This window comes from Henckelia pumila, chromosome 4 (genome assembly GCF_033568475.1).
Source record: "Henckelia pumila isolate YLH828 chromosome 4, ASM3356847v2, whole genome shotgun sequence".
NCBI classification, from domain to species: Eukaryota; Viridiplantae; Streptophyta; class Magnoliopsida; order Lamiales; family Gesneriaceae; genus Henckelia; species Henckelia pumila.
Genome location: NC_133123.1, coordinates 171,029,404 through 171,101,492, shown reverse-complemented (window position 1 = coordinate 171,101,492; position 72,089 = coordinate 171,029,404). Strand labels below are relative to the sequence as shown.

Genomic DNA, 72,089 nt, shown 5'->3' with positions numbered 1-72,089 from the left:
TGTTTTTATTTTAGTTGTTTGGTTCTTAGGATTTGTGTTGTGTTGGTGTGTGGCTGAATTTGAGAAATTTATGTAGTTGTGGTTTTTTGGTGAATGATGTTGAGAAATCATAATGAAATGGATTGATGGCCAATGATGTTAATTTTCTTTTTGTAACTGAAGTCCATGACTACCTGCCTAGCTGACAAAATTTTGAAATAAACGGAACCAAGTGAACAATTGAACTCCTATAGATTCTGTGATTTTGCTTGAATCTGAATCTTGAGACAGACAAACATAAAAATGATTGAGGCATTGTTTGGATTTTTTTTGGGCCTTGAATTTTATTGAATCAATTTATCCTTAGTTGCCCATTTGAGCTTACACGCATATTTGTACTTAGAGGTACGAGAATTCTGAAACTACTTGTGAAAATCATCGTTTACTGCTGATGATTATTCCTTTCTGTACTTATTGAGATTTGTATGATTTAATTGTGGATTGAGACTTGTCAAGAACTAGTTCGGACACCCCTCGAGGCGAAATACGGGCAAAACTGTGATTAGGAATGATTTAGGCGATTTTTCTGAATTCGTTTGAGCCTTTCAAGCTACCTATTATATATGTTATCCCTAGTACCTTGTTTGAGATTTATTGAAAATCGAATGGCATGCGTGTAAACGTGTGATGAAACCCCCATTCGTCATTATTTCAAGGTCCTACATTGACTACCTGGATAGCTTATATACTAGTTCCTACCTATAAGGGTGTAATTTGAATGCTAAATTATTATATGCTCCTAGTTTTTATTTGTGAAAAATGAAATGGTGTGGTGGATGAATGGAAATGAGGAAGGTAGTAGAAAAGAAAAAAAAAAAAGAGTTGAAAAAGTTGTGAAAAGAAAAGTTGTGAAAAAATTGAAAAATCAATGAAGTGAAATAAGTGTGAAGTTGTGAATGAAAAGGAGTTGACATTAGAGTTTGAGCATAAATGTGAATTACTCCTTATTTGAATTTTTTTTCCTTCATTTGTAGCCATGAGCCAGGCCTTGCATTATAAGCTTATTAAGTCCTATTGACCGAGTCACAGTTGCCCAATATACTAGTGGAGAGGGGTTGCGAGAATTTAGCCTATGGACTGTTGATTGAAACTTTAATGATTATGAAATCTTGATCGAAACACGCACACACTACGTTCTTTGAATTAAACCAATTGAGTGTGGTTGTGATGATATATCCTTGAATTTGATCATGTTCTACCATGAAAGTCCTCATGATTTGTGAATATTTGAATTGAGTTAAGAGAAGAGTATTTTGAAACGTGAGTTGCGGAGTTTATGAGTTTATGAGGTTGAATTACTTTTCTGGCTAACTTATTTTTCAAGTGTTAGAAGGGCAGAGATGATTGGATTTAAATTGTTTTGGAATTCCATACTGAGGTCATTAATTCATAGTCATTCTTCATGGTTGTTGTTCTTGCAATTGAGTGGAGTTTGTGTTAGTTTTGCTCGAGACGAACAAAAGTTCAAGTTTGGGGGAATTTGATAAGTGCATTTTGTGCACTTAATTTGTATATGGTTTTACTTGACTTTTGGAATTTATTGGTAGATATTGCGTGAAATTGTTGTTGTTTTTGTGTTTGTAGGAAGTTATGGACTTCGATATGTTCAAGTGGAAATAAGCTTAAAAGATGAAAGTTTACAAGGAAATTCAAGAGTTGGAAAAGAGAAGAAAAAGGATGAGTTCGAGCTGGAGGGGCGCCCGCCCTATCCCTAGGCGCGCCCGCGCTGTTACTGAAGAACTCAAGAAGAAAATTCGAGCTGAGGGCGTGCCCGCGCTATCCCTAGGCACGTCCGCGCCGTTGAAGAATGTTCAAAAGTTTGTGTTGCGAATTGAGAGCGCGCCCGCCCTGTTTCCTGCGCGCCCGCGCCGTCGTCTGTTTGGAATATTAGAGTCCGACTGTTTATGGAAACTTTTGGGGATATCTTTGGTATTTTTTTGGACGATTGTTAGGTCATATTTAGGGGATTTTTCTGAGTCAAAAAACTATCTATCAGCCGCCAATACACACAATATTCGAGAGAGCACTTCTGTGAGTTTTTGGAGTTGAAGAATTGAAGATTGCTTGGAACGAAGACGAAGACTTTTCGACCGGACACAGAAGAAAGACTACGGCTTTGTTTCTTCTTTTTATTTTCTTTTGATTGTTGAATTATGTTTGAGATATTAAACATTATTTGGTTTTTATTGAATTCGAGCATGAACTAAACTTTTCTAGTCTAGAGGTTGACGTAGCTTGGTTGAGATATATTCATGAATATTTGATTTTAATAAATTGAATTTCTATAGATTAATTGTGTTTCTAGAATTGAATGTCTTCTTAATTTACTGGCCATAAATTGAGTTGTTATATTTACTTAGAATCGTTTCTCGGGAGAGGAGATTTTGAGTAGGATCAATAGGAACTATACTGTTAATTGTTTATATAGCTCGGGAGAGTATATAGCTTTAATAGAACCTTTAAGGAACATCATTTTACACATATCACTACATCTAGATTTTTAATAGGGATATTGAAATCGAATTGTAGTTGATACACTCTATTTGTTGCTCGGGAGAGAGGAATAGAATAATCTAAGTGTTCTTAGTTATTAATCGAAGGAAATTCATAAAATAGATTAATTAGGATTGAATATTGTCGAGACCAAGTGAAATCAAAACCTCTGGACTATTTTTCTCTGATTGATAATTCCTCGAAATTTGTGAGTGTGTGAGCTTGATAATCTCTCTTTATTTATTTTATTTATTCTGCAAAATTCTCGAAGTTTGATTTTCTAGATAATATTAAGACTATTTTAATTACAAGTATTGAATATTTTCATTTTACTCCCTGTGGGATCGACACTCTCTCTTTCATTATACTAAAACTTGACACTCGTACGCTTGCGAGGAAATTTCACAACAAAAACCGAGATGTCTCTGGACCTCGTACTACACGTAATTTGGCAAGTGAATCAGGGCATCCCCCGACCCATCATTGCGCATCCAAGTCACAACCAATTTACTTCATTCTTTAACTTTCCTTTCATTCAACATTTTCTCATTTTTAACATTTAACCTTACAAGCTCTCTTTAATACAAGATTTCGGGACTAGACTTTTAATCAACTTTGAAGTCACACACACGAATAAATGGGCATTGAATAATGTAAACGACATAAACTCAAAAGATAGCATGACATAAATTTTATGGATGATTGGAGGGTAGGGGAGCACCCTTGTCTTAAAAGATTTTCTCCATTTTACTTATGTTTACGCTCACAAGGGCCTAACTCAAGCGGTCAACCCATAAAATCCATATCTCATCCTATTTAAATCCAAAAGACTTCCCGTTCAAACCGGAAACTCAAACACACCTTAAATACTCAAATAACCAGTATTTACATTTTTATAATGGTCCAAACCAACTCAACAACTTAGACTCCCGGACAGCCCGTAGACAAGGGAAAAATTCTGCTCACGTCACTCCAACTTAGAACGTACATAACCTAATCTATTTTTATCCGAAATAGGCCCAATATACACCGAAGCCATCCTAACATCCTATACTTTAAGAAAATCAGGGGTAGCAACCTGTCCAGCCTTCAATAACCAATCCAACCAGCCCTATTATTTTCCAAGACAAGACGAAGTGACAAAAATTCTGTTTTGGTCATCTTACAACTATGGCTACCCAAACTCATCCCTCAAGCTATTAAACCTCAAAATCCCAAGTAAATGATCAGTAGACATGCATATATCTCTTGTTAGGTTCCTTGAACAAGGTTCTAGCCCGACACTACCTTTCTTCTCCCTTTAGTCCAAACTACTAGCCCCCAACGACTTCAAAACACTACTAACTAACCATACCACTTGACAACTCCACAACCAGTCCTATAACCCTCTTCAAGCACATTCAAATACTCATGTTTAACCCAACAAACATCCCATGGAAGCCCCTCCTCTCCATTCATCCATTGGTTACAAAAATTCCAATTCAAACGCCGCAACTCAATGAAAATGGATTGATTACAATGGTGTATATTATAGTCATTGATCGATCAACCTTACACACATGAAAATGGATTGATTACAATGGTGTATATTCTGAATTTTTCGAATTTCACACACTACTTTCATATTTTTACATGAATTCAATCTTTAATGATCAATTAGCAAGCTAGCACAGCAAGATGCAAAACAAATCAACTCAAACCTCGTTCCTAGCAAGAAAACCGAACCCATACACCATATTACTCCACGTGAATCTGAAAATTTTGAAATTTTAAAGAGTGGAACCGAGAACACACTATAATCTATGCTTGGGTTTAAAAAAAAAGAAAAAAGTTCATCTTGCCTCAAGTAGTAACCAAACAAGAGTGAAGAGGAGTTGGCTAGCACACAACCACATGGCTATGCAGATGGAACAGCTTCTCACTGCGGCTGGACAGCAGGGAGGGGCGTCCGGCGGTAGGGATGAAGGAGAAGGGGTGGCCGATGGTGATTCTTGGGGAGGAAGGGAGAAAAACGTGGAGTGAGGGAAGAATAAGAGAGTGAGGTGGCTAATGAGAGTTTAGGAGGCTAGGGTTTGATTTTTGGTATGATATTTTGAGTGTAGTTGTGTATATGTACGTATAGGTGTGAGTGTGTGAGTGTAGGGCAAGTCAAAAAGTTCTTTTTGACCCAATAAAAGAGCTAGTTTTGATTTTAAAATTTTAGCTTATAGAATTGCCTCTAATTTAAAGTTCTAAGTCTAGAATCTAAAATTTTAAATGTCAAAAATGGAATTTCATTTGTCCGGGTTCAAAAAGGCTAAATTGGGAAATTTAAAGAATTACGCGCGAAAATGCGCTTACGCAATTTTTCTTGAATGAAAAATCTAAAATAAAGATTTTATTTTATTTTCCTCACCTCTCAAGAAATTTAGGTCACCTAAATTTAAAATGAAGGATTTTCCCGTTGTGTTCGCCTTTGCCGCGCGCCGAAGCCGAAAGTCGCCAATATAAGCAATTAAATTTTTAACATCGTACAAATAAATTATAAGGAGGTTTAAATCATTTAAATTATCAGGAATTTTAGAGATTTAAACATTAAAACTAATTTATGCATGAAATTTAATTTATGGATTTTAGGCGTCACAATTCGTCCCTCTTTAAAATAAATTTCGTCCTCGAAATTAAAGTTTACCGAAGAGCTCCGGGTAGCGAGTCCTGATGTCAGCCTCTGACTGCCAAGTAGCTTCCTCATCTGTATGGTGCAACCAAACAACCTTGACCATTGGTATTGACTTGTTGCTAAGTCTCCTCTCTTGCATCCCAAGAATCCGATCGGGCCTCTCCTCATAGGTCATGTGAGGAGATAACTGAAGAGGTTCACAACTGAGCACATGAGATAGATTCGAGATATACTTCCTCAGCATCGACACGTGGAAGATATTATGGACTCCATCAAGGCTAGGTGGCAAGGCTACTCTATACGCCAATGCCCCTATCCTATCCAATATCTCGAAAGGCCCAATGAACCTCGGTGCCAACTTCCCTTTCTTGCCGAATCACATCATGCCTTTCATAGGAGCTACTCGGACAAACACGTGATCTCCCACCAAAAATTCCAAGTCTCTCCTCCTATGATCAACGTAACTCTTCTGTCTGCTTTAAGCAGTCCTCATCTTGTCTCGGATCTTGGCTACAACCTCAGCTGTCTGCTATACAATCTCCGGTCCTAACTCCGATCCCTCACCGGCCTCGGTCCACAACACCGATGATCTTCACGGTCTGCCATACAATGCCTTATAAGGTGCCATACCGATAGTGGCCTAATAACTGTTATTATATGCAAACTCCACAAAGGGTAATCTTGACTCCCAGCTGCCCTGAAAGTCAATGGCACAAGCCCTCAAAGGATCCTCCAATATCTGTATTACTCTCTCGGATTGCCCATCCGTCTGAGGGTGAAATGTTGTGCTATACTCATCCCCAAGGCTGAATGAAGGATCTTCCAAAACGACAAAGTGAACCGTGGGTCTCGGTCAGACACTATCGAGACAGGGAGACCATGAAGTCTGACTATCTCACGGATGTACAACTCCGCATACTGAGCCATGGATTAGGTCGTCCTCACCGGTAGGAAGTGTGCCGACTTAGTGAGGCGGTCTACGATAACTCATATGGCATTCAAATTCTTCACCGTACTTGGCAATCCCACTACGAAATCCATCGTAACATTCTCCCATTTCCACTTAGGTATAGGGAGAGGCTTGAGTAAGCCAGCGGGTCTCTGATGTTCCACCTTAACCTGTTGGCAAGTAAGACACTCAGCCACTAAATCGGGCAATGTCTCGCTTCATGCCTGGTCACCAATATAACTGCTGAAGATCACGGTACATCTTCGTACTCCCAGGGTGGATGGAGTACGGCGATGCATGAGCCTCTGCCATGATCGTCGTTCACAAAGAATCACCTACAGGTACCCAAAACCGTCCCTTAAATTTCACAATCCCGTCAACCACTGAGTACAAACCACTACTCCTCTCCTCATCTCTCTTTCTCCACTTACTTATCTGCTCATCATTAGCTTGTTCAGCACGGATACGATCAAACAGTGTAGTCCCCACTGTCAATGAAGATAATCGGGGTGCTCTACCCCTGGCATAAAACTCCAAGTCAAGCCTTTGAATATCATACTACCAAGGCCTAGACACTGACAAGGAGGAAATCACTGCTGCTTTCCTGCTGAATGCATCCGCAACAACATTAGACTTACCCGAATGGTAACTAATGTCGCCGTCATAGTCCTTCACCAACTCTAGCCATCTCCGCTGCCTCATGTTCAACTCCTTCTAGGTGAAGAAGTACTTGAGGCTCTTGTGGTCCGTAAAGATCTTGCACCTTTCTCCATAGAGATAGTGCCTCAAAATCTTGAGTGCGAAGACTACGACGGACAACTCGAAATCATGAGTAGGATAGTTATTCTCATGTCCCTTCAATTGCCTAGATGGCATGGCTAAAATCATCGCTATCGTGAGAGCTAGCTGTTTTCAATACCTCAAAGCTCTTATGACACTCCGTACTCCAATCAAACTTAGCATTCTTCTTGGTCAATGCGGTCAAGGGCACTGCAATGGACGAAAAACCCTTTGATGAACTTCCTATAATAGCCTGCCAAACCAAGGAAGCTGCGAATCTCCGATGCCTTACTAGGTATAGCCCACTCCTTCACTACTTGAACCTCAGAGGGATCAACCCCTACACCACTCTTGGAGATTACATGACCCAAGAATGCTACTCTCTCAAACAAAAAATCACACTTGTCAAACTTAGCAAACAATCTCTTATCTCAAAGCACCTCAAGAACTGTCCTCAAATGTTGGGCATGCTCCGTTCGGTCCTTGGAGTAGATGAGGATGTCATCAATGAAAACAATAACAAACCGGTCTAAGTATGGCTGAAAGACACGGTTCATGAAATCCATGAAGACCGCGGGCGCATTCGTCAATCCAAACGGCATCACAAGGAACTCGTAGTGGCCGTAACGAGTCCTAAACACTGTCTTGAATACATCTGACTCCTTCACCTTTAGATGATGATACCCAAAACGAAGATCAATCTTCGAAAATATAGAGGCTCCTTGTAACTGATCAAAGAGGTCTTCAATCCTAGGCAATGGGTACTTGTTCTTCACAGTCACCCCATTCAACTCCCGGTAATCAATACACATCCTTAGGCTCCCGTCCTTCTTCTTCACAAATGAAAGAGTGGGTGCCCGGTGAGCCAACTTGTGGCTAAGGGCTTTGATGACTCTATGTATAAACAATCTTTTATTTAATATAATTTACACTTTTATAATGGCGTTTACTTTATTTTTTATCATATTATTATGTTGTGACATACTATAAGATATTTAGATGAAGACCTTGAATATACTATAGTGTATGTAAGATGTGGTGGCACATGGGGATGACTATCATGAAACACATCTTATAGTCACTGTATATTCTAAACAGTTCCTAGTCGATTGAGTCGTCCGTTAATAGGGATAAGGATCGTTCAAGATTGAGACTAGCATTTGCGATGCCGAGTACCACGTTTCATTGGTATGGAACATAGAGATGTTCAAAGCATGCAAATGGATATTCATACGATGAATGATCGAACTACCCTATCCGGACTTTCCAAGTGGTTATCACTTATCGAGTGGATAAAGTCCGCGGTTTTGGTTGTACACCATTAGTCCTTACTACTTGAAACATCATTGAGACTCTATATGCTAGTACTGTGCTTTGACTCGTTTACCGACTCTATTGGGGTCATCAGGTGTCGGGATTGGGTACAGTTATGACACATATAGGAGTCGATGCTTTGTTGTCAAGGATTCACCACATACTTGATAGTGTGGATATCCTATGCAATCTGAGGAGATATTAGTGTGACGAATCTCTGGCCAGAGTACATGATGTATTTTAAGAAATGGTTTCTTAGTAGCACATGCGATGTCACTATTTGATCTTCAAGATGTATTGCATAGTTATCGAATCTCGAACGACTCTCGATTTACCAATGGTTGTTGATTCGATCGGGATATATGGATGAAGGGACCGTACTGTACGCTAACCAAAATCTATTGGTTCTTGCAGGCACTATCAGTGATACCTAGGGAATCATGGGGCGATGTTTCTAGGCGCTCTTACCATGATTCGATGGGCAAGTCAGAAATTGTTGTTCCGAATCACAAGGAGTTGTGAGCCCACGGCTAGCTGTATCTCTGAACCATTGAGGGTCACACAAGTAATGGATTTTTAATCCCCGTTGAGATAGTTAAATTTAAAGAGTTAAATTTAATAAACAAAGAAGTAGGACTTCTTATATCAGAGTAGAAGAGTAAGATTTCCTAAAATGACATAGGGATGGGCATTTTTGGAAATCACTGAATTCGGATTCAGAAAATTTATCTTGACTTTAAAAGATGCAGAAATGGTTTCTGTGCACATTGGTGAAATTGGTTTATCAATCTGAGTCACGATGAATTTTATATTAATTTCTGAACATGCGGGCTTTGCTTGTCAGGCTTGAACTTATGACTAATGGGCCCTAAGCTGTTAGCAGCCCACATTATAAATAAGTTATTGCAGTACAGAAATTACACAACAGAGGTCACAAAATTTTCAAAAACCCTAGCTGTGTTTTTTTTAAGTGGCCGCCGCCCCCCTCTCCCTCTATGCTCGAAAAATTCCAGCCTGTGAATTTTGAATTTGCAGTCTGGTTTAACGGATCAAATTCATTAATTCTCTTCGTAGAAACTTCTGATAGATTTTCTAGTGCAATCTATCAGAGGGATTAAACTTCTGTTCATGGACCTGATTGAATAATTGTTCGTCCATCAGTTCCTGGGATATACAACAAGAGCAGAGTAATCTGTTGGTGTCCATAATCTCGTTTCGAGATTTCAAGGTAAAAATTTAATTGTTATTTAATTTTTACACGCACAATTTAATCGTAAAGTTTTGATACCCATGATATGGAATCGTTTCATATAAAATTTTAAAACTTCCGCTGCACCGGGTATCAATTCTGATTGATCTGATCACCGTTTTCCAACAGTGGTATCAGAGCCAGGTTGCTCAGATCAAGCGATTAAATTAATCAATTGTACAAAAAAATTTAAGCCTCGGTTTTTGAAACAAAATAAAAATTAAAATTTTTGACGGGCAAAAACACGGGCAGCGATGGTCGCTGCCCGGCGCAGCGCTGGGCGCTGCCCATGGGCAGCGACGGGCTGCCCGGCCCGAGCCCCTTTTGGGGCGCGGGCTGCCCGGGATCGTCCCGGGCGGCCCGGGAAAATTAATTTTTTATTTTAATTAAAATTTTAATATGTTAAAATTCTATTTTTGGTCCGATCGAAAATTGTTTTTGATTGGTCCACGAGGCGTCGGATCGAATTGTTCGAGTCCGAAAATTTTAAAATTGATTTTTGGATAAATTTGAATTTTTGGAAAATTTATAGATTTTATCCGTTAAATCAGATTTTATGAAATTAATTATTTTTGGTACAATTGATGATAAGATATGATCTTATGGAAATATTGAGTAAAATATGATTTTATGTATAAAATTGGATTTTATATGTAAAATATGATTTTATTTGATAAAAAGATAAAATATGATTTTGTATGTAAAATAAGATTTTAATAATGGAATATGATTTTATCCTTTTTAAATTTAATTGCCATTGCATGTTATCCAATAAATTAATTTTGAATTAAATATTATTGGATAAGGATGATCGATTGCCATGACCAATTTTGTAGGTGTATGTTAGGGAATTTACATTTGTTTTTATTGTTGTTGGATTTATTAATGGGCCTGGTTTATGACCCAATATGAATTGTCATATGTAATAAAAGTGGGCCTGGTTTATGGTCCGTTCCCACCCCTTAAAATGTATCCCCTACTTGTCATAGTTATTTATTGTAAATACATTAGACTTAGTGGGAGACAGAGATTTGAAGAAATGGTGGGCCCAGCAGACAATGAAGACTGAAAAAATGTAAATTGGAAGCTCAATGTAATAGGATTGCATTGCATACCTGCATATTACCTAGGATTGGACTTAGACTCGTGATTGGCAAGCACGGGTCGATTAGTAATGGAATCGATCATCCTAAAATATAATATATGATATTATCGTTGTATGCATGTTTAAGACTAAATTGTATGAATCCCGCAAGCATACAAATTTTAAATGATGAGACAAATTTTCAAAATTAAATTCCCTCATTTTAAATATGATTTAAAATTGATATCAAGATAAATAAAGAAAATTTAAATATTGTTTAAATGTTCCTACCTTCCATCAATGATCAATGTATGAGATGCTACCCGCGGATACGGTCCGGCTCATATTATTGGGGGGGCCCGTTCGTCGGAAAGCTGTACATTGGATCGACACATGTTGTAAGTTGGGTGGAACTCCCATGGGATCGGCTCATATTATTTGGGGATCCACATGGCGACCGTCCATCACAACTTAATATTGATGGGTCATCTTGACATGTCACAATAAACGGCGTCATATTATTGGGCCCTTATTGGACATGAGGTAAAAAACATGGAGGTTGCTTTGGAAGCAATTGGGCTCTACCTTTTGAAAATTATGGTTGGCTGATATTATTCGGGACCATAGTTTGTCAATTGGACTCCATGTTCCCACTAAGGAAAACAGTTTCCCGTTTTCACTAGAGGGTAGTGAAATCGTTAAAATAGTGGGAGTGAATTCATAAAATAAATTTCGCCTATTTTATGTCTTAGTAAATTAATTAAACAATCACTGATTATTGTCTGTTTCTTTTCAGTATTTCATTAAGATGAATTCGCGCAATCCACTATTCTCTATTCTCGAACAAAATAAACTGACTGGCGCAAACTATACGGAATGGTTCCGTAAGTTGAAGATTGTCTTGACCTCGGAGAAGATGCTCTACGTGTTAGAAAAATCTCCTCCGAAGGAAGCACCAGCTGATATAAGTCCGGAAGAGTTGGCCAAACTTGATATATGGTGGGACCATGATATCAAGGCCAAATGTTATATGCAAGCTTCGATGTCTGATGAACTCCAGAGGCGATTTGAGGATACCGTGAATGCTGCTGACATTCACGTACAACTCAAGGAACTTTTTGGGGCTTAATCGAGAGCTGAAAGGTTCGCTACTGTAAAAGAGTTAATGACGTGTCGCATGCGTGAAGGGACTTCGGTTCGTGATCATGGGGTACGAGTGATTTGGCTCATTCAGAAGTTGGTAACGCTTGATTTGTTATTGCAGCATGAACTCAATGTGGACTTATTACTTCTCTCTCTTCCTTCATCGTTTGACAGTTTTGTGGTGAATTTCAATATGAACAAGATAGAGGCCTCCCTTGAAGAGATGGTCAATATGCTTGTAACATATGAAGCCAATTTTAAGAAGCATAAACCAGTTCTCTTGGTGGGATCCTCTTCTTCTGCTAAGAAGGGGCCAAGTACAAAGGGTAAGAAACGTTCTGCCCCATCCAAGAAAACCGGACCCGAGAAGAAGAACAAGACAAAGGCTTCAAACATGGAAAAGTCCAAGGATGTTTGCCATCACTGCAAGAAACCCGGTCATTGGAAACGTAACTGCAAGGAATATCTAGAGCAGTTACGAACTGCGAAGGGTATGTTTTATATTGAAATAAATGTTTCACTTAATACTACTTCTTGGGTATTGGATACCGGATGTGGATCTCACATTTGTAATGATTTGCAGGTGATGACAAGAAGTCGCAAGCTTAGAATGGGTGAGACCCAGCTGAGGCTCGGAAATGGTTCTAGAGTTGAAGCCAAAGCTGTGGGAGATGTTTATTTAATTTTGCAGAACGATTTTAAGTTACTTTTGAGAGATGTTTTATTTGTTCCAGATTTGATTAAAAACATTATTTCTGTTTCTATGCTTGATAGAGATGGTTTTTCTTGCAATTTTGTGAATGAGATTTGCAATATTTACAAGAATGAATGTTTGATTGGAAATGGACAACTTGAAAACGATCTATATAACTTAAAATTAAAAGACGTTCCAATAAATTATGTTGATAAACCGGTAACAACAAACAAAAGGAAAATCGATAGTCAAAACCCGGCAAACCTTTGGCATGCTAGGATAGGTCATATTTCCTCAAGGAGAATGAACAAGCTAGTGGGAGAGGGCATGTTTGATATGTCTGATATTAACTCTCTACCTACTTGTGAGTCCTGCCTGAAAGGAAAAATGACTAAATCTCCTTTTAAGGGGAAACCTGAGCGTAGTCAAAATCTGTTGGATTTGATCCATACAGATGTTTGTGGTCCATTTAGAATTGGTACTCAATTTGGCCACACCTACTTCATTACCTTTACTGATGATTATTCAAGGTATGGGTATTTATATTTAATGAAATATAAGTCTGAAGCATTTGAAAAGTTCAAAGAATTCAAGGCTGAAGTAGAAAACAAGCTAGGTAAAAGTATCAAAGCACTTCAATCGGATCGAGGTGGAGAATACTTAAGTACCGAGTTTTTGGACTATCTAAAATAGAATGGGATTCTCTCTCAGTGGACTTCTCCTATGACACCTCAGCTGAATGGTGTATCGGAGCGTCATAATCGAACTTTGTTGGACATGGTTCGATCCATGATGAGCTTCACTGAGCTTCCACCTTCGTTTTGGGGATACGCGCTTGAAACGGCGGTATTGTTGTTGAACAACGTCCACACCAAAGCAGTGGATAAAACACCATACGAGTTATGGAATGGCAAAGCTCCTAAGTATTCGTACTTGAGGATTTGGGGATGTCCTGCTTACGTGAAGCAGACAGTGGGAGATAAGTTGGATAGTCGATCCACCTTATGTTATTTTATAGGGTATCCGAAGAATTCAATCGGATATTATTTCTATCATCCTACTGAAACAAAAGTGTTTGTTTCAAGGAATGCCACCTTCTTGAAGAAGGAGTTCTTATTGGATAAGAAAGGCGAGATGATGGAACTCGAAGAAATTCGAGAAGAACCCAAGATACAAAATAATGATCCTATACCTCAGGAACCATTGATGGACACGCCTATACCTAGAAGATCCGAGAGGACTTCTAGACCTCCTATTCGATATGGTCTTCTTCTTGAAGGGGATCAAGATGAACCCAACGTTGGATGTGATCCAAGAAACTTCAAGGAAGCAATTTCTGATGCGGATTCAAATTTATGGCTTGAAGCTATGCAGTCGGAAATAGATTCGATGCATACAAACCAAGTTTGGTCTTTAGTAGATCCTCCCGATGGAATTGTTCCAATAGGGTGTAAATGGATCTACAAGAGAAAGCTTGGGCCTGATGGTAAGGTATTGACCTACAAGGCACGATTGGTGGCGAAAGGTTATACTCAAAGACAATGAGTTAACTATGATGAAACCTTTTCACCAGTTGCAATGTTCAAGTCCATAAGAATCCTTATTGCCATAGCTGCTTGGTATGGCTATGAGATATGGCAAATGGATGTAAAGACTGGTTTTCTTAATGGAAACATTAAGGAAGAGATCTATATGACGCAGCCTGAGGGATACACATCCATGGGAAGCGAGCATAAGGTATGCAAGCTTCAGAGATCGATCTATGGTCTCAAACAAGCATCAAGAAGTTGGAACCAGAAATTTGATAAAACAATAAAGGATTTTGGTTTCATCAAGAACCCGGAGGAACCGTGCGTGTACAAGAAAGTAGTTAAGAATGCTGTGACATTCTTAGTACTTTATGTTGATGACATCTTACTCATTGGAAATGATGTAGGGATGTTGCAGTCAACAAAGATATCGTTATCAGGTAGATTCTCGATGAATGATTTGGGTGAGGCATCCTATATTCTAGGGATACAGATCTATAGAGATAGATCTAAGAGAATGATAGGACTTACTCAAGCTACTTACATCGAAACCATATTGAAAACGTTTTCAATGGATGGGTCCAAGAGAGGACATCTACCTATGTGTCATGGAGTTTCTCTATCCAAGTCCATGTGTCCCAAGACTGATGAAGAGATAGAGAAAATGACACATGTACCATATGCGTCAGCCATAGTTAGTATCATGTATGGGATGATATCTACCAGACCGGATGTAGCATTTGCTCTGAGTGTCACGAGCAAATATCAAGCTAATCCCGGTCAAATGCATTGGAAAGCCGTGAAGGACATTCTTAAGTACTTACGAAGGACTAAGAATATGTTCATGGTATATGGAGGAAGAGAACTGAAATTGGAAGGCTATACCGACTCTAGCTTCCAAAGTGACGTGGATGACTCGAAGTCAACCTCTGGATTTGTGTTCATGCTCAATGGCGGTGCTGTCTCTTGGAAGATTCTTCCTGCAAAAGCCACAGTTACAACGTAGCATTTGGGTCTCCTAACCATAAGTTAAATCTATGCTCATCCTAATACAATCAGCTCCCAATATTCTAAGCATGCAGATAACAACCAACAAAAATCATGCAATAACACACAAATCTTACGCAAGTTTCCCAATATCTCAAGAATATCTAGCACTTAGTATAACCAAATTCTCACTTAAAATAGTTTACCAACACAAATCCACATTTAAATTTAAGGTACCGATTTAACTGGAAAGCTTAAAGTATTACCTGTGATCAGGGTGGTATCAGGGTCGGCCTCCTCGGCCTGCATCAAGAAGACTCGCCCAGTCGCGGGCCTCCTAGCCTCTGGGCAATCAGCTATCACGTGTCCTGGCTTCTTGCACCTGTAGCATACTCAAGCTACCAACAGGCACTTTCCAAAGTGGGCCTTGTGGCAATTCTTGCAAATCGGCTTCTCCCCAGCCGTGGGAGGAGTGGTTCTGTGGGCCTGACGCCCCTGTGGTCACTGGGCTTGATGCCCCTGGGGTCTGTGGGCCTGATTCCCCTGCTGACACAGTGGTCCATGGTACGGCCTCTTGCCGTGCTGCTGCTGCTGGCCATGAGCTGAGAATGGCCTCTTACTCTGCGCCTCAGCGCTGATATCCCTCAGTGTCTGCTCAGACCTCAAGGCCCGCCTAAGGGCCGAATTATAATCAGCTGGATCCGCCATAAGTACATCCCGACGGATGGCGGGTCGTAGCCCCACAATGAAGTGCTGGAGCTTCTCTTCCTCGTCGTCTCCGATCAATGGCACAAAGTGGCAACCCCTCTCAAACTTCACCACAAACTGAGCCACCGATAAATATCCCTGTCGCAGGCTCATAAACTCCATTTTCAAACGGGCCCTCACATCCGCGGTGAAATAATTCTCAAAGAAAAGTCTCTTGAACTCAGTCCAAGGTAGGGTAGTCGGATCCACAGTCTTCTCCACTCGCTCCCACCAGAGGGCAGCATCATCCTGGAGAAGAAATACAACACAACACACTCGATCTGGATCTCCCAAAAGCATATACGGAAGATCACCTCTAGCGAGCGAATCCATCCTTCCGCTACAACGGATCAGTAGTGCCAGCGAAGTCCTTCGGATTCGTCTTCCTAAAGTACTGCACACAAACAGTCCCAAGTCCAGCCCTAGGAGCGTCCACATGTCGCTCAAGGATACGGGCTAATCCAGCTAGCACCTGAGTCCCAACATCCATAGCTGGTGGAGGAGGTGGTGGCTGCAAAGCACGTCCACGATGAGTGGCCATCTGTACGCAAGTTCAAATTCCAACACTTAAATTTCATGCCTAAAGGAAAAAGGTTTCTTTAAACTTTTACATACTCAAGGGATTTTAAAACTCTCATTCTCAACGTTTAAACAGTCAAAGATAACAAAATTTTAAATCTTACAGACTTTGAGGCGAGATCTCCCGAGTCCCAGCATTTGGAGGTAGGCACATCCCAAGCCCAATGACCGTGCTCTGATACCAACTGAAACGACCATAACTACTAATATATAAATAAATAAAGAAAATGCGGAAAATTTTAAAAATTTTGGCATGACCTATTTGTTTGAATAATAAAACCACCTGTCACAAACAAAAGTTAAAACAAACCTTAACCCAAGGTAAACATCAAACACAAAGCAGGCAAAACAATAACTAGTTAGATGCTAGACGAAGGGAAAAAGTATTTAATGTTTACATGCCAACATAATTTGTAGGGAATAACACATCCTGCTACTGAAAGAAAAACAACGACGACAAAGTATAATTATTACAAAGACATAATGCGGAAAGAAAAGAGCGGCAACGGTCAGGGCGTGCCATCGAACACCTATGGGCCCTGTAAATCCTGCCCCGCAGTCTCGTCCGCATGCTCACCTGCACCAAGCATAGTAGTGAGCCTAAAAGCCCAGCAAAATTTAAATAATATAGCAAGGGTTCAAAATAATGCATCATACTAAAAATAGTATTAAGTACACTTATGAATCTCACACGAAAAGGAAAAAAGTCATAACATGCCCGAAGTAAGAACAATAGCAATATGCGATGGAAATACACATTAATAAATCAATTATCCTTTACTTTACTTTGAATTTGGATCCTCGATTGTGACTATGATTTTGATCGATCAATGGCTATAGTAAATAATGCCGGCAAGGAAGCCAAGATTTCTCCGGACCCCACATTGCCCTTAATTGGTAGGGAAATCGAGATTGCTTCCGACCTCATAATACACGTCCATTTGGTAGGAAAATCGAGATTTCTCCCGACCTCGTACTACACGTCCATTTGGTAGGGAAACCGAGATGTCTCTCGACCTCGTACTACACGTAATTTGGCAAGTGAATCAGGGCATCCCCCGACCCATCATTGCACGTCCAAGTCACAACCAACTCACTTCATTCTTTAACTTTCCTTTCATTCAACATTTTCTCATTTTTAACATTTAACCTTACAAGCTCTCTTTAATACAAGACTTCGGGACTAGACTTTTAATTAACTTTGAAGTCACACACAAGAATAAATGGGCGTTGAATAATGTAAACGACATAAACTCAAAAGATAGCATGAGCATAAATTTTATGGATGATTGGAGGGTAGGGGAGCACCCTTTGCTTAAAAGCTTTTCTCCTTTTTACTTAATTTTACGCTCACAAGGGCCTAACTCGAGCGGTCAACCCATAAAATCCATATCTCATCCTATTTAAATCCAAAAGGCTTTCTGTTCAAACCGGCACCTCAAACACACCTTAAAATACTCTAATAACCAGTATTTACATTCCAAACCAACTCAACAACTTAGACTCCCGGACAGCCCGTAGACAAGGGAAAAATTCTGTTCACGTCACTCCAACTTAGAAAGTACATAACCTAATCGATTTTTTTATCCAAAATAGGCCCAATTTACACCGAAGCCATCCTAACGTCATATACTTTAAGAAAATCAGGGGTTGCCCCTGTCCAGCCCTCAATAACCAATCTAACCAGCCCTGTTATTTCCAAAGACAAGACAAAGTGACTAAAATTCTGTTTTGGTCATCTTACAACTATGGCTACCCAAACTCATCCCTCAAGATATTAAACCTCAAAATCCCAAGTAAATGATCAGTAGACATGCTTATATCTCTTGTTAGGTTCCTTGAACAAGGTTCTAGCCCGACACTACCTTTCTTCTCCCTTTAGTCCAAACTACTAGCCCCCAACGACTTCAAAACACTACTAACCAACCATACCACTTGACTACTCCAAAACCAGTCCTATAACCCTCTTCAAGCACATTCAAATACTCATGTTTAATCCAAAAAACATCCCATGGCAGCCCCTCCTCTCCATTCATCCATTGGTTACAAAAATTCCAATTCAAACGCCACAACTCAATATTTTTCACAACATTTCAAGGCACATGAATTGAATAACTTGGCCATCAACATAAGAGGCTTAAAACCAACCATACACACATGAAAATGGATTGATTACAATGGTGTATATTCTGAATTTTTTGAATTTCACACACTACTTTCATATTTTTACATGAATTCAATCTTTAAGGCTCAATAAGCAAGCTAGCATAGAATGATGCAAAACAAATCAACTCAAACCTCATTCCTAGCAATAAAACCGAACCCATACACCATATTACTCCATGTGAATCTGAAAATTTTGAAATTTTAAATATTGGAACCGAGAACACACTATAATCTATGATTGGGTTTAAAAAAAAAAAAAGAAGAACGTTCATCTTGCCTCAAGTAGTAACCAAACAAGAGTGAAGATGAGTTGGCTAGCACACAACCACATGGCTGTGCAGCTGAAACAGCTTCTCACGGCGGCTGGACGACAGCTAGATGGCGGGGAGGGGCGGCCGATGGTAGGGATGAAGGAGAAGGGGTGGCCGATGGTGATTCTTGGGGAGGAAGGGAGAAAAACGTGGAGTGAGGGAAGAATAGGAGAGTGAGGCGGCTAATGAGAGTTTAGGAGGCTAGGGTTTGATTTTTGGTATGATATTTTAAGTGTAGTTGTGTATATGTATGTATAGGTGTGAGTGTTTGAGTGTAGGACAAGTCAAAAAGTGCTTTTTGATCCAATAAAAGAGCTAGTTTTGATTTTAAAATTTTAGCTTGTAGAATTGCCTCTAATTTAATGTTCTAAGTCTAGAATCTTAAATTTTAAATTTCAAAAATGGAATTTCACTTGTCCGGGTTCAAAAAGGCTAAATTGGGAAATTTAAAGAATTACGCACGAAAATGCTCTTATGCGATTTTTCTTGAATGGAAAATCTAAAATAGAGATTTTATTTTATTTTCCTCACCTCTTAATAAATTTAGGTCACCTAAATTTAAAATGAAGGAGTTTTCCGTCGTGTTCGCCTTTGCCGCGCGCCGAAGCCGAAAGTCGCCAATATAAGAAATTAAATTTTTAACATCGTACAAATAAATTCTAAGGAGGTTTAAATCATTTAAATTACCAGGAATTTTAGAGATTTAAACATTAAAACTAATTTAGGCAGGAAATTTAATTTATGGATTTTAGGCGTCACATTCCGCGACGCTCAACGTTCTACATGTCGCGAAAAGTCATGATTCTTGTAGTTATAATTTTATCGAAACTTACCATGTTGGGCCCAGGTCGGGCTTATTCCCTACACAGACAGGGGTCGGCCCAGTGAACTCAACAACTTGGGCTTTAACCATGAACTTACCTTTTGTATTTTTGGTCTTCTATCCCGCTTAGGCTTTCCATATAATAGATCATAGTGAATTTTGGAGCACTTTTCTTGGGTATGGGCCGTCGGGTTCGAGTCGGAATAGATCCTAATATTTTTAGGAGGCATCAATAGTACATCTCTCTTTTGATCTAAAGAAAGTATGAAGTTTAGACCATGTGGTCTGGTCGGATTCCGAGCCAGCCCTTCAAGGTTGTGCTACATGGTGTGAAAGAATATCCCAAATTTCTCGGTCCAGATCTTGCTTCTTGTCAACTTCAAAATGGACGGCCAGGATTATTTGATGATACGGCTCTCGAGACAAGCAGTATGGCGATGTGGCCTCATCCGAGCCGCCCTTGCTCGGTCGCTTAATACAACGATCAGGATTTACTCTCCACTTCTATAAATAGACGGCAAAAAAGTTTCATTTTTACCTTTTACAGCTTACGTCGTTATCCTGCCGCACTGATAAGTGCAATTTTTTCACTTACATTTTATATGATTTAACTTGGCTTTTGTTATGTATCGAACGATATTATGCGTGTCTGTGTTTGCTTGTGTCGTTTGTAGGAATTTAGGTAACAATCAATTTTTGGTATGTAAAAGAAGTGAAATGGATTAAATGAGGATAAGAAGTTAAGATCAAAGAGAAAACAAGTGCGAATATCAAAGTCAGAGCACCGAGAAGAGGCGCAAGAAGGAATCACAAAGCAGCAAGTGTCCAGAAATTATTGGCAAATTTAGATATATCCAAATCCGATCTTCATCGTTAAAAATGAATCATAGGATGTTATCAATATGCTGTCAAAATTTCAGCCCGATCCAACGACTAGAACTCCAGATATGATTTTTGCAAGAATTTTGCGTGCTGTACACGAAGAATCAGCGCCCCAACACCTCATTTTGAGCGCTCCAACACTTCCCTGGCGCCAAAGAAGCAGCGCTGCACTGTCTCAAAAATATGGAAACTTTTCTTGTCGGATTTTTAAGGAGATTTATTGGCTTATTTTTTATAGAATCGAGGGTTTGCATCAGTTTTGGACGGTTACAGATGGCTAGAGACCAAGGAAATGGAGAAAAAGCATTCTTGACACGAAGACGGATGAAGAGATTTCCGGAGACGAAGAAGCATCATCTACCTTCGTTTTTATTTCCTTATTTCTCCTAATTTATGAATGATGTTCAAGAAAATGTTTTGTTTGATTTTTATTTTCGTTATGAACTAATTCCTTTGTCTAGAGGGACGACGTAGCTTGAATTGAGACCGTGTTTTTGATATTTTGATTGATATATTAGAATTCTTCTTTCGGTTTATTTGTGTTTTCCTGAATTAATTGTGCTCAATTAAATGATCACTAGTTGAATTGTTATATTTATTTGAAATCTAAAACTCGAGAGAGGTGATTTTGAATAAGACCCTAGGAAAATAAATCGTTGGTGTTTATTGAGTTCGAGAAGCCTATAACTCCATTGAAGCCATTGTAAGAATTATTGTGCTGTTTACCGAATTTGATATATCAACTTTGATAGGAATATTTAGTTTGATATTAGATACGAATTTCTACTTTTCACTTGAGAAAATGAGTAGAAAATATTGTTAATTCTTGGTTATTAAACTAGAAGAAATTTTTTTCCCCCAAAAGCCGCCTATTGTAGCGGGGGGTTTGGCAGACCCCTACCCATTTATTAGATAAAAAATAGGAAATACATGTGAGGGGGACTAAGCCAAGATCTCACAAGAAATTACAAGAGCTCAATAATAAATCAAGAAACAACTAAACCAAGAAAGGCCAAAAAAGCATTAATTACAAATTCCGACAAAACTCTAATATAAGGTAAACCCGAACAATCTAATCTGCAAATACCCTGGAGAAGACCTTGAATATCTTAAGGCCACAAGATGTCCGAACCCTTCACCAAACCAATATTAGCCAGCTCATCCGCCGCAGCATTAGCTTCTCTGTAAATATGAGACTTTCGCACCACTGAAGAATGAAGAATCCCTTGAATTTCCATTAATATGGCACTAAGTTCCCAAGAAGTGGTATCCGCGTCAATAATAGACAAGGCGACCATAGAATCGACTTCAAGCCACAAAGGAAACAGGTTATACAATTTTCAAACCTGAAGACCCTTGAGAATAGCTTGTAGCTCAGCTCTTGTGTTAGGCCCATGATCGATATAATCATGATAAGCCAGGATCGATCGTCCCATGTGGTCCCTGACAATCCTACCAATTCTTGATTCCCCTCCACCTTTCGAACAGCCATCCAAGTTAAGTTTATAATATCCAAAGGGAGTTAGAACCCATCTAACCACTCGAATAACAACATTCCTAGTAACTTTACCAGGAAGACCCCATGAACTAGCCACAGATTCAAAACCTCGCCAGTGACCAACCTTTAAGATACCTACACGGCCCAGAGATATAATAAAATCTTTCAAAAGCTTAATAATTCTTGTCGGTTGGATTCGAACACCCCTATGTTTGTGATCATTCCAAGCCTTCCAAAGGAACCAAATAATCAGAAAAGTTATAAGCTCCTTAGCATGACCATCTTTTCTCCATCCATCCGAGACCATCCATTCAGAAAAGTGGCGAACGTTTTGGACATGAAAAAGACTAGAAAAAAAATTCCAGAAAATCTGTGCTTTAGGACATAGAAAAAATACATGATCAAAAAATTCCTGAGCTTGGCAACACTGACACTTCGAAGCTAAATAAACTCCTTGCATCATTAATATATCATCTACAGGAATTATTTTATAGAACCACCTCCAACAGAAAATTGAAATAATCAGTCTAAAAAGTTTAGACCAACACCCTTTGAACCATCCAATCTCAGGCTGTCTATGGTGCACCATGTCCCAAGACAATTTAACAGAAAAAGCACCATTAATTGATCTCTTCCAAATTGAAATATCCTTTGACATAGGATGAATAGGAACATTCATAACATCCTACGCAATCTCCTCAGGAAGAAGAAGAAGCCGTTCTAAGTTCCAATTTCTGTCTTCTAAGAACCAGCTGACCGACTTGTTCGAATCACCTTGAACAGGAACCAAAGCAGACAAAGGTCCTTCCGGAAGACATGATTCAAACCAAAAACTAATTTTTTCATCTCCAATCCTCCAAGATAGATCGGATTCTGCTCGACATCTGATGTTCAACATTTTTCACCAATAAGCTAAAATATTCTGCATAAAGCGCACAACTGCAGGAGGATCATTCCTACATTATCGAAAATGAAGAAATGACTCCAAGGCGATTCCACAGTTCTGAAACGAACCCAAAGTTTGACAGAAAAGGCAGGGACCGCATCTTGGAGTCTACGGATACCCAATCCACCTTCAGAAACCGGATGACAGATCTTCTCCCAATAGACCCAATGGGTAATATGAGCCCCCAATTTCGCTCCCCATAAAAACTTAGCACATAACATTTCAAAACTATGAAGAACTGTTCCCGGTGGTTGAAGAACTTGAAACAAATAAATTGGCATCGAACAAACAACACTCTTGATTAGCACCAACCGACTCCCAAAAGAAAGAGTCCGTAATTCCCATCCTTGAAGCTTCTTACGAGCATTTGCATTAATATGATTGAAAAGAGAGCTCTTACGATGTCCCAAATAAAGAGGCACCCCTAAATACCGAAGAGGCAAAACACCTTCCCCAAAGCCAGTGATCGAAAAATATCTACCTTTTTTATCCGGCGTGCAGTTGGTAGACGTCAAAATAACTCTCTTGGAGTTATTAATAAGCTGGCCAAAACATTGTTCATAATGGAATAGAAACTCTCTCAAAATTTTAACACAAGGAATCGAGCCATTAGCAAATATAACAATATCGTCCGCATAAGCCAGATGAGAAAGATTGAAAGACCTCCCAATACGATACATTAGACTCTTATGACGAACAAATAAATTATCCAACCCTCAAGACAGATACTCAGCTGCAATCACGAACAAGAGAGGGGACAACGGATTTCCTTGGCGGAGGCCCCTGTTGGATTTGAAAAAAAACCTAAAACAGTACCATTAATATTAACAGAAAACCAGCTATTATTAATGCACTTTAGAATCCTATTACTGATTCCATCCGAAAAACCAAAAGCCAGCATTATTTGCACCAAAAAATCCCACTGGACCCTATCATAGGCTTTGGCCATATCTAACTTCAAAATAATATTCCCTCCTTGATTAGGATAATTGATATGATTAACCATCTCCTAAGCAAGTAGAATATTATCCGAGATCATTTTGCCAGCAACAAATCCACTCTGAGACGAAGAAATAATTCTAGGCAAAATACGGCTCAGGCGAATAGTGAGAATCTTGGTGATAATCTTATTATTCACATTACACAAACTGATCGGCCGAAAGTCTGACCATCTCTGCGCATGCTCATTTTTTGGAATCAAGATAATAGTAGTAGCAATGACACTCCTGCGAAGAGGAGTACCAGCCCAAAAATCTTGAATGGCCTCGATCAGATCATCTTTGACAATGTCCCAACACCTTTGATAAAAACCTTCTGAAAAGCCATCTGGACCTGCAGAACTATCCTCATGTAAGGAGCAAACACTCTCAAACACCTCAGACTCAGAAATCGGATCCAGCTAGGCAAGATTATCCACTTTATCCACCAATACAGGAATATGATTAAAATCCGCTCGATTATGAGCAGTTTGTGCACCAGTCAACAACTGATCAAAAAACCGAGCACCAGATTCCATAATAAGCGTTGGGTTTTCCAAAGAATTCCCGTCATCCCATATCCTGTAATTTGTATTCCTTGCTCTCCTATGATTTACCATATTGTGAAAAAGCTTGGAATTTTTCTCCCCTTCCACCAACCATTTAGCAGATGCTTTTTGCTTCCAGAAAGCCTCTTCCATAGAAAGACATAGTGACAAATTAGATTGAGCCAGAGACAAAGCAATCCTATTCTCCTCAGAATTATTAGAATCAAATGCTTCTTTTGCTTGAGCTGCTGCCAAATCAAGAGCCTTGATCTTGCCATGAATGTTACTGAATACCTATTTATTCCACCATTTAATGTGTTTCTTAAGCCTTTTCAATTTAAGAACCAATCTAGAAAGACCTCTCGCAGCACAAGGATTATTCCAATTTAACCGAACCGTTTGTAAAAAACCAGAATAAAGAAACCACATATGTTGAAATCAAAAAGAGCTCACTGGTTTAGAAATAAAAAGGGCCGAAATAAATAGGGGCAATGATCAGAAGTGCCCCGATTAAGATGCTCCACTTTAAAAGATTTAAAGTTCTCCGCCCATGAGGAAGAAATAAGTACTCGATCCAATTGTTTCCAAATCTTAGTATTCATCCAGGTGAATCTAGATCCAACAAAGCCTGCATCCACCAATCCAGTAGAAATAATGAAGTCAGAGAACTCATGAATATCACCCAGATGATTAACAACCCCCCAGAAAATGGTCTGAAGGGTCTGCAATGATATTAAAGTCAACACCAACAATCCAAGGGCGCCCATTTAAAGGAGAGCAACCAGCTAAATTATATTAAAAAATCTCCCTTCGAACTCTGTTGCACTTAGCATAAACAACATACAAATAAATATCAGTTGGAAACAACCCATAAGAAATTTTCAAATGAAAGAACTGCTCATGATCTCGAAGCACTGACACCGAAACATCCATAGAGCTGTAAAACCAAATCTTGCTGTTTAAATTAGAAATAACAGAAGAAAATCCATATTTCCTATTCAACCATTGTTGATCAAGCAAATGCATCAGTTCAAGAATCGCCAAAAACAATAGATGACTAGAATCTTTCAGAAACTAAATTCGTCTCTGATCAGACTTATTCCCAATACCCCTATCATTCTAGATTGTACCAATCATTGATAAATATCAGCATGGGTAACAACAATCTTACTTATATTCCCTCGAGAACCTATTACAGGCATTGAGCGAGTTCTCTTCGGAGGTCTACTTGGCCCTCTCCGAATAGATTTTTCTCTGTCAGGTAACGATGCAGCCTCTGGTACAGATTTTTGGATATTGAAACATTGTAGCACCCCATCACCAGGGATCGTGGAATGATCCTCAATAATAACTCGCTCATCCAAAGAATGATGTTGCTCAATACCTTGCATGTCTCCACTTAACGTTTCATTCGCAGAAGAAATTTGAAGATCAGCACTATGACCTTCAATTTCTTGCTTCCCCATAGCCTGTGCATCATGGAGTCTCAGAGCGTCATCAATAAAATTTCCAAAATCATGTTCCTCCACCCGAAGCAGCTGCTGCGCAGAAGCATCCCCATCTTCAAGAACTCCAACATTATCAATCAAAACCTTCTGAGCATCTTTCTCAGTTTGTCGATCATCCTTATCTTCCTCATACAAAGCTGCCCGAACTTTATCCGCCAACTCTTGCAGGCTTTTATCCTCGAAGCTATTCTTGAAAGTAGCATGTCTCCCCTGATGAAGATCTTCCACCACCGAAACCTGATTAGTGACCAAGTTATCAGCCCAAAAATGCACATCAACACCCCGCGTTCCTTCTACTAGGAACTCACCATTCACCCACTCTCCCCTTGTTGCATCTTTCCAATCTCTACCACGAGATTGATCATGGCCATATTGTGTCTCTGCAACTAAAAAATCTTCATCCATATCAGCAAGAAGCGGATCAAAACGATTCGAGCTTGGAGACCCCCGAATATTCACGTGACTTCTATCAGCTAAGACATCAATCACTTTCTCCTTCCCCCTTTTCATGCCCACTCATTTCCATTCCAAATGAGGTTCACCCAAAACCTGTCCCTGACTGTCACCAGCATTTGAATAAAACTGCCCCTTTAAATTCTCATCCACAACCCTCTTCTCATTAATAACATTCCTCAAATCTGCTGGTTTTTTAGCTTTCGGCAGTGGACGTGGAACACAACCATTAAGAAAGCATTCCTCCACCCCATGGCCAACATGACAACAATCAACACAGTACTTCGGAAGGTTCTTGTAGACCACACGCTGCTGTATAATTTTGTCACTGAGCCCAATGAAAATATTCTCATGAAATGGTTTCAGTAAGTCCACTTCGACACAAACTCAGTCCAACGTCAAACGCTCCGACTTGGATGTCAACTCGTCCATTTTCAGCGGCTTGCCTACCAAATTTGCTATCGCGTATAAGTGTTTTTTCCCAAACAGTTAAATAGGCAGGTCTTGAAAATGAACCCAAACTGGGACGATGGATCTTTCCTTTTTATAATCAAACTTAGGCGACCATCTGAAGACTCAAAGCAAATGTCCCTGCAAGAACCATCTCCCCTTGCCCCAAAATTGCACCATATCTTCCTCAAGTTGAAAATCAATGAAGAGGTATCCCGAGCGCAAAAATTTCACAACATAAGGTCCCGAGAATCCTACTGTCCCTAACGCTTGGAGCGTTCGATCTCTCGATGGCCATCCTCCAGAAAATTTTCCAATGAGCGCATTAGGATGAGCTCTCTCCATATTGATCGTTTCCTACTCTGTAAAGAAGATCGCTGGTTTATTCTTGTATAGCACCATCGGCTTGCATGAATCGGCCCCTCTCCTCCGTCCGAGAAGCTTTTTCGAAGGGTACTTTGGGAAGAAGACATGAAAGCAGCTGCGTAAGACTTTTTACCACCATCGGGGGGCTATGGATCCGGCGTCGTCAAGGCACCAAAGGTGATGTTGTCGCTCCTAGGGTTTCGATCTCTCATAGGGTTTTTTCCCTTGGTAGAAGAAAGTTCCAAATGCTCTCTCCATTAGAAGAATTTATAATATAGATCTTTTTATGAATTAAACTGTTGGATAGTCAAGTGAAATCAAACCTCTATAATTTTTCTCTCATTGAATTTTTGTCTTGCGAACTCATCGTTAATTAGTTTTAATCATTGCAATTTTTATTTACTTGAATTCCAAACATTATCGTAGATCTACATAGGATTAATATTTTATTAGTTGCAAATATTTAATATAATATCATTTTATTAATTTTCTGTGGGATCGAATTGAACTTAATTCCTATATTATAACTTGACATCGTACGCTTGCGAAAAAAATTCATTTAACAAGTTTTTGGCGCCGTTGTCGGGGAATTAATTTTATTTGATTTATATTAAATTGTGCTAATTAGTCATAATTTTAATTAGAGCATTTATTTTTATTTTATTGATTATAATTTAAATTTTTTCTCCTTTGTTTATGCAGTTTATGCAAAAAAACCAAAGTTACGACTCACTGCTCTTTGATCCGAAAATTGAGAAAACAACGAAAGCATTGAGAAAAGCTCGAAGGGAAGAGTTGGAACAAATGGGTGAAAATAGAGAAAATAGAGGAGGAGGTGAAAATAATGGTCCGGTGCCAATCAGATATCATTTTAGACCGGTTATCAACAATCCCTATTCTGGAATTGCTCGGCATAATATCAAAGATAATAATTTTGATTTGAAGTGTTGCGTAATATCTTGCTCGCAAACGCTAAATGTTGGAGAACGCGGCGATCAGATCAATCAGGATTGATACCCGGTGCAGCGGAAGTTTAAAAATTTTATATGGAACGATTCCATAATGGGTATCAACCTTACGATTAAATTGTGTGTGTGTAAAAATTAAATAACGGTTATAAATTTTTACCTTTAATCTCAAATAGAGATTTTTTTTTTTGGACAACAACAGATTGCTCTGCTCTTGTTGTATATCCCTGGAACTGATGGACGAACTGTTCTTCAATCAGGTCCACGAACGGATATTTAATCCCTCTGATAGATTGCACTAGAAAATCTATCAGAAGTTTCTACGAAGAGATTAACGAATTTGATCCGTTAAACCAGAATGTAAATCAAAATTCACAGACTGGATTTTCCGAGCAGAGGGGAGAGGGGGTCGGCCACTTCAGAGGAAAATCACTAGGGTTTTTCGAAAATTTTGTGACCTGTTGTCTGTATAATTTTGTACTGCAATAACTTATTTATAATGTAGGCCACTAACAGCTTAGGGCCCATTAGTCATAAGTTCAAGCCCGACAGGCAAAGCCCGCATGTTCAGAAATTAATATAAAATTCATCGTGACTCCGATTGATAAACTGATTTCACCAATGTGCACAGAAACCATTTCTGCACCTTTTAAAGTCAAGATAAATTTTTCTGAATCCGAATTCAGTGATTTCCAAAAATGCCCATCCCTATGTCATTTTAGGAAATCTTACTCCTCTACTCTTAAATAAGAAGTCCAACTTCTTTGTTCATTAAATTTAACTCTTTAAATTTAACTATCTCAACGGGGATTAAAAATCCATTACATTATGTGACCCTCAATGGTTCAGGGATACAGCTAGCCGTGGGCTCACAACTCCTTGTGACTCGGAACAACAATTTCCGACTTGCCCATCGAATCATGGTATGAGCGCCTAGCAACATCGCCCCATGATTCCCTAGGTATCACTGATAGTGCCTACAAGAACCAATAGATTTTGGTTAGCGTACAGTACGGTCCCTTCATCCATATATCCCGATCGAATCAACAACCATTGGTATATCGAGAGTCGTTCGAGATTCGATAACTATGCAATACATCTTGAAGATCAAATAGTGACATCGCATGTGTTACTAAGAAACCATTTCTTAAAACACATCATGTACTCTGGCCAGAGATTCGTCACACTAATATCTCCTCAGATCGCATAGGATATCCACACTCGCAAGTATGTGGTGAATCCTTGACAACAAAGCATCGACTCCTATATGTGTTGTAACTGTACCCAATCCCGACACCTGATGACCCCAATAGAGTCGGTAAACGAGTCAAAGCACAGTACTAGCATATAGAGTCTCAATGATGTTTCAAGTAGTAAGGACTAATGGTGTACAACCAAAACCGCGGACTTTATCCACTCGATAAGTGATAACCACTTGAAAAGTCCGGATAGGGTAGTTCGATCATTCATCGTATGAATATCCATTTGCATGCTTCGAACATCTCTATGTTCCCTACCAATGAAACGTGGTACTCTGCATCGCAAATGCTAGTCTCAAACTCGAGCGATCCTTATCCTTATTATCGGACGGCTCAATCGACTAGGAACAGTTTAGAATATACAGTGACTATAAGATGTGTTTCATGATAGACATCCCCATGTTCTACCACATCTTACATACACTATAGTATATTCAAGGTCTTTATCAAAACAACAATAGTATATCACAATATAACAATATGAAGAAAGATAAAGTCATTGCCATTAATAAAAGTGTAAATTATATTAAACAAAAGATTGTTTATACAAAGAGTCATCAAAGCCTTTAGCCACAAGTTGGCTCACCGGGCACCCACTCTTTCAATCTCCCACTTACCCTAAAGCCAACTAGTCATACTACATAGACCCATTGCTTCGCGATGTTTGTCAAATAATGGTCCTGGCAAGGGCTTAGTAAGTGGATCAGCGATATTGTCTGCAGAGGCCACTCTTTCGAAAGTGATGTCTCCTCTTTCCTCAATCTCCCGGATGATGTGGTATTTCCTCAGTACGTGTTTGGATCTTTGATGAGACCTTGGTTCCTTTGCCTGAGCAACGGCACCCGTGTTGTCACAGTACACCGGGACTGGACCAAAAACTTCAGGAATGACGCCCAACTCTTGGACGAAATTCCTCATCCAAACGGCCTCTTTAGCAGCAGCTGATGCTGCAATGTATTCTGCCTCAGTGGTGTAATCCGCTGTGGTGTCCTGCTTGGAACTCTTGCAAGAGACAGCACCGCCATTGAGCATGAACACAAATCCAGAGGTTGACTTCGAGTCATCCACGTCACTTTGGAAGCTAGAGTCGGTATAGCCTTCCAATTTTAGTTCTCTTCCTCCATATACCATGAACATATTCTTTGTCCTTCGTAAGTACTTAAGAATGTCCTTCACGGCTTTCCAATGCATTTGACCAGGATTAGCTTGATATCTGCTCGTGACACTCAGAGCAAATGCCACATCCGGTCTGGTAGATATCATCCCATACATGATACTACCTATGGCTGACGCATATGGTACATGTGTCATTTTCTCTATTTCTTCATCCGTCTTGGGACACATAGACTTGGATAGAGAAACTCCATGACACATGGGTAGATGTCCTCTCTTGGACCCATCCATTGAAAACCATTTCAATATGGTGTCGATGTAGGTTGATTGAGTGAGTCCTATCATTCTCTTAGATCTATCTCTATAGATCTGTATCCCTAGAATATAGGATGACTCACCCAAATCCTTTATCGAGAATCTACCTGATAACCATATCTTCGTTGACTGCAACATCCCTACGTCATTCCCAATGAGTAGGATGTCATCAACATAAAGTACTAAGAATGTCACCGCATCCTTAACTACTTTCTTGTACACGCATGGTTCCTCCGGGTTCTTGATGAAACCAAAATCCTTTATTGTTTCATCAAATTTCTGGTTCCAACTTCTTGATGCTTGTTTTAGACCATAAATTGATCTCTGAAGCTTGCATACCTTATGCTCGCTTCCCATGGATGTGTAACCCTCAGGCTGCTTCATATAGATTTCTTCCTTAATGTCTCCATTAAGAAAAGCAGTCTTCACATCCATTTGCCATATCTCATAGTCATACCAAGCAGCTATGGCAATAAGGATTCTTATGGACTTGAACATTGCAACTGGTGAAAAGGTTTCATCATAGTCAACTCCTTGTCTTTGAGTATAACCTTTCGCCACCAATCGCGCCTTGTAGGTCAATACCTTACCATCAGGCCCAAGCTTTCTCTTGTAGATCCATTTACACCCTATTGGAACAATTCCATCGGGAGGATCTACTAAAGACCAAACTTGGTTTGTATGCATCGAATCTATTTCCGACTGCATAGCTTCAAGCCATAAATTTGAATCCGCATCAGAAATTGCTTCCTTGAAGTTTCTTGGATCACATCCAACATCGGGTTCATCTTGATCCCCTTCAAGAAGAAGACCATATCGAATAGGAGGTCTAGAAGTCCTCTCGGATCTTCTAGGTACAGGCGTGTCTATCAATGGTTCCTGAGGTGTAGGATCGTTATTTTGTATTTTGGGTTCTTCTCGAATTTCTTCGAGTTCCATCATCTCGCCTTTCTTATCCAATAAGAACTCCTTCTTCAAGAAGGTGGCATTCCTTGAAACAAACACCTTTGTTTCAGCAGGATAATAGAAATAATATCCGATTGAATTCTTTGGATACCTTACAAAATAACATAAGCTGGATCGACTATCCAACTTATCTCCCACTGTCCACTTCACGTAAGCAGGACATCCCCAAATCCTCAAGTACGAATACTTAGGAGCTTTGCCATTCCATAACTCGTATGGTGTTTTGTCCACTGCTTTAGTGTGGATGTTGTTCAACAACAATACCGCCGTTTCAAGCGCATAGCCCCAAAACGAAGGTGGAAGCTCAGTGAAGGTCATCATGGATCGAACCATGACCAACAAAGTTCGATTACGACGCTCCGATACACCATTCAGCTGTGGTGTCATAGGAGGAGTCCACTGAGAGAGAATCCCATTCTCTTTTAGATAGTCCAAAAACTCGGTACTTAAGTATTCTCCACCTCGATCCGATCGAAGTGCTTTAATACTTTTACCTAGCTTGTTTTCTACTTCAGCCTTGAATTCTTTGAACTTTTCAAATGCTTCAGACTTATATTTCATTAAATATAAATACCCATACCTCGAATAATCATCAGTAAAGGTAATGAAGTAGGTGTGGCCATATTGAGTACCAACTCTAAATGGACCACAAACACTGTATGTATCAAATCCAACAGATTTTGACTACGCTCAGGTTTCCCCTTAAAAGGAGATTTAGTCATTTTTCCTTTCAGGCAGGATTCACAAGTAGGTAGAGAGTTAATATCAGACATATCAAACATGCCCTCTCCCACTAGCTTGTTCATCCTCCTTGAGGAAATATGACCTAGCCTAGCGTGCCAAAGGTTTGCCGGGTTTTGGCTATCGATTTTCCTTTTGTTTGTTGTTGCCGGTTTATCAACATAATTTATTGGAACGTCTTTTAGTTTTAAGTTGTATAGATCGTTTTCAAGTTGTCCATTTCCAATCAAACATTCATTCTTGTAAATATTGCAAATCCCATTCACAAAATTGCAAGAATAACCATCTCTATCAAGCATAGAAACAGAAATAATGTTTTTAATCAAATCCGGAACAAATAAAACATCTCTCAAAAGTAACTTAAAACCGTTCTTCAAAATTAAATAAATATCTCCCACAGCTTTAGCTTCAACTCTGGAACCATTTCCGAGCCTCAGCTGGGTCTCACCCATTCTAAGCCTGCGACTTCTTGTCATCACCTGCAAATCATTGCAAATGTGAGATCCACATCCGGTATCCAATACCCAAGAAGTAGTATTAAGTGAAACATTTATTTCAATATAGAACATACCCTTCGCAGTTCGCAACTGCTCTAGATATTCTTTGCAGTTACGCTTCCAATGACCGGGCTTCTTGCAGTAATGGCAAACATTCTTGGATTTTTCCATGTTTGAAGCCTTTGTCTTGTACTTCTTCTCGGGTTCGATTTTCTTGGGTGGGGCAGAACGTTTCTTACCCTTTGTACTTGGCCCCTTCTTAGCAGAAGAAGAGGAGCCCACCAAGAAAGCCGGTTTATCCTTATTTCATGTGGATTCATATGTCACAAGCATATTGACCATCTCTTCAAGGGAGGCCTCTATCTTGCTCATATTGAAATTCACCACAAATCCATCAAACGAAGAAGGAAGAGACAGAAGTAGTAAGTCCACGTTGAGTTCATGCTCCAACACCAAATCAAGGGTTACCAACTTCTGTATGAGCCAAATCACTCGTACCCCATGATCACGGACCGAAATCCCTTCACGCATGCGACACGTCATTAGCTCCTTTATAGTAGCGAACCTTTAAGCCCTCGATTGAGCCCCAAAAAGTTCCTTGAGTTGTACGTGAATGTCAGCAGCATTCACGGTGTCCTCAAATCTCCTCTGGAGTTCATCAGACATCGAGGCTTTCATATAGCATTTGGCCTTGATATCATGGTCCCACCATGTATAAAGTTTGGCTAACTCTTCCGGACTTATGTCAGCTGGTGCTTCCTTGGGAGGAGATTTTTCTAACACGTAGAGCATCTTCTCCGAAGTCAAGACAATCTTCAACTTACGGAACCATTCCGTATAGTTTGCGCCAGTCAACTTATTTTGTTCGAGGATCGAGAAAAGTGGATTACGCGAATTCATCTTTATGAAATACTGAAAAAAAACAGACAAATATCAGTGATTGTTTAAGTAATTTACTAAGACATAAAATAGGCAAAATTTATTTTATGAATCTCACTCCCACTATTTTAACGATTTCACTACCCTCTAGTGAAAACGGGAAACTGTTTTCCTTAGTGAGAACATGGAGTCCAATTGACAAACTATGGTCCCGAATAATATCAGCCAACCATAATTTTCAAAAGGTAGAGCCCAATTGCTTCCAAAGCAACCTCCACGTTTTTACCTCATGTCCAATAAGGGCCCAATAATATGACGCCGATTATTGTGACATGTCAAGATGACCCATCAATATTAAGTTGTGATGGACGGTCGCCATGTGGATCCCCCAATAATATGAGCCGATCCCATGGGAGTTCCACCCAACTTACAACATGTGTCGATCCAATGTACAGCTTTCCGACGAACGGGCCCCCCCAATAATATGAGCCGGACCGTATCCGCGGGTAGCATCTCATACATTGATCGTTGATGGAAGGTAGGAACATTTAAACAAATTTAAATTTCCTTTATTTATCTTGATATCAATTTTAAATCATATTTAAAATGAGGGATTTTAATTTTGAAAATTTGTCTCATCATTTTTAAAATTTTGTATGCTTGTCGGATTCACACAATTTTGTCTAAAACATGCATACAACTATAATATCACATATTATATAGGATGATCGATTCCATTTCTAATCGACCCGTGGTTGCCAATCACGAGTCTTAGTCCAATCCTAGGTAATATGCAGTATGCAATGCAATCCTATTACATTGAGCTTCCAATTTACATTTCTTCTATCTTTATTGTCTGCTGGGCCTACCTCCATCTTCAAATCTTGATCTCCCACTAAATCTAATGTATTTACAATAAATAACAATGACAAGTAGGGGATACATTTTTAAGGGGTGGGAACGGGCCATAAACCAAGCCCACTTTTATTACATATGACAATTCATATTGGGCCATAAACCAGACCCATTAATAAATCCAACAACAATAAAAACAAATGTAAATTCCTAACATACACCTACAAAATTGGTCATGGCAATCGATCATCCTTATCCAATAACATTTAATTCAAAATTATTTTATTGGATAACATGCAATGGCAATTTAAATTTAAAAGGATAAAATCATATTTCATATATAAAATCTTATTTTACATACAAAATCATATTTTATCTTTTTATCAAATAAAATCATATTTTATCTATAAAATCCAATTTTATACATAAAATCATATTTTACTCAATATTTCCATAAGATCATATCTTATCATCAATTGTACCAAAAATAATTAATTTCAAAATTCAATTTAACAGATAAAATATTTAAATTTTCCAAAAATTCAAATTTATCCAAAAATCAATTTTAAAATTTTCGGACTCGAACAATTCGATCCGACGCCTCGTGGACCAATCAAAAACAATTTTTGATCGGACCAAAAATAGAATTTTAACATATTAAAATTTAATTTAAAAATTAAAAAATTAATTTTTCCCGCGGGCCGCCCGGGACATTCCCGGGCTGCCCGCGCCCCATAGGGCTCGGGCCGGGCAGCCCGGCTGCCCCTAGGGCAGCGACGATCGCTGCGCAGGGCAGCGCCCAGCACTGCGCTGGGCAGCGCCTAGCGCTGCGCAGGGCAGCGCCGTGCGCTGCCCGGGGCAGCGACCATCGCTGCCCAGGTTTTTGCCCGAAATTATTATTTTTTTTTTAAAATATTTATTTTGTTTCAAAAACCGAGGCTTAAAAATTTTTGTACAATCGATTAATTTAATCGCTTGATCTGAGCAACCTGGCTCTGATACCACTGTTGGAGAATGCGGCGATCAGATCAATCAGGATTGATACCCGGTGCAGCGGAAGTTTAAAAATTTTATATGGAACGATTCCATAATGGGTATCAACCTTACGATTAAATTGTGTGTGTATAAAAATTAAATAACGATTATAAATTTTTACCTTTAATCTCGAATCGAGATTTTTTTTTTTGGACACCAACAGATTGCTCTGCTCTTGTTGTATATCCCTGGAACTGATGGACGAACTGTTCTTCAATAAAGTCCACGAACGGATATTTAATCCTTCTGATAGATTGCACTAGAAAATCTATCAGAAGTTTCTACGAAGAGATTAAAGAATTTGATTCGTTAAACCAGAATGTAAATCAAAATTCACAGACTGGATTTTCCGAGCAGAGGGGAGAGGGGGTCGGCCACTTCAGAGGAAAATCACTAGGGTTTTTCGAAAATTTTGTGACCTGTTGTCTGTATAATTTCTGTACTGCAATAACTTATTTATAATGTAGGCCACTAACAGCTTAGGGCCCATTAGTCATAAGTTCAAGCCCGACAAGCAAAGCCCGCATGTTCAGAAATTAATATAAAATTCATCGTGACTCCGATTGATAAACTGATTTCACCAATGTGCACAGAAACCATTTCTGCACCTTTTAAAGTCAAGATAAATTTTTCTGAATCCGAATTCAGTGATTTCCAAAAATGCCCATCCCTATGTCATTTTAGGAAATCTTACTCCTCTACTCTTAAATAAGAAGTCCAACTTCTTTGTTCATTAAATTTAACTCTTTAAATTTAACTATCTCAACGGGGATTAAAAATCCATTACACTGTGTGACCCTCAATGGTTCAGGGATACAGCTAGCCGTAGGCTCACAACTCCTTGTGACTCGGAACAACAATTTCCGAATTGCCCATCGAATCATGGTATGAGCTCCTAGCAACATCGTCCCATGATTCCCTAGGTATCACTGATAGTGCCTGCAAGAACCAATAGATTTTGGTTAGCGTACAGTACGGTCCCTTCATCCATATATCCCGATCGAATCAACAACCATTGGTATATCGAGAGTCGTTCGAGATTCGATAACTATGCAATACATCTTGAAGATCAAATAGTGACATCGCATGTGTTACTAAGAAACCATTTCTTAAAACACATCATGTACTCTGGCCAGAGATTCGTCACACTAATATCTCCTCAGATCGCATAGGATATCCACACTCGCAAGTATGTGGTGAATCCTTGACAACAAAGCATCGACTCCTATATGTGTTGTAACTGTACCCAATCCCGACACCTGATGACCCCAATAGAGTCGGTAAACGAGTCAAAGCACAGTACTAGCATATAGAGTCTCAATGATGTTTCAAGTAGTAAGGACTAATGGTGTACAACCAAAACCGCAGACTTTATCCACTCGATAAGTGATAACCACTTGGAAAGTCTGGATAGGGTAGTTCGATCATTCATCATATGAATATCCATTTGCATGCTTCGAACATCTCTATGTTCCCTACCAATGAAACGTGGTACTCTGCATCGCAAATGCTAGTCTCAAACTCGAGCGATCCTTATCCTTATTATCGGACGGCTCAATCGACTAGGAACAGTTTAGAATATACAATGACTATAAGATGTGTTTCATGATAGACATCCCCATGTTCTACCACATCTTACATACACTATAGTATATTCAAGGTCTTTATCAAAACAACAATAGTATATCACAATATAACAATATGAAGAAAGATAAAGTCATTGCCATTAATAAAAGTGTAAATTATATTAAACAAAAGATTGTTTATACAAAGAGTCATCAAAGCCCTTAGCCACAAGTTGGCTCACCGGGCACCCACTCTTTCACTAAATTGTCAAATTTTAATATAAAAGATGAATAAAGTATCGTTCCCACGAGGAGTATTCTTTAAAATTATATTAGTGCTTGCAATTAAAATAAGCTAAATTTTATCTTGAAAATTAATAATGAGATTTTTTTCAACTTCAAATAAATTAAATAAGAAAAATAATGAGAAAATAATACATTTGAGAGAAAATATATAGAGGTTTTGAATTCTCTTAGTTTCGACAACAACTACTTCAATTAATTTATATTCATGAATTTCTTTCATCTAATAACCAAGAACACTTAAATATTTTTATTTCCCTCTCCCGGGCAACAAATAGAATGTATCGAATAAAATTTGATTCCAATATCCCTATTAAAAATCCAAGCTTAATAATATATGATAAACGATGTTCTTACACAAGCTCTATTAAAGTTATACACCTTTCTAGCTAGATAAACATTAACAATGTATTTTCTATTGGTCCTATTCAATATCACCTCTCCCAAGCACCGATTTCAAATAAATATAAAAATTCAATTAGTAATCATGTAATTGAAAGACAATCAAATCTAGAAAATACAATTAAATTTGAGGAATTCAATAAAATAAATTAAAAAGTTGTAAACTCGTCTCCACTAAGCTACATCATCCTATAAAATTAAAAGTTTAGTTCATGATAAAAATATGGCAAAAAAAATCATGTTCTTCAAACTTAACATCAAAAGCCTTGTGCTGCTTCACGTCCTTCGTCTTCGAAGCTTTCTCTTATCCAACTTTCTTCTCTTCACGTGAGAAGCTTCTTCCCTCTCTAAATTCTCTCGTGCGTGCTATGTTGCAGCTGTGCGTGAGTTGTTATTATGCGGCTGCTATGTTTCTTCTTCCCTTTTATGTGTGTGTGTTGTGCCTTTTATTCCTCCTCGAAGCCTGTTGATCGAAGCGCAACAAATATCAAGAGTTTTAATGTTCCGAACTTCTAGATTCCTTTCTTCATGCAGCAGCAATGCATCTGCTCTACCATCAGAGCTTAAGCTCTTGTTTATGCGATCCTGGAGCGCTTCTGCCCTTCCAAAACTGCGATGATGCGCTTCTTCTTCTTCTTTTTCTTCTTCTTCTTCTTCTTCTTCTTCTTCTTCTTCTTCAGTTCTGATGAGTATGAGCACTGCCGCTCTACTTCATATGCTACTGCGCTTCTTCTTTCTCTTCTTCCATGCGATTCAGTGCTTCTTGTTTGAACCCCATTTGCTGATGCACTTCTTTTCTTGTGATTCTTCTCTTCCTTCACGCATAAGCAGCGCAACACTGCTTCATCTTAGCGTAAAGGAAATTCCATCTCGTGAAAAAGGCGTTGTTGCTCTTCATTCTTGTGCAGTTGCTCTTGTGCTTTGCATCCAGGGCGCGCGACATTTTTCACAAAATCATATCTCACGTTCTAACCATCGGATCGAGCTAAAATTTTGACAGAAACTTTAAAAATCTTAAAGTTCATTCTAAACGGTAGAGACCGGATTTGGATCTCTCTAGCATCTCCGATGATTTTTGTAAACATGCGGCTTTGTTATTCCTTCTTTCGCCTCTTCTGAGCACTTAACTTCCAATCCTTGCATATCATAAAAACAATAAACAATTACGCATAAAATCCGCTCAATTTATCACAAAATTCAAGTTAAAACACATTCAAATTAAGTGCATAAATTGCACTTATCAAATCCCACTAAACTTATACTTTTGCTAGTCCCGAGAAAAACAATAATGTGTAATATAATAGACCTCCGAATTTTATATTCCAAGATTCAATACATATGTCGGCTAATTTTCTGATGAATTTTCGTGTGTGTGTGATTTTCCAATCTCATCTACCCACCTAACTTTCGACAAAATCATGCAATTTGTAAGCTTCGTAAATTCATTAACTCCAACCTCAAGTTTCAAAATACTCTGAACCAAGTTCAACCTTTATTTACACAGATCAAAAGGACTTTTTCAGTTAACTTTTCGGCTCAAGTATATGAGGAAGGAGATAAGTATCCAAATATGTATCAATGGAAATTAAAAACTTAGGATTCAAGCAAAGGGATTGGATTTTTTTTTTTCAATTTGGGCAGTATTGAGTAGCTAAAATATTATTATTTGCATTTCCAGATATTGATCTTGGCTTTCTTCTACTCCATACATTCTCCATATTTTTCCCTTGTATTTTTGGATTAGAATTTTAATCCCTTTTTTTCAAGGCCTCCCCTCATCTTACTTTCTCCGCCATTACACTTTTTATTTGAAATTTTTAGCTAATAAATTTTCGTTTTGGATTTTTCATATCAAGGGTAACAAATTAATAATGGCTAAAAAGGCTCAATGAACTCTATAAAATTGCCTAAATCATTTTCATGTTCATAAAAATCTACCTCAATGTCAAGAAAAAATCACAAGAGTTAAGAATCAATTCCTCTAATCCATATCACAAATCCACATAAATTTTCTCTAATTTCTAGGAGTATCAAAAATCATGGAATTCGTACATATGAGTGAGAACTCAAGATTAAATATAGCTATCACAACTTTTCATCAAAAAAATTATTTTTTCATCATAGGCCAACACAATTACAACATCATCCCTTTAACTCAAACTAAATCATCAAAAAATTTTAAATTTTCACACACCCCCCAAACTTAAATATGTGCATTTTCCTCAATGTACAGTTGTAACGCCCCAAAAATTAGCTACCGAAGTAATTGACAATTTAAATAATTATTGAGATGTTAAAATAATTATTACTGTCAAATGAGTTATAGAGTGTATTAATAAAATACACGTGTCAATTAGTCATTTATTTTGACTATTTATGGATATCTGAAATATTGGCATTTTGAAATAATTATTGAGATATTGAAATAAAAATAATTATTTATGCCAGATAATTTAATTTTGTAGAATGTTTGACCGAGTTAACTGGTCAAGGTCTAAGTTTGACTCAATAATTAATTTGAGAAATTATGAGTCTAATTGACTGGTCAAAGTTGAAAATTTCAGAAAATGATGATAATAGTTTTCGGGTGTGTGTACCAAAAAAATATCAGAATAGAGACTAATTTTACCAGTTGGATATCTAATAAATTAGTTCGGATCAGAAAATTATTGATTTGATATAAATAGAAAAACACACACTGAAACACACTCAAGAAAACACAGATCAGATCTTTTCACTCAAATTTCACCCAAATTTTCGTGTGTACTGTAGCAGTCCACGTTTTTTGTTCGCCGGCCATTCATCGGAGCTCGGATCGGAAATTCAAACGGTCATTGTGCAGTTAAGATCAAGACGATTCTACTGATACCAAGAAATCAAAGTTTCAACATTTGAATCGCCGGGAATCATTGAAGTTTCAGGTCGGTACTATTCATTGTAACTTTCATTCAAAAATCGTGATTATAGGCTCGATTTTGTTGGATTTTGAAGTGTTATTAGATGCTAAATGTTGTGAAGAACATTTCCTAAGCTTATTTCATCTTTTTCTGGTCGGAATCAGGAAAATAGGAGCTCGGAATTCTTCGTCGGAATCGCCCTGTTTTTCTCCGATCTACGGCGCGTCGGAGCTTCGATCTGGTTGTGGCCTAGTGCGTTGGAATCGTCTCGTCAAGCTCTAAAAGACTTCAAAATTTCATATATTTTGAAGTAGTTTTGTAGATCGATGCCACGCCGCTGCCGTCTTCTTTGACGAGCCACCGGCCGTCGACATGCTAACCATTTATGATCCTCTCGACATGATATATCAAAATATTCAAGTTTCGAGTCGAGATACAAATCCGTGAAGCGGTGAGAACGCAATAAAATTTGTAATTTATCGGTCAATGTTTGACTAAGGTTGACTTTTGACCATTATGTGATTTTTTGCAGATCGGAAGCCAATTGAGGATATTTAGAGGGAGAAATCAGCATTTTAGGGATTTGAGTTTCCAGAATTAGAAATTTATAAGATTCCCGAGTCACGATCTACGAAACTGGTTAAATTTTCGTGCGTTAGAAACACAAAGGAAAGTTTGAATCTCTTTTTGGCCACCATTTAAGTCATATTACACTGATTAATGCATGAAAGATCTGATGTTGCATATGTATGTGGTTTTAGAATGAAAATGCATGGTCCGTAAATATATTTAATTCTTGAATGTATATTTTTATGTATGTATAAGTATAATTTTTATAAAAATTAATTAAATATATATTTACGAGAAAATTTTTATGAAAATAATATCATGAAGAACTTTTAAATTTATACATGATGAAAAATGTTATATGAATGATTATGGGCATGTAAAAAATATTTTAAGGAAGTTGAAGTGGGCATGTGACAATCTATGGGATTGGGGATGAGATACCTAGGCCCGGAGCCCTTTTCATATGCTACGGGACTGTGGGTCGGGATACTGGGGCCCGATTGCCTTTTCATATGATTATGATTATGAGCTTGTGGATCCAGGTTGCGCCTGTGAAGTGGCAGCATAGAGGTGGGATCCCACCGCCTCGTACGTTGGTTCTTTGATTGATCAATCACACATGTTACTATCACACTGTATTGATGCAACCTAAAAGAAAGTTTCAAGTTATGACATGTCATATGTTACTATGTATGATGATGATTGAGATAAACTATGTTTATGCATGCTATGTTTATGTTCCAGCCCTGATTTACAGTTTTTTTAAGAGCATGCATGCATACATAAGTTTTTTATATATGTATATATTATAAATTATGTGCTTGCATGTAGTTTCATATTGTTATTATTGTATAGAACGTGCTAAGTCTCTAGACTCACTAGACTTAAATGGTACAGGTAGACAAGATTTTTTTGTTGAGCATGTAGCCCCGATTGGTGGTGAGGACGTATGAGCTTCCAGACATCTAGCACTCATGACCGATGCTCAGTTTATGTTTAGTGATTTTTGAGATTTAAAACAGTTATTTTCGCACATGTTTTAATATTTTCACTTTCACAGTTTATTGGTTTTGAAATATTTTGCATATGTATGAGTTTTTCCTATGCATGGATTTATGAAAGTATATTATTTAAGTTTTTTTTATGTTACGGATCTTGCATGCAAGGATTTTTTTTAAAAAAATGAATAAGTATTGAAAAAAAATTTTCATTAGTAAGTTAGGTCGTTTCAGTTGGTATCAGAGCATGGTCCATGGAAAGTGACTAGCATGCTACATGGAGCTCAGAAGCCACACAGCCAGTCTGTAAGATTTAACTTCTTTAAGTTATGTTTAAGTAGGGGACACATGAGTTATGTTTCAATGACTTATGTTATAAGAATTTTAAGTTAAGATACTTAGTTATGCATTGCGGTTATGTGAAGGATTTATGAAAATTACAGTATACCCCAAGACGTGTTACACGCGAGGATGCCAGAAGGTTATATTTTTGGAAACTAAGTTTGATAATCTATGATCTTTGGGATTTAAGTTTGACATTTTGATTTTGTAGTAATTTATTTATTTCATGGGTGAATTATTGGTTAAATTTATTGTGAGATTCGCACTTAGAGTATAATATAAATATAATTATTTAACTCGTGAATTTGAGATTTATGATAAATTATTTTAGAACTATGGTTTACACATATATGTTATGATTTTTGGGATTTAGTTTTGTCAAGGAACATAGACGGTATGTGATGATTATTTTTGAGTTTGTATGGCTAAGTTTTTGCTAAGTTAAGATTATTACTGGAGTTGATGTTTTAATTACTATGTTTAAATGAAAATTTTGGCAACTAGATGTGTGCACATGGATTTAATAGATTAGATTTTTAAGGGACTCTGTTATTAGTGTTGATCAGTCAAATTTAGAGTACAGTATTCGCAGCAGCCAATGAAGAAGCAATTTTTGCGTCATCTAATGGACAAATTCCTTTGAGTCAGTAGCAGGGGGCAGTCACCCCTAAAACTGGAGGGATAACTTTCTGCAATGAGTGACAAGATTTGATCTTATTCTGGGTATGGACTGGTTGATAGTCAAAGTAGATTCGATTGACCTTCAGAAGAAGATAGTATCACTTAATCCTATGTGTGGAGACCCAATTATCTTCTTTGCATCCCAGAGCAATAGTATTCTGCACGTCATCTATCGTGTACATGCGAGTAAGTTGTTACATAGGGGTTTCTTTACTAGTTCTATTCAGAATGTAGAAGTTGTACGCGACTTTCCATTTATCTTTCTGAATGATATAGCTGGAATTCCTCCAGTCAGGGAGGTCAAGTTCAGTTTTGAGCTACTACCAGGTATTGTGCCTATCTCTAAGGCATTGTATCGTCTTGCTCCTACTGAAATGAAAGAGCTGAAAGAGAAGATTCAGGAGTTGCTAGAGAAGGTGTGGGGACCCGGGTTGCTAATCTTATCTTAGGGCAATTTATTGTAATTAAGAATTAAACAAGTACTTAAAAGAATTAAAGAAACAAGAGCTAAAAATTAATTTTTTTTTTTAAAAGATAGGAGGTCTCGCTCGATCGGTAAAACTTTGCCGATCGAGGGAGCACAAGTGCTCAAGCTCTTTGTTTCAGAATTCCATGCCTCGCTCGATCGGTATATTTTTACCAATTGAGCGAGCACATTGCTCGATTCCTCTGTTTTGCCAAAATATGGCCTCGCTCGATCGGTGCATTTCTACCGATCGAGCGAGCACAGGTTTCAGCAACTTCTGCTGTCAAATTCTGCTATCAAGCCTTGTACAAATTTAATATAAACATGCATATATGCTACAACAACCACTACATGCCATCATATAAGCTGTTATAAACTTCTAAACATGATATACATCGACTAGCATGTGTTCAAACCATAATATACAAAGTTCTTGTATCTTTCTAGCATTGTTCAACAACACAAACGACAAGACTTGCTGCTAAACCCGTGTCCTCACTTGCTACGCGTCTAGCTTGAGCTATCCTTGTCTCTTCTGACTAGCTCTTGCCCCACCTATTGCCATGCACACATACAAAACAAAGCAATAGCCGGATAACTCCGGTGAGAATAAAATCCCAGTATAAACAACATAAAGCGCGAGATAATAAACGTGAATGCAATGAAAATGGCAAAGGAAGGCTATCAAGATGATATCAATAAAACTTAGTTCTTTGGGATCCCGAGGAATAAAATAACTATCAAACCACCGACACTCCTATTCGAGGCGGCATCAAGTATTTTAGTCCTCTGACTTTGGTACAATTATAGAGAGTCTTCTGGCTCTGAAAGCGAAGGCTGCAATCCATGCCACTCAACTATAATCCACCAAACGTCAATGCACTCTAGGCTTTTAACCGTCTGTGCTTTTAGGCTGGAGTTCAAGATGAATGTAAAATAAGCTGTATGCATTAAAAGCTATAAAACACATCTTGAACAACTAAGCATATATGCAAGCAAAGCAATTCAAACAAGTAATCACATAAGAAATATAAAGAAGCAAGTATGTGATTGACATGAGAATACTTGAAATGAAAGCTATTTCAAGCGTTCTATCCCATCTGGATTCGCTGTCATTTATACCTTTCAAATTCGTGTCTGATAATACTTCAAGTCTGCAAAGATCATAGGAAAAGCATCTATCAAAATCTGTTCTAAAGTATGTCAAAGTTTCAACTAAACAACTTCAAACCTTTTTGAATTCCTTTCCGATTCGATTCCGGCAATCTCGAGTCGTCAATTTCTTGATTGAAAGCTGAGAAATAATATGTCCAAGAGCTAACAAGATCAGATACAACTCAAACATGCTTCGTTGAATCAATCATATCAAAGTCTTGACATTTCTCGAATCGACGGCGTAACGGCTACAAACCGGCAATCCAAACCATAATCAAATCAATATATCAATCAAGAAAATCCCTTATATCAACTCAAACCAGCCAAGAACATCATATTTAGATCAAGTAGGTTTCGAATTATGCTTGCTAAATTCATATAAAATCCAAACGACTGTCTTTTTCCGAACCGTCTGCGAATATACGATCGATACAGCTGATATACGCATATATGATAAAATCATAAATTTCCATCTTTCACATAAAAATAAAATCTGAGATATGTGAATAAAACTTGTACCAAATCGAAGGTCTCGGAGCTGTGATCGCAGATATATATTTCTTTTGAATTTCTGATAACCGGAACGCAAGTTATCGAAGCTTTTACGGAGCGAAAATCTGAAAATGGAGTTGGGGAAGGGTTTGAACTATTTTCTCTCTTCTTCTATGCCTTTTTGCCGTTTAAAATCTGATGAATATATATAAGCTATTTTGCAGTTTAGTCCCTGAATTTTTAGCTATTTGCAATTCAGTCCCCGGAAAAGCGATTTAATTCAATTTCAATCCTTTTCAATTTAAGAATATTAGAATTTAATTCTAAACTCTAAATATTTCCAAATTAAATATTCTTGGATTAAAATTAAATAATCCCGGGCCTTACAGAAGGGCTTCATTCGCCCTAGCTTTTCACCTTGTGGTGCACCAGTCCTACTCATGAAGAAGAAGGATGACAATATGAGATTATGTATTGATTATTGAGATCTTAACTGTGTCACAGTGAAGAGGATACATGATCTATTTGACCAGTTTAGGGGAGATTCTGTTGGAAAACTGGCGAGTTCCCAGACCAATTACGATTGATACCCGGTGCAGCGGAAGTTTAAAAATTTTTCATGGAACGTTTCCATGGTATGGGTATCAACCGTTCATCGATTGAATTACGTGTGTGTAAAATTTAAATAACAATTAAATAAATTTTACCTCAAATCTCGCAACGAGATTAATGGACACCAACAGAAAAATTCTGCTCTTGTTGTCTCTCCCTGGAACCGATGAACGCCTTCAATCAGGTCCACGAACAGAGGTTTAATCCCTCTGATAGATTGCACTAGAAAATCTATCAGAAGTTTTCTGCGAAGAGAATACACGAATTTGATTCGTTATTCCTTACTGCGATTCAAAATCACAGACCGGAATTTTCTCGGGCAGAGGGGAGGGGTCGGCCGAAAACGTTTTGAGAGGGGTAGGGTTTCGAAAATCCTGTCTCAAAAATTATGACCTGTTGTGTGTAATTTCTGTACTGAAATAACTTATTTATAATGCAGGCCACTAACACCTTAGGGCCCATTAGTCATAAGCTGGGGCCCGACAAGCAAAGCCCACTCGTTCAGAAATTAATATAAAATTCATCGTGACTCCGATTGATGAAACGATTTCACCAATGTGCACAGAAACCATTTCTGCACGTTTTAAAGTCAAAATAAATTTTCCTGAATCCGAATTCAGTGGTTTCCAAAAATGTCCATCCCTATGTCATTTTAGGAAATCCTACTCCCTTACTCTTATTTAAGAAGTCCAACTCCTTAGTTCATTAAATTTAACTCTTTAAATTTAACTATCTCAACGGGGATTAAAACTCCATTACACTGTGTGACCCTCAATGGTTCAGGGATACAGCTAGCCGTGGGCTCACAACTCCTTGTGACTCGGAACAACACTTTCCGACTTGCCCAACGAATCATGGTAAAGCGCCTAGCAACATCGCCCCATGATTCCCTAGGTATCACTGATAGTGCCTACAAGAACCAGTAGATTTTGGTTAGCGTACAGTACGGTCCCTTCATCCATATATCCCGATCGAATCAACAACCATTGGTATATCGAGAGTCGCTCAAGATTCGATAACTATGCAATGCATCTTGAAGATCAAATTAGTGACATCGCATGTGCTACTAAGAAACCATTTCTTAAATCACATCAAGTACTCTGGCCAGAGATTTGTCACACTAATATCTCCTCAGATCGCATAGGATATCCACACTCGCAAGTATGTGGTGAATCCTTGACAACAATGCATTGACTCCTATATGTGTCGTAACTGTACCCAATCTCGACACCTGATGACCCCCTCAGAGTCGGTAAACGAGTCAAAGCACAGTACTAGCATATAGAGTCTCCATGATGTTTCAAGTCGTAAGGACTAATGGTGTACAACCAAAACCGCGGACTTTATCCACTCGATAAGTGATAACCACTTGGAAAGTCCGGATAGGGTAGTTCGACTATTCATCCTATGAATATCCATTTGCATGCTTCGAACATCTCCATGTTCCCTACCAATGAAACGTGGTACTCCGCATCGCAAATGCTAGTCTCAAACTCGAGCGATCCTTATCCTTATTATCGGACGGCTCAATCGACTAGGAACGGTTTTAGAATATACAGTGACTATAAGATGTATTTCATGATAGACATCTCCATGTTCTACCACATCTTACATACACTATAGTATATTCAAGGTCTTTATCAAAACAACAATAGTATATCACAATATAACAATATGAAGTAATATAAAGTCATTGCCATAAAAGTGTAAATAATATTAAACAAAAGATTGTTTATACAAAGAGTCAACAAAGCCCATAGCCACACAGTTGGCTCACTGGGCACCCACTCTTACAATCTCCCACTTGCCCTATAGCCAACTAGTCATACTACGTAGACCCATTGCTTCGCGATGTTTGTCAAACAATGGTCCTGGCAAAGGCTTAGTAAGTGGATCAGCGATATTGTCTGCAGAGGCCACTCGTTCGACACTGATGTCTCCTCTTTCCACAATCTCCCGGATTATGTGGTATTTCCTCAGTACGTGTTTGGATCTTTGATGAGACCTTGGTTCCTTTGCTTGAGCAACGGCACCCGTGTTGTCGCAGTACACCGGGACTGGACCAACAAATTCAGGAATGACGCCCAACTCTTGGACGAAATTCCTCATCCAAACGGCCTCTTTAGCAGCAGCTGATGCTGCAATGTATTCAGCCTCAGTGGTGGAATCCGCTGTGGTGTCCTGCTTGGAACTCTTCCAAGAGACAGCACCACCATTGAGCATGAACACAAATCCAGAGGTTGACTTCGAGTCATCCACATCACTTTGGAAGCTAGAGTCGGTATAGCCTTCCAGTTTGAGTTCTCGTCCTCCATAAACCATGAACATATTCTTAGTCCTTCGCAAGTACTTAAGAATGTCCTTCACGGCTTTCCAATGCATCTGACCAGGATTAGACTGATATCTGCTCGTGACACTCAGAGCAAATGCTACATCCGGTCTGGTAGATATCATCCCATACATGATACTACCTATAGCTGACGCATATGGTACATGTGTCATATTCTCTATCTCTGCATCAGTCTTGGGACACATAGACTTGGATAGAGAAACTCCATGACACATGGGTAGATGTCCTCTCTTGGACCCATCCATTGAAAACCGTTTCAATATGGTATCGATGTAGGTTGATTGAGTGAGTCCTATCATTCTCTTAGATCTATCCCTATAGATCTGTATCCCAAGAATGTAGGATGCCTCACCCAAATCCTTCATCGAAAATCTACCTGATAACCATATCTTTGTTGACTGCAACATCCCTACATCATTCCCAATGAGTAGGATGTCATCAACATAAAGTACTAAGAATGTCACCGCATCCTTAACTACTTTCTTGTACACGCAAGGTTCCTCCGGGTTCTTGATGAAACCAAAGTCTTTAATTGTTTCATCAAATTTCTGGTTCCAACTTCTTGATGCTTGTTTTAGACCATAAATTGATCTCTGAAGCTTGCATACCTTATGCTCGCTTCCCATGGATGTGTACCCCTCAGGCTGCTTCATATAGATTTCTTCCTTAATGTCTCCATTAAGAAAAGCAGTCTTCACATCCATTTGCCATATCTCATAGTCATACCATGCAGCTATGGCAATAAGGATTCTTATGGACTTGAACATTGCAACTGGTGAAAAGGTTTCGTCATAGTCAACTCCTTGCCTTTGAGTATAACCTTTAGCCACCAATCGCGCCTTGTAGGTCAATACCTTACCATCAGGCCCAAGCTTTCTTTTGTAGATCCATTTACACCCTATTGGAACAATTCCATCGGGGATCCACTAAAGTCCAGACTTGGTTAGTATGCATCGAATCCAATTCTGATTGCATAGCTTCAAGCCATAAATTCGAATCCGCATCAGAAATTGCTTCCTTGAAGCTTCTTGGATCACATCCAATGTCGGGTTCATCTTGACCCTCTTCAAGAAGAAGACCATATCGAACTGGAGGTCTAGAAGTCCTCTCGGATCTTCTAGGTGCAGGCGTGTCCAGCAATGGTTCCTGAGGTGTGGGATCGTTATTTTGTATTTCGGGTTCTTCTCGAACTTCTTCGAGTTCCATCATCTCGCCTTTCTTATCCAATAAGAACTCCTTCTCCAAGAAGGTGGCATTCCGTGAAACAAACACCTTTGTTTCAGCAGGATAATAGAAATAATATCCGATTGAATTCTTCGGATACCCCACAAAATAACACAAGCTGGATCGACTATCCAACTTATCTCCCACTGTCCGCTTCACGTAAGCAGGACATCCCCAAATCCTCAAGTATGAATACTTAGGAGCTTTGCCATTCCATAACTCGTATGGTGTTTTGTCCACTGCTTTAGTGTGGACGTTATTCAACAACAATACCGCCGTTTCAAGCGCATAGCCCCAAAACGAAGGTGGAAGCTCAGTGAAGCTCATCATAGATCGAACCATGTCCAACAAAGTTCGATTACGACGCTCCGATACACCATTAAGCTGTGGTGTCATAGGAGGAGTCCACTGAGAGAGAATCCCATTCTCTTTCAGATAGTCCAAAAACTCGGTACTCAAGTATTCTCCACCTCGATCCGATCGAAGTGCTTTAATACTTTTACCTAGCTTGTTTTCTACTTCAGCCTTGAATTCTTTGAACTTTTCAAATGCTTCAGACTTATATTTCATTAAATATAAATACCCATACCTTGAATAATCGTCAGTAAAGGTAATGAAGTAGGTGTGGCCATGTTGAGTCCCAACTCTAAATGGACCACAAACATCTGTATGGATCAAATCCAACAGATTTTGACTACGTTCAGGCTTCCCCTTAAAAGGAGATTTAGTCATTTTCCCTTTTAGGCAGGATTCACAAGTAGGTAGAGAGTTAATATCAGACATATCAAACATGCCCTCTCCCACTAGCTTGTTCATCCTCCTTGAGGAAATATGACCTAGTCTAGCGTGCCAAAGGTTTGCCGGGTTTTGACTATCGATTTTCCTTTTGTTTGTTGTCGCCGGTTTGTCAATACAATTTACTGGAACGTCTTTTAGTTTTAAATTGTATAGATCGTTTTCAAGTTGTCCATTTCCAATTAAACATTCATTCTTGTAAATATTGCAAATCTCATTCACAAAATTACAAGAATAACCATCTCTATCAAGCATAGAAATAGAAATAATGTTTTTAATTAAATCTGGCACAAATAAAACATCTCTCAACAATAATTTAAAAACCGTTCTGCAAAATCAAACAAACATCTCCAATGGCCGTAGCTTCAACTCTGGAACCATTCCCGAGCCTCAGCTGGGTCTCACCCATTCTAAGCCTGCGACTTCTTGTCATCACCTGCAAATCATTGCAAATGTGAGATCCACATCCGGTATCCAATACCCAAGAAGTTGTATTAAGTGACATGTTTATTTCGATATAGAACATACCCTTTGCAGTTCCCAACTGCTCAAGATACTCCTTGCAGTTGCGCTTCCAATGACCCGGCTTCTTGCAGTAATGGCAAACATCCTTGGATTTTCCATCGTTTGAAGCCTTTGTCTTTTGCTTCTTCTCGGGTTCCACTTTCTTGGGTGGGGCAGAACGTTTCTTGCCCTTCATACTTGGCCCCTTCTTAGCAGAAGATGAGGAGCCCACCAAGAAAGCTGGCTTATCCTTCTTAAGTGTGGATTCATATGTAACGAGCATATTGACCATCTCTTCAAGGGTGGCCTCTATCTTGTTCATATTAAAATTTATCACGAATCCATCAAATGAAGAAGGAAGAGATAGAAGCAGCAAGTCCACATTGACTTCATGCTCCAACACCAAATCAAGGGTCGCTAACTTCTGTATGAGCCAAATCACTCGTACCCCATGATCACGGACCGAAGTCCCTTCACGCATGCGGCACGTCATCAACTCCTTAACAGTAGAGAACCTTTCAGCCCTCGACTGAGCCCCAAAAAGTTCCTTGAGTTGCGTGTGAATGTCAGCAGCATTCACCGTGTCCTCAAATCGCCTCTGGAGTTCATCAGACATCGAGGCTTGCATATAGCATTTGGTCTTGATGTCATGGTCACACCATGCATCAAGTTTGGCCAATTCCTCCGGACTTATGTCAGCTGGTGCTTCCTTCGGAGGTGCTTTCTCTAACACGTAGAGCATTTTCTCCGAAGTTAAGACAATCTTCAACTTCCGGAACCATTCCGTATAGTTGGCGCCAGTCAGCTTGTTTTGTTCGAGGATCGAGAATAAAGGATTTCGCGAATTCATTGTATGAAATACTGAAAAGGAAAAAAAGACATATATCAATGATTGTTTAACAATTTACTAAGACATAAAATAGGCGAATTTAATTTTATGAATCTCACTCCCACTATTTTAACGATTTCACCACCCTCTAGTGAAAACGGGAAACTTTTTCCTTAGTGAGAACATGGAGTCCAATTGACAAACTTATGGTCCCGAATAATATCAGCCAACCATAATTCTCAAAAGGTAGAGCCCAATTGCTTCCAAAGCAACCCCCATGTATTTACCTCATGTCCAATAAGGGCCCAATAATATGACGCCGTTTAAAGTGACATGTCAAGATGACCCATCAATATTAAGTTGTGATGGACGGTCGCCATGTGGATCCCCCAATAATATGAGCCGATCCCATGGGAGTTCCACCCAACTTACAACATTTGTCGATCCAATGTACAGCTTTCCGACGGACGGGCCCCCCCAATAATATGAGCCGGACCGTATCCGCGGGTAGCATCACATACATTGACCGTTGATGGAAGGTAGGAACATTTAAACAATATTTAAATTTCCTTTATTTATCTTGATATAAATTTTAAATCATATTTAAAATGAGGGATTTTATTTATAAAAATATTTGTCTCATCATATTTAATTTATTGCATGCATTGCCGGATTCACGCAATTTATGTCTAAACATGCATACAATCATAATATCACATATTATATAGGATGATCGATTCCATTTCTAATTGACCCGTGGTTGCCAATCACGGGTCTTAGTCCAATCCTATGTAATATGCAGTATGCAAATGCAATCCTATTACATATGCTTCCAATTTACATTTCTTCAGTCTTCATTGTCTGCTGGGCCCACCATCTTCAAATCTTGATCTCCCACTAAATCTAATGTATTTACAATTAAATAACAATGACAAGTAGGGGATACATTTTTAGGGGGTGGGAACGGGCTATAAACCAAGCCCACTTTTATTACATATGACATTCATATCGGGCCATAAACCAGGCCCATTAATAAAACCAACAACAATAAAGACAAAATGTAAATTCCTAACATACACCTACAAATTTGGTCATGGCAATCGATCATCCTTATCCAATAACATTTAATTCAAAATTAATTTATTGGATAACATGCTGTGGCTATTCAAATTTAAACAAGATAAAATCATATTTTATATATAAAATCACATTTCACATATAAAATCATATTTTATCTCCATATCAAATAAAATCATATTTTATCTATAAAATCCAATTTTACAAATAAAATCATATTTTATCTAATATATTAAGATCATATCTTATCATCAATTGTACCAAAATAATTGATTTCAAAATTCAATTTACGGATAAAATATTAAAATTTTCCAAAATTCAAATTTATCCAAAATCAATTTTAAAATTTACGGACTCGAACAATTCGATCCGAAATCTCGTGAACCAATCAAAAACAATTTTTGACCGGACCAAAAATAAAATTTTAAATATTAAAATTAATAAAAATATAATTTTTCCCGCGGGCCACCCGGGACACTCCCGGTTGGCCCGCACCGGGGCGCGGGCCGGGGGCAGCCCGGCTGCCCCCTTTAGGGCAGCGCCTGGCGCCGCCCCTGGGCGGCGCCGTGCGCTGCCCTGGGCGGCGCCGAGCGCCGCCCTGCGCAGCGCCCAGCGCTGCGCTGGGCGGCGCCGAGCGCCGCCCCTGGGCAGCGCTGAGCGCTGCCCTGCGCTGGGCGGCGCCGAGCGCCGCCCCTGGGCAGCGCCGAGCGCTGCCCTGCGCAGCGCCGAGCGCTGCGCTGGGCGGCGCCGTGCGCCGCCCTGGGCGGCGACGGTCGCCGCCTTGGGCGGCGCTGTGCGCCCCCTTTGGGCGGCGCCGTGCGCCGCCCGGGGCAGCAACAATTGCTGCCCCACCGGGCAGCGATCCAATCGCTGCCCGGGTTTTGCCCCGAAAAAATTTTTTTTATTAAAAAATATTTATTTTGTTTCATAAACCGAGACTCAAAAATTTTGTACAATTGATTATTCAATCGATTGATCTGAGCAACCTGGCTCTGATACCACTGTTGGAAAACTGGCGAGTTCCCAGACCAATTACGATTGATACCCGGTGCAGCGGAAGTTTAAAAATTTTTCATGGAACGTTTCCATGGTATGGGTATCAACCGTTCATCGATTGAATTACGTGTGTGTAAAATTTAAATAACAATTAAATAAATTTTACCTCAAATCTCGCAACGAGATTAATGGACACCAACAGAACAATTCTGCTCTTGTTGTCTCTCCCTGGAACCGATGAACGCCTTCAATCAGGTCCACGAACAGAGGTTTAATCCCTCTGATAGATTGCACTAGAAAATCTATCAGAAGTTTTCTGCGAAGAGAATACACGAATTTGATTCGTTATTCCTTACTGCGATTCAAAATCACAGACCGGAATTTTCTCGGGCAGAGGGGAGGGGTCGGCCGAAAACGTTTTGAGAGGGGTAGGGTTTCGAAAATCCTGTCTCAAAAATTATGACCTGTTGTGTGTAATTTCTGTACTGAAATAACTTATTTATAATGCAGGCCACTAACACCTTAGGGCCCATTAGTCATAAGCTGGGGCCCGACAAGCAAAGCCCACTCGTTCAGAAATTAATATAAAATTCATCGTGACTCCGATTGATGAAACGATTTCACCAATGTGCACAGAAACCATTTCTGCACGTTTTAAAGTCAAAATAAATTTTCCTGAATCCGAATTCAGTGGTTTCCAAAAATGTTCATCCCTATGTCATTTTAGGAAATCCTACTCCCTTACTCTTATTTAAGAAGTCCAACTCCTTAGTTCATTAAATTTAACTCTTTAAATTTAACTATCTCAACGGGGATTAAAACTCCATTACACTGTGTGACCCTCAATGGTTCAGGGATACAGCTAGCCGTGGGCTCACAACTCCTTGTGACTCGGAACAACACTTTCCGACTTGCCCAACGAATCATGGTAAAGCGCCTAGCAACATCGCCCCATGATTCCCTAGGTATCACTGATAGTGCCTACAAGAACCAGTAGATTTTGGTTAGCGTACAGTACGGTCCCTTCATCCATATATCCCGATCGAATCAACAACCATTGGTATATCGAGAGTCGCTCAAGATTCGATAACTATGCAATGCATCTTGAAGATCAAATTAGTGACATCGCATGTGCTACTAAGAAACCATTTCTTAAATCACATCAAGTACTCTGGCCAGAGATTTGTCACACTAATATCTCCTCAGATCGCATAGGATATCCACACTCGCAAGTATGTGGTGAATCCTTGACAACAATGCATTGACTCCTATATGTGTCGTAACTGTACCCAATCTCGACACCTGATGACCCCCTCAGAGTCGGTAAACGAGTCAAAGCACAGTACTAGCATATAGAGTCTCCATGATGTTTCAAGTCGTAAGGACTAATGGTGTACAACCAAAACCGCGGACTTTATCCACTCGATAAGTGATAACCACTTGGAAAGTCCGGATAGGGTAGTTCGACTATTCATCCTATGAATATCCATTTGCATGCTTCGAACATCTCCATGTTCCCTACCAATGAAACGTGGTACTCCGCATCGCAAATGCTAGTCTCAAACTCGAGCGATCCTTATCCTTATTATCGGACGGCTCAATCGACTAGGAACGGTTTTAGAATATACAGTGACTATAAGATGTATTTCATGATAGACATCTCCATGTTCTACCACATCTTACATACACTATAGTATATTCAAGGTCTTTATCAAAACAACAATAGTATATCACAATATAACAATATGAAGTAATATAAAGTCATTGCCATAAAAGTGTAAATAATATTAAACAAAAGATTGTTTATACAAAGAGTCAACAAAGCCCATAGCCACACAGTTGGCTCACTGGGCACCCACTCTTACAGATTCAGTATTTTCCAAGATTGATCTGCGATCTGGATACCATCAGTTACGGGTCAGAGAGGAAGATGTGTCCAAGAGTGCATTTTGGACATGATATGGGAATTATGAAATTATGGTGATGTCGTTCAACTTGACAAACGTTTCAGTGATTTCAGGGATCTCATGCTTCATGTCTTTCGTCCGTATCATGATCAGTTTATTATTGTCTTTATTGACGATATCTTGATCTACTCGAGTAGTGTAGAGGAGTATAAACAACATTTGCAGACTGCTTTGCAGATTCTGAGAGAGCAACAGTTGTATAACAAATTCAGCAAGTGTGAGTTTTGGCTTGATCATGCGGTGTAGTAGCCCGAACCCTAATTGAGTAATTAAAGGATTAATGCTAATTAAATAAATTGGGGATTGGACGGATCGGAAGCTCCGAAGGGACGATCGGAAGCTCCGATCGGGATCGGAAGCTCCGATGAGGATCGGAGGCACCGATGATATTACGTCATCCATGACGTGTGGCTGGATCGGAAGCTCCGATCAGGACCGGAGGCTCCGATCACCCCTATCCGGAGTCATCAAGTGATATTTTGACACGTGGCAGATCAGGATCTTCGGATGCTCCGATGACAGGATCGGACGTTCCGATCGAGGTACGGACGTTCCGATCAAGGATCGGAAGTTCCGATCGTTGTATATAAATAGAAGGCCGAGACTTCATTTCTCTTTGCCAATTCCGAGTTCTCCTTTCCTTTTTAGTCCTTTTCGAGTTGTTCTAGCCTTCCTAGGCTTGAACCGGGAGTCGTCTAGACGTTCGATAGTCGTAGCGGAGTTGTGCCCAAGTTCTGGAGGCATCGACATCAAAGGGCTAACGACAGACGAAGGTATAGCTTTTGCTCCCTATAAATATTTAGGAGTATGCAATAGCTTAGTTAAGGCTTTTAGAGCACTTTAATGATAGTAGTATCATTTGGAAGTGTAGAGCAGACTATAGGCGTGGACCTAGAGTTGGTAGAGCTTGCACTGTTTTGAGGTACGAAAGTACTGTTCGAGATATCCTGACTGAGTATGCATGTATTATATGACTGCTTGATTTATATGCCATGATATTATGCTGCATTCATTTGCATCTTGCTGTATCTCCTTCGAGATGTCTGTTAGTAGGGTTGTACCCTATCCTGTTAGTGGATGGACTTCCATCGATTTGGGTCCGGCGTATCCACAGTTATCTCGGTATGGGAGCCACCTCCTGAAGCGACGGCACAGCGTGCTACATACCAGGGCCCGGTCTGTCTCTGTTATCTGATCCTTGACCTCGAGTCTATAGGGAGTTCACTTTGCATGCATGTATACTCATACTCTCGCACTGAGCGTTTTATGCTCACGTCTCGTACTATGTATTTTCTGGACACCCTATTCCATGGGGCAGGTTTGCGATTGGACGAGGAGGGTGGATCCAGGAGGGGCTAGTCAGTGGTTGGCCAGCTGAAGCTTCGTCTAGGTTTTATTACTGTTGTTTGGGTTTATACAGCTATTCGATTTGGTTGTATATTATTGGATAATTACAGATTCCTTTACTTGGGATTGTATAATTTTATTGGTTTTCGCAGTTTTATTCTGATATCTGTTTTATTAAGTTAATTGCATGCCTAAGTTCTGTTTAGTAGGTGATCTGGGTAAGGGTCACTACATTTATGGTATCAGAGCCTGCAAAATATTTCTTGGGATTTAGTCTCATCTTGAGGTATTTTTGTAGATGTCAAATCGTGACGACCAGAGTTCTCATGGCAGTGTTGGTGGGCGTTGGGGTGATGCCGACCGGGAGCCTCGTCGAGAACGGCGTCATCGTCACCATGACGACGAGCGTTTCACTGTGCGTCGATTCTTAGCTATGGGTCCTAAGCCCTTAGTTGGAGGTGAGTCTCCAGAGGATGCGGAGAACTGGTTAGACCGCATGGAGACGACTTTTCAGACTTTCCAATGCACCGATGAGCAGAAGGTGGAGACCCTTGGCTATCTTCTGGATGGGCGTGCACGCAGGTGGTGGAGGTTTACTTCTGCACCTTTTGTTTCGGCGAGAGGAGTGGCCACCTGGGCCAAGTTCCGCACAGCTTTCCAAAAGCGGTATTTTCCTCCTGCACTCCGACAGTCGAAGGTAGGCGAGCTACTGAGTCTGCGACAGGGAACCATGTCTATCGATGAGTATCAGCAGAGGTTCTTTGATCTGCTATCCTATTGCCCCGAGATTGCTGATAGCTCAGAGATGAAGTATAATCTGTTCCTTCAGGGCCTTAACCCTGAGATCCATGATCGTGTGGCGGTTGGAGACGACATGTCCTACGAGGGTTTGGTGAGCCGTTGTCATCAGGCGGAGGACAGCATTCGGCGGAACAGGTCTTTCTCTCAGTCGAGACCTGCTAGTTCTTTGGGTCCCCGTGCCCAAACTTTCAAGAAGTCCGGGTCTACTTCTTCCTCTGGTTCGGGAGGTGTTGTCCGTTACGGTAAGAAGGAGAAGTGTGATCACTGTGGGAAGAACCATCCATCCGACAAGTGCCGCAGAGCTTCTGGAGCTTGTTTCCGTTGTGGAGAGACTGGTAATATCCGGAGGGATTGTCCACTGTCTGGGGGAGGCGGTTCTAGTTCTGGTTCAGGATCGGGTTCTCAGGCTACCGTACAGCAGAGGTCGCAGGGACAGTCTGCTGGGAGTTCTCATTTGAGGCCACGAGCTTCTGGCCAGGTGTTTGCCCTGAGACATGATCAGGCAGTGGAGGAGAATGAGAAAGTCATCGCAGGTACATTTATGCTTTATGGTATACCTGCTCTTGTACTTATTGACACTGGTGCATCTCATTCCTTCATTTCTGCACGTTTTGTTAAGAGGCATAAGTTACCATGCATTGCACTAGACGTAGTGATGTCTGTTTCTACTCCGACGGGCCAATCTGCTTTGGCTAAGCGTCTAGTGATGGGTTGCCCTTTAGAGTTCGAAGGGAACGTTCTGTTGGCGAATCTCATGGTCCTGGCGATGGATGACTTTGATTGCATTCTGGGAATAGATGTGCTGACTACCTATCGAGCTTCAGTGGACTGCTATCAGAGATTAGTACGCTTTCATCCGGAAGGGAGTGAGAGTTGGTTTTTCTATGGTGAGGGAGCGCGACCCCCGATGCCTTTGGTATCAGCTTTGAGAGCCTGTCGAGCTCTAGAGTCTGGCGGGGAAGGCTACCTTATCTATGCAGTTGATTTGTCCGCTGAGAGTATTGAGATAGAGAGCATTCCTGTTGTGGATGAATTTCCAGATGTATTTCCTGATGAGATTCCGGGTTTTCCTCCTGCTAGGGAAGTCGAGTTTGGCATAGAGTTGATGCCGGGTACTTCGCCTATTTCTAGAGCACCGTATCGTCTGGCTCCGTCAGAGATGCGTGAGTTAAAGAATCAGCTACAGGATCTTTTGGACAAGGGGTACATTCGTCCTAGTGTATCTCCTTGGGGAGCTCCTGTTCTCTTCGTGAAGAAGAAGGATGGGTCGATGCGGCTGTGCATTGACTATCGGCAGCTGAATCGAGTGACTGTGAAGAACAAGTATCCGTTGCCTCGTGTTGATGACTTGTTTGACCAGCTGCAGGGCACATCAATTTACTCCAAGATTGACTTGAGATCTGGGTATCATCAGTTGAGAGTCCGTGATCAGGACGTAGCCAAGACTGCATTCCGTACTCGCTATGGGCATTACGAGTTCCTAGTGATGCCATTTGGTTTGACCAATGCGCCGGCTATATTCATGGATCTGATGAACCGTGTCTTCAGGGAGTATTTGGACAAGTTTGTCGTGGTCTTCATTGACGACATCTTGGTGTATTTGCGTAATACGGAAGAGCATGTTTCTCACTTGCGGTTGGTACTACAGACTCTTCGAGATGAGCAATTGTACGCCAAGCTGAGCAAGTGTGAGTTCTGGATGGATAGAGTGGTTTTTCTTGGCCATATCATATCCAGGGAGGGGATTTCTGTTGATCCAAGCAAGATTGAAGCGGTACTTAATTGGTCGCGTCCGACGACAGTTGCTGAGATCCGTAGTTTTCTGGGTCTAGCAGGGTATTATCGTCGCTTCATTCTGAATTTCTCTCAGTTAGCTCGACCGTTGACGCAGCTTACCGGCAACGGTGTGGATTTTGAGTGGTCCTCCGAGTGTGAGGAGAATTTCCGTGAGCTTTGACGGCGGTTGACTTCTGCGCCGGTGTTAGCATTACCGTCAGGATCTGGAGGGTATGTAGTTTACACGGATGCTTCTCTTCAGGGGTTAGGTTGTGTCCTGACTCAGAATGGGCATGTGATCGCATACGCTTCTAGACAGCTGAAGCTTCACGAGGACAACTACCCAGTCCATGATTTGGAATTGGCAGCCATTGTGTTCGCTTTGAAGATCTGGCGTCATTATCTGTATGGCGAGAAATTTGAGATCTTCACCGACCATAAGAGTCTCAAGTATTTGTTCACTCAGGCAGAATTGAACATGAGACAGAGACGTTGGATGGACTTGCTTAAGGACTATGATTGCAAGATTAAGTACCATCCGGGAGCTGCTAATCTCACCGCTGATGCTTTGAGTCGCAAGGTGCGACTATCCGCACTTCAGACTTGTTCGATGTCTAGTGCGATCAGTGACTGTTGTACTTCAGGTTATACCTTCAAGCATAAGAAAGGTATGCAGAGTATCCAGATTTTTGCGATATTATCTGAGCCAGCCTTGTATTCGCGGATCCGAGATGCTCAGATGACTGATTCAAAGACCCAGCGTTTAGCTCGTCTAGCTAACGAGGGTAGCTCGTCTGGATTTTATTATCAGTCAGATGGCTTTCTGTGTTTGTCTGGTAGGCTTGTGATTCCACAGGATGAAGAGTTGCGAGAGGAGATTTTATCTCAGGCACATCGCACTAAGTTGAGTATTCATCCTGGGAGCAACAAGATGTACAAGGATCTACGTACTCGTTTCTGGTGGAAGGGAATGAAACGCAGTGTTTATCAGTTTGTTTCGAGATGTTTGGTGTGTCAACAGGTCAAGGCAGAGCACCGACGACCTGGAGGATTGCTTCACAGTCTGCCTATTCCTGAATGGAAATGGGAGTTTATCACTATGGACTTTGTGACCCATTTGTCGGTATCCCCGAGGAACTGTGATGCTATCTGGGTTGTGGTGGACCGACTCACCAAGTCAGCGCATTTCATTGCCTATAGCCGGGAGTACAATGTGGATCGTATGGCTCGGTTGTACATTCAGGAGATCGTTCGACTTCATGGAGTGCCTGTGAGCATTGTCAGCGATCGGGACCCCAGGTTTACTTCTAGATTCTGGGGGAGTGTTCAGCGTGCGATGGGTACTACTCTCAGTTTGAGTACAGCCTATCATCCAGAGACTGATGGTCAGTCAGAGCACACTATCCGTACGTTAGAGGATATGCTTAGAGCATGCGTCATGGATTTTGGTTCAGCCTGGCAGGATCATTTGCCGTTGATCGAGTTCGCTTACAACAACAGCTATCACACTAGTATTGGGATGGCACCTTTTGAGGCGTTGTATGGGCGACGTTGTCGTACTCCACTCTTCTGGGAAGAAGTAGGGGAGAGACAGGCTGAAGGACAGGAGTTTATCCAGCAGGCGATAGACATTGTTGATCAGATCAAGAAACGGATTAAGACCGCACAGGATCGTCAGGCCAGCTATGCTAATATTAAGCGTAGGCCTTTGCAGTTCGAGGTCGGGGAGAAAGTGTTTCTGAGAGTGTCACCTTTCCGCAAGATTCTCAGATTTGGCCTTAAGGGCAAGTTGTCTCCCAGATTTATCGGTCCGTTTGAGATCTTGGAGAGTATTGGCGATTTGGCTTATCGACTAGCATTGCCACCGCATCTATCCAGCATTCACGACGTGTTCCACGTATCTCTGTTGCGATGGTATGTGGCGGATGAATCTCATATTCTGCAGCGATCTGAGGTTCAGGTAGACAAGGATTTGACTTATGTTGAGAAACCTCTTCGTATCCTGGATTATAAGGATAAGGTTTTTCGGAACAAAGTCATTCCTTTGGTCTTAGTTCAGTGGCAGCGCCGAGGCACTGAGGAAGCTACTTGGGAGCTTGAGGACAGGATGCGTAAAGACCATCCTGAGTTGTTTTGATTTCATTCTTTAAGTTGTATTCAGTTGCAAACTCTGTAAACGTTTGATTTGAATAAAGAATGTTTCTGATTTCTGTATTTGCATTCGGTACTTAAGATCTGTTTTCGAGGACGAAATATCTTAAGTGGGGGAGAATGTAGTAGCCTGAACCCTAATTGAGTAATTAAAGGATTAATGCTAATTAAATAAATTGGGGATTGGACGGATCGGAAGCTCCGAAGGGACGATCGGAAGCTCCGATGAGGATCGGAGGCACCGATGATATTACGTCATCCATGACGTGTGGCTGGATCGGAAGCTCCGATCAGGACCGGAGGCTCCGATCACCCCTATCCGGAGTCATCAAGTGATATTTTGACACGTGGCAGATCAGGATCTTCGGAAGCTCCGATGACAGGATCGGACGTTCCGATCGAGGTTCGGACGTTCCGATCAAGGATCGGAAGTTCCGATCGTTGTCTATAAATAGAAGGCCGAGACTTCATTTCTCTTTGCCAATTCCGAGTTCTCCTTTCCTTTCTAGTCCTTTTCGAGTTGTTCTAGCCTTCCTAGGCTTGAACCGGGAGTCGTCTAGACGTTCGATAGTTGTAGCGGAGTTGTGCCCAAGTTCTGGAGGCATCGACATCAAAGGGCTAACGACGGACGAAGGTATAGCTTTTGCTCCCTATAAATATTTAGGAGTATGCAATAGCTTAGTTAAGGCTTTTAGAGCACTTTAATGATAGTAGTATCATTTGGCAGTGTAGAGCAGACTATAGGCGTGGACCTAGAGTTGGTAGAGCTTGCACTGTTTTGAGGTACGAAAGTACTGTTCGAGATATCCTGACTGAGTATGCATGTATTATATGACTGCTTGATTTATATGCCATGATATTATGCTGCATTCATTTGCATCTTGCTGTATCTCCTTCGAGATGTCTGTTAGTAGGGTTGTACCCTATCCTGTTAGTGGATGGACTTCCATCGATTTGGGTCCGGCGTATCCACAGTTATCTCGGTATGGGAGCCACCTCCTGAAGCGACGGCACAGCGTGCTACATACCAGGGCCCGGTCTGTCTCTGTTATCTGATCCTTGACCTCGAGTCTATAGGGAGTTCACTTTGCATGCATGTATACTCATACTCTCGCACTGAGCGTTTTATGCTCACGTCTCGTACTCTGTATTTTCTGGACACCCTATTCCATGGGGCAGGTTTGCGATTGGACGAGGAGGGTGGATCCAGGAGGGGCTAGTCAGTGGTTGGCCAGCTGGAGCTTCGTCTAGGTTTTATTACTGTTGTTTGGGTTTATACAGCTATTCGATTTGGTTGTATATTATTGGATAATTACAGATTCCTTTACTTGGGATTGTATAATGTTATTGGTTTCCGCAGTTTTATTCTGATATCTGTTTTATTAAGTTAATTGCATGCCTAAGTTCTGTTTAGTAGGTGATCTGGGTAAGGGTCACTACATGCGGCGTTTCTAGGCCACATTGTTTCTAGAGATGAGATAACAGCTGATCTGTCTAAGGTTGAGGCTTTACAAATTTGAGGGATTCCAAAGAATGCATCTGAGATTCGAAGTTTCTTGGGCCAAAGAAGTTACTATCGAAAATTCATCAAGGGCTTCTCTTCTATATCAGTGCCCTTCACATCTTTGAACAAGTGTCAGAGGAGCTTCGATCAGCTTAGGTAGGCACTTATTTCTGTTCCAGTGTTGGCGATCCCAGTAAATCATGAGGAGTTTGTTGTGTATACAGATGCGTCTAAGATGGGCTTAGGCGCTGTTCTTAGGCAGTGTGACAATGTGATTGCTTATGCGTTGAGACAGTTGAAGATTCATGAGCAGAACTATCCGACACATGATTTGGAGCTTGCAGCTGTTGTGTTTGTGCTTAAGATTTGGAGGCACTACTTGTACGATAAGAAGTGCAAGATTTTCACTGATCATAATAGTTTCAAGTAATTATTTACACAGAAGGAGTTGAATATGAGGCAACGCAGATGGTTGGAGCTATTGAAGGATTATGACAGTGACATTGGCTACCATCTCGGTAAAGCTAATGTGGTGGCCGGTGCCTTGAATCGGAAGATTTCAGTGGCAGCCTATTTATCAGTGCAGCGACCTCTGTAGACTGAGATACATAGGTTTGATTTAGAGATTTATTCGATTAGTCATGCACCGAGTTTATCAGCACTGACAGTACAGCCAACTCTACGAGATCGGATTAGAGATGGATAGTCTATAGATGAGATGTTGCAGCATATGAGATGGAAGGATGAGGCAAGAGGCAGCCTTATTTATACAGTCAATGATGGTATTGTTCGGTACATAGGACGAATGTGGGTGCCGAGTTCTGATCAGTTGAGAGCAGACATTATGATAGAGGCACACACTTCTCCATATTTCATTCATTCCAGGAGTAAGAAGATGTACCGAGACTTGTAGACGTTATATTGGAGGCCTGACATGAAGAAGGACATTGGTCATTTGGTATCAGAGTGCTTGACTTATCAACAGGTCAAGACAGAGCATCAACGACCATCAAGGATGATTCGACTGCTTCCCATTCTTGAGTGGAAGTGGGAGAACATTACTATGGATTTTTGTTATTGGTTTACCAAGAAGTTCCAGAGGATTTACTACGATTTGGGTGATTTTTGATGAACTCACCAAATCAGTGCATTTCTTACCGATGAAGACTATCTTTCGCCATGAAACAGTATGCAGGCTATACACAAGAGAGATTGTCAGACTTCACGGCTTTACAGTCTCTAGTGTGTTAGACCAAGATCCAAGGTTTACTTCCTCTTTTTGGAATAGTTTACACATAGCTATGGGGACAAAGTTATTGCCGGTATTGTTTTTCATCCCCATAATTATGGATAGTCAGAGAAAGTTATACAGATTTTGGAGATTTTTTTTGAGGGCTTGTGTGATTGATTTTGAGGGTAGGTGAGAGTCGAGACTACCTCTAGTTGAGTTCATCTATAACAACGGTTTTCGGGCATGGATAGGTATGGCTCCCTACGAGGCTCTTTACGGGAGAAAGTGCAGATCTCCCGTGCATTGGGACGAGGTTGGCGAGAGGAATTCACTTAGGACCCGACTTAGTTCATAAGACTGCAAACATCGTGGTTTGGATTTGAGATAAAATGAGGACCGCACAGATTCGTCAAAAGAGTTTATGCTGACCGACTGTTGCGTATTTTTGTGTCCGCAAGTGCACGGTGTTAAGTTTTAATATGTACTGAGTAGAGTATCGTTCTCACGAGGAGTAATATTTAAAAATATTAAGTACTTGTAATTAGAATAGTCTAAAATTTATCTAAAAAATTGAATAAGAGAATTTTTGGTTTTAAAAACTAAAATAATAATAATTTTTAGCAAAGCACACACACAGTTTCAATGAAATATCAATGAGAGAATAATGTCTAGAGGACTTGATTTCACCTGATTTCGACAACAACTACTTCTAATTAAATTATTTTCATGAATTTTATTCAATTAATAGACAAGAACACTTAATTATATTATTTTCCTCTCTCGAGAAACAAATAATTTATTTCAATTAAGATTTGATTTCAATATCCCTATTAAAAATCTAGTCTTAGTGATATGTGTAAAACGATATTCTTCCTAAAGCTCCGTTAACGTTATATACTCTCCCGAACTATATAAACAATGAATAGTGTATTTTCTAATGTCCTATTCAAAATCTCATCTCTCGAGCAATGATTTCAAATAACTATGACAAATCAATTAGTGATCAATTAATTGAAAAGACAATCAAAACTAGAAAAAAACAATTAATCTAGTAGAATTCAATAAATAAAATAAAAAACAAGTAGAAGAGTCTACACCAGGCTACATCGTCCCTTTAGACTAAGAAAATTTAGTTCATAATTAAATTATTGCAAAAATAAATCATGTTCTTCAATCTAGACATCAATTCAGAAATTTAAGAATAAAAGGGAACAAGAAACAAATCCGAAGTAGCTTCCGCGTCCTTCGTCTTCGAAGCTTTACCTTGTTCCAACCTTCTTCTTCCTCACGTTGTGCAGCAGCTTTCTCTCAATTCTCTCTTGTGCATGTGTTGTGAATTCTATAGTGTGCGGCTACTTCACCGATTATGTGCTTCAAAATCTCCTTATATATGTGTCCACAAAATCTCACAATCAATCCTTAAACTCTAGACTCCAAACTTTCCAAAATTCTATATTTTTTCATATAGACATGATCACACAGATGCTCTTGATGGTTCCGCAGCTGCGCCTCTGCTTCTTCATTGCACGCACAGACTTGCTTAGACTTAGGCGCAGAGTTGCTTCATGGAAATCTTCAGCAGCGCAACTGCTCTTGCCTCATGGCGCTGATGCGCATGTATCATAGCGATGATGCGCTCTTGCTTTCTCAAATCCCTGGAATTTTGCGCGGTTGTCTAGTGTTTAAGCGCAGCTGCTCATTCTTCACCTCTTCATTAGCGCATTCGCGCTAGGTAAGTAGCGCAGATGCGCATAACTTAGATTCCCCTGCTCTGTGTTTTTTTCTTTCTTTTCTTCAACAATTTATAAATAATCCTACATGCACAAAAACAACATCCATGCCGCGTAAATCCATTCAAAACACAACAAAGCTCAGTCAAAATGATAGATAATTTAAGTGCATAAAACGCATTTATCACATTCCCTCGAGCTTGAACTTTTTTTCGTCCCGAACAAAACAACTCAAAACTTACTCAATCAACAACTCACATTCCAAAAAAAAATCACTAGCAATACAAAGTCCTGAAATAGTATGGATCAAATGGCCTCAGAATTGCTTTGAAAACTAAGTAACTCCAATCTTGTCTAACCCATGAAACACTAGAAACGAAATCATGTAACTGGCTATCCTTATAAATTCACAATTCCCGCAACTCACGTTTCAAAACACCTTTATCCAAGTCCAATTCACACGTTCATAGATCATGAAGTCTTTTTCAGGTAAAAATGGTTTAAAGTTAAACTAGAATAAAAAACACCCACAATCAGTTTAAAGCAAGGAATAATAGTGTGTGCGTGTTTTGATTAAAATTCATACTCATTAAAAGTGTCTATCGACAGTCCATAGACTAAATTCTCGCAAGCCTTCTCCACTAGTATATTGGGCGACTGTGACTCGATCAATAGGACTTATGGGCTGGTAATGTAAGGATTGGGTTATGGCTACAAACGAAGTATATCAATTCAAAGAAGGGAGTAAGCTATATTCAGTAATTCTTTTTCATCACCTTCTTCTGCCAATTTCTCTTAATCATACCAATGACTTCACTTTTATTTTCTTTTTTTTCAACAATTTTTTTTCTCTTCAATTTCTTTTCTTTTCTACCTTTCTTCCTTTTATTTTTCTCAATACCTCATTCCACCATTCAAATTTAAATCAGAAGCATACAAAATTTTCATTCTATAATTACTCTCTTAGGGTAGGAAATAGTGTCTAGGCTATTCATTTGGTAGTAAATGTAGGACCTTGAAAAAATGCCGAATGGGGGTTTAACACACGTTTTCACGCATGCCATTCGTTTTTCAATAAGCTCAAACAAAGGTACTAGGGACAAAATATATCAATGGGTAGCTTGAAAGGCACAAACTCTTTATAGAAAAACTGCCTATATCATTCCTAATTCACAATATTCCCGTATCTCGCCTCAAAGTGTGTCCGAACAAGTTCTAGATAAGTCCCAATTCACAATCAAATCGTATGAATTCAACAAGTGAAAAAACAAATAATCATCAAAAGTAAGCGATGATTCTCTACAAAGTTCAGAAGATGTACCCAATGTACTCATATAAGTGTAAGCTCAATAGGGCAACTAGGGATAGACTTCTTTCAAAGAAAATTAGTCCCAAACATTTCAAACTGTAAGGCCCGGGATTATTTAATTTTAATCCGAGAATATTTAATTTGGGAATATTTAGAGTTTAGAATTAAATTCTAATATTCTTAAATTATTTAGGATTGAAATTGAATTAAATTGCTTTTCCAGGGACTAAATTGCAAATAGCTAAAAGTGCAGGGACTAAACTGCAATTATGCAATATATATATAAATTTCATTTGATTAGTCATCAATTTTACACGTGAATATCAGAATAAGGGAAGGAGAAGAACAACAATGTGGAAGACGCCGTTTTCAGCCGTTTAAAGTTTCTTTAATTTTTTATCCGGCCGTCAGAAATTCGAGATAAATATATATATGCGATCACCGCTCCGAGAGCTACGTTTTGGTACAAGTTTCATTCACTTTTCTCATATTTGAGTTTTATGTTGAAGATGGGTTTGTATTATTATTGGGTATATGCATCTATGAGCTTGCACCAAATATGTATTCGAAGATGGATCAGTAAAAGATTGTCGTTCGGATTTGATATGATTTATTAAAGCAATTTCAAAAATCCCCAAGTTCTGAATTGTTATGGCCATGTGAATAAAAGATTGATATGTTGAGGAGTATGATGTGAATGTATTTTTATATTTATTTTTATATCGTTTCAGTTACCGATTTTTAGCCGTTACGCCGCCGGTTCTAGAATTGTCAAGATTCATGTACATTTGATTGAATCATGTATTGAATGGTAGTTGAACATTTTTATTGAACTCATAATTTCATCCATTTCAGATTTGATCAAAAGAATATCGATTCGAGAATTCCGAAATTTCATCGCTACAGACTTTAGCTAGGTTGTCGAAGTTGTTAGTTAGCACAATTGATAAGTGTTTGGACTGAGTTTTGATATATGGTCCTTGTTGATATATTTTCAGATTTGAAGCACGTACAAAATCGACGTTGAAAGATATAAATGACAGTATATCCAGATGGAATAGAACACTCGAGATAGATATGATTCTCGAGTATTCCATTGTATATCACATACTTGTTTTCTTATATGTCTTTATGTGATTTTGATGAGTTTGTTTCTTTGCTTGATTATATGATTAGATGTTCAAGATGCTTTACAGTTTTTAATGCATACAGATTATGTTGCATTCATCTTGAACTCCAGCGTGAAAAGCACAGAGGGCTGAAAGGCCTAGAGTGTAGATGACGTTTGGAGAACTATAGTTGAGTGACAGGGAATGTAGATTTACTTCCAGAGCTAGATGACTCACTATAGTTGCACCAAAGTCAGGGAAAATAAGATACTTGATTTCACCTCGATTGGTGAGTTGGTGATTGATTGAGATTTTATTCCCCGGGATCCCAAGAATCGAGATTCTATTGTTATCAGATTTGATAGCCTTCTTTTGAAATATGCATTACACTCATGTTTATTATCTTGCATGTTATGTTATTTATACTGGGAAATGTATTTTTCACCGGAGGTATCCGGCTATTGCTGTATTTTGTATGTGTGCATGACAATAGGTGGGGCAGGAGATGGACAGAGAGATCGTGAATAGCTCGAGATAGCAAGATTAGCACGTGGTGACTTCGGGCTATGATTAGAGTTGTTGTCAAACCTTGTATTGATTTTAGTTGGAACTTCCTTGTACATAGAATAAACCTTGTTGAACAATTGGTTTTATTTGTATCTAGCATGTGTATATGTTTGGTACCAACTTTGGAGAGATTGAGATAGCAATACATGTTTAGTTTGTGTTTTAATGTGTTCTTTCTTTAGTACATCATTTATGGCATGTATAAATGCATTCACATCAAAAAATCAACCAAGATTAGCAACAGAGCAAAAATTCAGCAGACTTGGCAGAACTCAGCTCGCTCGAGCGCAGCCTGGGCTCGCTCGAGCGATCCAAGGGGGTCCTAGACCCGAGTGGTGCTTGCTCGAGCTCACCCTAGGCTCGCTCAAACGAGCCACTCTCTTAAATTTTTTTTTTGTTTTCAATTCTTGAATGCTTGGTTGTTGATTATGAGTTAATGATGTTTAACTTCTAATTTCCCCGTAAGATGAGATTAGCTCCCGAGGTTCCCACACAAACAATGCCTCAATTATATCTATGTTTGCATGTTTCAAACTTAGACTCAAGCACAAATCAAAGAGTATATAGGAAACTCTTCATTCATTCAGTTTCACCAGTTTTTTAAAAATAATCAGACGATAATCATGGACATAAGAAAAAAAAATTCATCATGGGCCAGACTTTCCAATTCTTTCTTAACTTTGTACAAGTTACGACAACCAACTCAACGACTCAAAATTCCACTCAAACAACACGCATTAGCAAAGACACATCAAGCAAAAATCAACAATAACATCAAACACTTCCCATAACACTCAAATTTTCATTGCATTAAAATTATGCCCCAACGTCAAAACAATAAATCAACTAAAAAACTCAGTTTTCATAGAAAATTGAATCACCCCCCAAACTTTGGTACAATCATTGTCCCTAATGATTGAAAACAGTAAAAAAAACTCTGGACATGTACCTATGATACTGAGCGTCAGGACTCGGCATCCATATCATCATCATCTACCCCATCATCAGAACAATAATCTCCAGAAATTGACGTATGTGACCAAGGTAGTGGAGCGGGTTAGGCAGGACAAGAGGGGCCCATGGGAGGAAAACGCTGATCAAGAACGGCATGAAAGTCATGCAAAGAGGCCATGTGCTACCGTGTCATCTCCCAATAGGACGCCAAGAGCCCTTCCAAAGCATCAAATCTATAAAATATTGCTTGCTCGAAAGGTAAAAACTGATGGTGCTCAGTAGCAGGTAGCGAGGACTGTGGCAAGGGCTGGACGCGCTGCTGCGGCGGTTGCTCTGATAGCGGAGGAGGTGGCTAAATAGCAAAATTTTGTTCTTGTTTCTCCTTATCACGTCTCAATGGCCCAACAAGGTCAATCGGGGCCCATGGCTCTAGGATTTGCTCATTTTCATCCCAAACAACGCCAGAACGTTGACAAAGAGCCGTAATCACCGAAGGGTGGACCAAACTAATAGTTGTGGTACCCTTAATAGCAGCCACTATAGAGTCTTGAATAACACGTCCCACATCAATTATCTTCCAAGTCACAATACAGTAGACAAGAGTTGCTCTCTTTTTGGTAACTTCATAAGTGTGACTGGAGGGAAGCATCCGAGCAGCTACAAATTCATGCCAATTACTAGAATCCCGGTTAAGGAATCTCGAGCGAAATGTGATCGAAGCTCTTTGATTATTTAATTTCTAAGTGGTCATCTGAGCATAATGTGAGAATCACAGTTTCAGCGTGAAATACCCCGCTCTTTAATTATTTATACTCGTTGCCTGAATGGCCAGGTATGTTGTAAAGAGAATTAATCGTTTTCCTATCAAATGCCACCCAACACCCCCACACCTTCACTTTGTAGTAATCGTGATTGACCATCATATTTGCATAAAACTCACGAACGATGGACATGACCGCATCTTGCGGTCGTTTCACAAAGTCCTCCCATACACGCCTTCGGCCTTCAACTAATGTGGGAGCGTTATGCTCGCTGATGTTCTTGCCTCGATCCCTACGTATGCTTTTTTCCATCAACTTTAAGTAGTTTTTGGCAGCCGTGGAGTCACAAAAACGCCTTTTATCGTAAGAAGCCAAGGTAGATGACGATGCAAGAGCACCTTTTCCTTTCGTTTTAGGAGGCATCTTCACAATCAATTCACTTCACAATAACACAATTTCAACTATTCACGAACACCCCACAATTCACACTCCACAATTCAACAACCACAAAATCACTCGGACAATTCACCAAACACCTTGTACACAAACTCCTAAAGCTTTCTTCTTTCACAAATAACCACCAAAAATTCCAAAATCTCAAGGTGGATAGCCAATTACCTGCTTAAGATCGATCTAGCACGATTAAAAGAACACAAATCCTCGAATTGGGGTGGACTGCAATCGGCCTCGTAAGAACCCTAATCCCTGAATTTTCAAGAGTGCCCTGGAGACTTATATGTATATGCAGTAACCACTCGGCACTCCGGAAGGCATCTCGACAATGATCAGAAGTAGTGAATTTTGTAACTTCGATGTGGTTGG

At 39.6% G+C, this 72,089-nt stretch overlaps 1 protein-coding gene across 1 annotated transcript; it reads right to left on the bottom strand.

Annotated features, from left to right (window-relative positions):
- Positions 1-23,881: 23,881 nt before the first annotated feature.
- Positions 23,882-25,164, bottom strand: LOC140862328 (uncharacterized). The gene is made up of 3 exons (XM_073265341.1): positions 24,967-25,164; positions 24,349-24,691; positions 23,882-24,204 (listed from the first exon to the last, which is right to left on the bottom strand). The coding sequence occupies exons 1-3, from the start codon at positions 25,162-25,164 to the stop codon at positions 23,882-23,884; spliced, it is 864 nt and encodes a 287-aa protein (XP_073121442.1).
- Between the last annotated feature and the right edge of the window lie 46,925 nt (positions 25,165-72,089).

What these genes read in the sequence shown, in the direction of transcription:
- LOC140862328 (XM_073265341.1), bottom strand. Translation starts at nt 25,164, where the DNA reads ATGGGCGCCCTTGGATTGTTGGTGTTGACTTTAATATCATTGCAGACC. An exon ending in TTTGGAAACAATTGGATCGA is followed by an intron (nt 24,692 to 24,966) that starts GTACTTATTTCT and finishes TGGAATAAATAG; the next exon opens with GTATTCAGTAACATTCATGG. An exon ending in TTTTGATCAGTTGTTGACTG is followed by an intron (nt 24,205 to 24,348) that starts GTGCACAAACTG and finishes ATAGTTCTGCAG; the next exon opens with GTCCAGATGGCTTTTCAGAA.